Raw genomic sequence first — 72,089 nt, 5'->3', positions numbered from 1 at the left:
TCTCAAAACAGCAGCTTTAAACCCAGTGCTAATGGTCACTTGATATTCAAAATCATTGCAGGCCTATAAATGACACCTGCCCTCAAAAACGATTCTTGGGTCGTCCATCGAGGAAAACAACTCAAAAGACGTGCACATTTCAAAACGACAATTTCAAGAGGCATATTTTGTGCACATTTTGTCTTCTCTTTCTTTCTTTCTCTTGTGATAAATAAAAGGGCATGGAAAAATGCTCAACATCAGGAATTAATAAAGCCATGCAAATCCAGTCGACAGAAACGTTCACCCACCGTCGTCAGAATGATCATCAGCCACAGAGTCTACAAAGAATAAATGCTCAAGGTGTTTTAGAGAACTCTGTGCCCTCTAGCGGCCGCTGGGACGTAACCTGGTAACAGCTAGTAGTGAGAACACCGTGGAGGTGCGTTGAAAGGTAAAAATTGAGCTAACCTGTAATCGGGTAGGCCCACTGATGGGCCTATCTCCCGAGTAGACCAAAATCAAAAAGACACAGGCTGGCCATCCTGCACTGCAGCAACATGTACCATAGCCAAGACTTGGAAGAAACCCAAATGTCCATCAACAGAACAATGCACCAAGAAGAAGGGGGCCCATGCGCACAATGGAACATGAGCCACGGAAGAGCATGCAACAGTGCCGCTGGCACCACCGTAGAAGGATCTAGAGATACCCACCCAAAAGGAAGTACGAAAGAAACTGAAATAGAAATATCCTATGACATCACTTATAGCTGTTACTTCAACATTGATACCCATGAAGTCATTTCCAAGAGAAGGCCGTGCATAGATGCAGAAAACCAACTATGCTTAACCAAGTGGAAAGGTGTAAGGAATGTATGAATTTGGATATGGGGGTTTACAGACATGTACTGATACATATGAAATATATAATCACAAAATACCTAAGGAATACCAGGAGAGGTCGACTCAACACTCTGTAATAACCTACACGGGAAAGGATCCAAAGATGAATAGATTGACACATACATATGATGAACCAGATGCAGTACACCTAGAACACACACCACATTTTTATCCAATTGGCTGTGATACTAGATAACAATTAAATTTTAAAAAACACACAAGAAGTAAGGAGATATAAGCTCTTGGGGGTTTGCCCTGACACACTGCACTCTCATTTGCAGCCTACTAACACAATTTCCAGGAAGCCTCTGTTGCAGGAAAACCCAGAGTTGGAAATGGAGAAATGCTGCCGCCTTGTGGCCGTTTCCCGCAAGAGCGGCTTCAAACGCATAGCTATGGGTTACTTAACATTCATAAGGACTCAGGCCTCTAAAAGACACCTGCCCTCAAAAAAAAAAAAATGTCCTGAGCTCGGCCGTGGCCAAAAAAATTCAAAGCAGGCAAATGTGTCAAAGAGATAGTATGAAGAGGTAAGTTTTACTCACTCTTTATCAAAAAAAGGAAAATGGAGAAAAGCTCAACCTCAGGAATGATCAGACTCCTCTAAGCTACAAAAAGCTTTCAGCTCACCCAAGTTAACTACCGTCAGCCAAAAGACTACAAACAATAAATGCTGAAGGGGTTTTAGAGAACTCTGTTCCCTCTGTCTGCGGAGGACATGTCTAGTTGTAACAGCCAATAATGAGAACAGAAAGGAGCTGCGTTTTCAATTAAAAATTGAGCCACCCTTCCATCCAGAACACCCACAGCCGAGCCTCTCACCTGAGAAGACGGGCTGCAAGAGCTGCACTCCACGAGTTTTCACAGTAGCCAAGACACCGAAGCAACCCAAATGTCCATCAACAGATGAATGGATAAGAAGAGCTGGTCCGTGGACACAGTGGACTATTAGCCATGGAAAACAAGGAAACACTGCTCTTTGAGGCACCCGAGATGAGCCTAGAGATCATCACAGAACATGAGTTAAGTCGGAAAGCAAAAGGCATACCGTATGACATCACCTATAGGCGTTATCTAACAGCTGACACAAATGAACATATTTCCACAAAGAAAGACACTCACACACTTAGAAAACAAACTAAGCTTAAGTAAAATGAAAGGTGGGGGGAATGGATAACTTAAGATTAGTGTCACCATATGTGTACAAATACGTATTAAATATATATATCAAACAGACCGACCATATAGCAAGGGAGGTCACCAGAACACTCTGCAATAATTTACATGGGAAGAGGATCTGTACAAGAATATATATATATATATATATATATATATATACATATAAAACGTACAAATGAACCAGATTCTGTACATATAGGACCAACAGTATTCTAATCATTACCCCGATTTAAACAAATTAAAAGAGCGAACAAGAAGTAATGTGACATACACTTCTGGGGTTTTTTCCTGGCACATTCCATTCTAATTGACAACCTGGGAACAGGACTTCCAGAAGGCTCTGCTGCCCTAGTAACCAGATGTGGGAATGTAGCAATGCTGACGCCTTGTGGCCGTTTCCCACAGCAGCAGCTTTAAAGTCAGTGCTAATGGTCACTCAATATTCACACCCATTGCAGGCTTGTAAATGACACCTGCCCTCCAAAACAAAATCCTGGGGTCGAAAATCGACCAAAAAAGTCGAAAGAGGGCAACCTTCCAAGAAGACAATTTCGAGAGGTTTATTGTACTCACGGTTTTTTTTTTTCTGTTTTTGTTTAACAGAATAAAAAAAGGCGTGGAAAAATGCTGAACCTTAGGAATTATTAGACACGAAAATACACGTTACAAAAACCTATCATGTCACACGACTCAGCATGGCCAGCAGCAAAACTTCTGCAAACAAGAAATGCTGACGGGGTGGTGAAGAAATGCGTACCCTCGGTTCTAAGTGGGACGTGGTAAGAGCCCCTAAGGAAAACACAGTGGAGTTGCCTGGAAAGGGTCAACATTGAGCGACCGTTCAATCAAGCATAGCCACTGCTGGGTCTATCACCTGAGAGGATGAGAATCAAAAAGACACGGGCTGGCAATCCTGCAATCCAGCAATGTTTACCATAGCCAACACTTGGAAGCAATGAAAATGCCCAGCCACAGAGGAATGCAGAAAGGAGCAGTGGTCCATGGACACAATGGAAGAGTACTCCAGTGAAAAGTAGAAATTCCATTTTAAAAACAGATATAAGTAAGGAGACATCAGCTTTGGGGGGTTTCTCCAGACACATCCCACCGTCATTGATAACCGAGGAACACCACTGGCAGGAAGGTCTGTTTCACTAGTTACCAGAGTGGGAAACGCAGAAATGCTGCAGCCCTCTGGCCGTTACCTGCAACGGCAGCTTGAAAACCCGTGCTAATGGTCACTTCGTGTGCACAAGTCCTGGAGGGCTGTCAATGAAACCTGCCCTCAAAATGTCTTGAGGGAGGTAGTGGCCAAAATATTTCAAAAGGCGGCACATACTTCAAGAAAAGAATGTGATGAGGTAAGCTACACACACAGTTTGAAGAAAAAAAGGACATCCCTGAAAGCTCAATTTCAAGGCTTTATGAGACGCATGCAAATCCAACCACAGAGGTATCGGCTCACACCAGTCAGAAGAACCATCAGCAACAAGACTACCAACAATTCATGCTGAAGGGGTTGTGGAGAAGTGCATACCCTCTAGGTTAAGTGGGACTTTGCCGCCAGCCGCGGCGGGTCCTCAAAGTGTAGCAACAACCGACGAGAGGGGGTAGGGAACTGAACGCACCAAGGTATGGGATCAGAAGGGCACAAGCAACTGACGCTTGCAAGGCAAGTTTAATAACAAAGCCTAGCCGTATATATACCCCTAAAGCAGGGACTTTGCTTCGTCACGCCTTATCGGCATCAGCTGGTTGGTTGGCTTCTCGGCTTAGTCACACCTTATCAGCATCAGCTGGTTGGTTGGCTGCTCGGCTTCTCCCTCAAAGGCACCAATTTCCCCTCCAGGGTTGCTTTTCCTAGCTTTAGGGAACAACCAGGGACTCCCAGTAACTGAGCAGGTCCCTGGAGCGATTTGGCCAAAGGCCATCTCCTTTTGTATGTTCATACCATAAAGTCCAGGATGCATACCAAGGAGAGTACAGTCGGGCCCTGAGGCTTAGGAGGGTCTTAGTGGCGCCTTCCTCAGAGGGCAATGCTCGCCACAGGACTTCACCTGGTAAGAGGCACTAATGGGAACAGAATGGAGGTGCCTTTACAAGGTAAACACTGAGTTACGATATGATCCAGCAGGCCCACTCCTGGGCCTATAACCTAAGAAAGAAGACAGAAGTGGAAAGACACAGGCAGGCAAATCTGCATTGCAGGAGTATTACAATAGCCAGGACATGGAAGCAAGCAGAAAGTCCATCAACAGATGAGTGGACAAAGAAGAACAGGGACCTGAGCAGATGGAATATTAGCCAAGGAACAAAAGGAAACAATGCCATCAACAGCACCATCGGTGAGGCTAGAGTTCATCACGCACCTTGCAGTAAGTCACAGAGCGAAAGATACATAGCCTACGATATCACTTATAGGTGTTCCCTAAAAATTGATATCACTGAAGATATTTCCACAGAGAAAGGCAATCACAGATGCAATAAACAGATTTATGGTTCACCCATGGACAGGTGTGAGAATTGTGTACATTAGGAAATTGGGTTTAAGAGAGGGATACAAACACAGGTGAAATACAAAATCACCAAAGGCCTACGGAATACCAAGAGAAGAGTACTCAACATTGTGTCATAAGCTACATGGGAAAAGGATCCAAAGAAGACTAGATACGTGTTTATGTGTAAAAGAGCCACATCTTTCACACCCACAACAAGCAAAACATTGTAATCAAACTTGCTGTGAGAAACAATAAACATTGAATTAAAAAACGAACAAGTCAGTCGTGAGGCACAAACATAAGGGGCTTTTTCCTGGCACAGTCCATTCTAATTGACAACCTAGAATACGACTTCCACGGAGGCTCTGTTGCCCGAGTAACCAGGTTTGGTAAAGGAGACCTGCTGCCGCCTTGTGGCCGTTTCTCAAAACAGCAGCTTTAAACCCAGTGCTAATGGTCACTTGATATTCAAAATCATTGCAGGCCTATAAATGACACCTGCCCTCAAAAACGATTCTTGGGTCGTCCATCGAGGAAAACAACTCAAAAGACGTGCACATTTCAAAACGACAATTTCAAGAGGCATATTTTGTGCACATTTTGTCTTCTCTTTCTTTCTTTCTCTTGTGATAAATAAAAGGGCATGGAAAAATGCTCAACATCAGGAATTAATAAAGCCATGCAAATCCAGTCGACAGAAACGTTCACCCACCGTCGTCAGAATGATCATCAGCCACAGAGTCTACAAAGAATAAATGCTCAAGGTGTTTTAGAGAACTCTGTGCCCTCTAGCGGCCGCTGGGACGTAACCTGGTAACAGCTAGTAGTGAGAACACCGTGGAGGTGCGTTGAAAGGTAAAAATTGAGCTAACCTGTAATCGGGTAGGCCCACTGATGGGCCTATCTCCCGAGTAGACCAAAATCAAAAAGACACAGGCTGGCCATCCTGCACTGCAGCAACATGTACCATAGCCAAGACTTGGAAGAAACCCAAATGTCCATCAACAGAACAATGCACCAAGAAGAAGGGGGCCCATGTGCACAATGGAACATGAGCCACGGAAGAGCATGCAACAGTGCCGCTGGCACCACCGTAGAAGGATCTAGAGATACCCACCCAAAAGGAAGTACGAAAGAAACCGAAATAGAAATATCCTATGACATCACTTATAGCTGTTACTTCAACATTGATACCCATGAAGTCATTTCCAAGAGAAGGCCGTGCATAGATGCAGAAAACCAACTATGCTTAACCAAGTGGAAAGGTGTAAGGAATGTATGAATTTGGATATGGGGGTTTACAGACATGTACTGATACATATGAAATATATAATCACAAAATACCTAAGGAATACCAGGAGAGGTCGACTCAACACTCTGTAATAACCTACACGGGAAAGGATCCAAAGATGAATAGATTGACACATACATATGATGAACCAGATGCAGTACACCTAGAACACACACCACATTTTTATCCAATTGGCTGTGATACTAGATAACAATTAAATTTTAAAAAACACACAAGAAGTAAGGAGATATAAGCTCTTGGGGGTTTGCCCTGACACACTGCACTCTCATTTGCAGCCTACTAACACAATTTCCAGGAAGCCTCTGTTGCAGGAAAACCCAGAGTTGGAAATGGAGAAATGCTGCCGCCTTGTGGCCGTTTCCCGCAAGAGCGGCTTTAAACGGATAGCTATGGGTCACTTAACATTCACAAGGACTCCGGCCTCTAAAAGACACCTGCCCTCAAAAAAAAAAAAAATGTCCTGAGCTCGGCAGTGGTGAAAAAAATTCAAAGCAGGCAAATGTGTCAAAGAGATAGTATGAAGAGGTAAGTTTTACTCACTCTTTATCAAAAAAGCAAAATGGAGAAAAGCTCAACCTCAGGAATGATCAGACTCCTCTAAGCTACAAAAAGCTTTCAGCTCACCCAAGTTAACTACCGTCAGCCAAAAGACTACAAACAATAAATGCTGAAGGGGTTTTAGAGAACTCTGTTCCCTCTGTCTGCGGAGGACATGTCTAGTTGTAACAGCCAATAATGAGAACAGAAAGGAGCTGCGTTTTCAATTAAAAATTGAGCCACCCTTCCATCCAGAACACCCACAGCCGAGCCTCTCACCTGAGAAGACGGGCTGCAAGAGCTGCACTCCACGAGTTTTCACAGTAGCCAAGACACCGAAGCAACCCAAATGTCCATCAACAGATGAATGGATAAGAAGAGCTGGTCCGTGGACACAGTGGACTATTAGCCATGGAAAACAAGGAAACACTGCTCTTTGAGGCACCCGAGATGAGCCTAGAGATCATCACAGAACATGAGTTAAGTCGGAAAGCAAAAGGAATACCGTATGACATCACCTATAGGCGTTATCTAACAGCTGACACAAATGAACATATTTCCACAAAGAAAGACACTCACACACTTAGAAAACAAACTAAGCTTAAGTAAAATGAAAGGTGGGGGGAATGGATAAATTAAGATTAGTGTCACCATATGTGTACAAATACGTATTAAATATATATATCAAACAGACCGACCATATAGCAAGGGAGGTCACCAGAACACTCTGCAATAATTTACATGGGAAGAGGATCTGTACAAGAATATATATATATATATATATATATATATACATATATATATATATACATATAAAACGTACAAATGAACCAGATTCTGTACATATAGGACCAACAGTATTCTAATCATTACCCCGATTTAAACAAATTAAAAGAGCGAACAAGAAGTAATGTGACATACACTTCTGGGGTTTTTTCCTGGCACATTCCATTCTAATTGACAACCTGGGAACAGGACTTCCAGAAGGCTCTGCTGCCCTAGTAACCAGATGTGGGAATGTAGCAATGCTGACGCCTTGTGGCCGTTTCCCACAGCAGCAGCTTTAAAGTCAGTGCTAATGGTCACTCAATATTCACACCCATTGCAGGCTTGTAAATGACACCTGCCCTCCAAAACAAAATCCTGGGGTCGAAAATCGACCAAAAAAGTCGAAAGAGGGCAACCTTCCAAGAAGACAATTTCGAGAGGTTTATTGTACTCAGGGGGTTTTTTTTTCTGTTTTTGTTTAACAGAATAAAAAAAGGCGTGGAAAAATGCTGAACCTTAGGAATTATTAGACACGAAAATACACGTTACAAAAACCTATCATGTCACACGACTCAGCATGGCCAGCAGCAAAACTTCTGCAAACAAGAAATGCTGACGGGGTGGTGAAGAAATGCGTACCCTCGGTTCTAAGTGGGACGTGGTAAGAGCCCCTAAGGAAAACACAGTGGAGTTGCCTGGAAAGGGTCAACATTGAGCGACCGTTCAATCAAGCATAGCCACTGCTGGGTCTATCACCTGAGAGGATGAGAATCAAAAAGACACGGGCTGGCAATCCTGCAATCCAGCAATGTTTACCATAGCCAACACTTGGAAGCAATGAAAATGCCCAGCCACAGAGGAATGCAGAAAGGAGCAGTGGTCCATGGACACAATGGAAGAGTACTCCAGTGAAAAGTAGAAATTCCATTTTAAAAACAGATATAAGTAAGGAGACATCAGCTTTGGGGGGTTTCTCCAGACACATCCCACCGTCATTGATAACCAAGGAACACCACTGGCAGGAAGGTCTGTTTCACTAGTTACCAGAGTGGGAAACGCAGAAATGCTGCAGCCCTGTGGCCGTTACGTGCAACGGCAGCTTGAAAACCCGTGCTAATGGTCACTTCGTGTGCACAAGTCCTGGAGGGCTGTCAATGAAACCTGCCCTCAAAATGTCTTGAGGGAGGTAGTGGCCAAAATATTTCAAAAGGCGGCACATACTTCAAGAAAAGAATGTGATGAGGTAAGCTACACACACAGTTTGAAGAAAAAAAGGGCATCCCTGAAAGCTCAATTTCAAGGCTTTATGAGACGCATGCAAATCCAACCACAGAGGTATCGGCTCACACCAGTCAGAAGAACCATCAGCAACAAGACTACCAACAATTCATGCTGAAGGGGTTGTGGAGAAGTGCATACCCTCTAGGTTAAGTGGGACTTTGCCGCCAGCCGCGGCGGGTCCTCAAAGTGTAGCAACAACCGACGAGAGGGGGTAGGGAACTGAACGCACCAAGGTATGGGATCAGAAGGGCACAAGCAACTGACGCTTGCAAGGCAAGTTTAATAACAAAGCCTAGCCGTATATATACCCCTAAAGCAGGGACTTTGCTTCGTCACGCCTTATCGGCATCAGCTGGTTGGTTGGCTTCTCGGCTTAGTCACACCTTATCAGCATCAGCTGGTTGGTTGGCTGCTCGGCTTCTCCCTCAAAGGCACCAATTTCCCCTCCAGGGTTGCTTTTCCTAGCTTTAGGGAACAACCAGGGACTCCCAGTAACTGAGCAGGTCCCTGGAGCGATTTGGCCAAAGGCCATCTCCTTTTGTATGTTCATACCATAAAGTCCAGGATGCATACCAAGGAGAGTACAGTCGGGCCCTGAGGCTTAGGAGGGTCTTAGTGGCGCCTTCCTCAGAGGGCAATGCTCGCCACAGGACTTCACCTGGTAAGAGGCACTAATGGGAATAGAATGGAGGTGCCTTTACAAGGTAAACACTGAGTTACGATATGATCCAGCAGGCCCACTCCTGGGCCTATAACCTAAGAAAGAAGACAGAAGTGGAAAGACACAGGCAGGCAAATCTGCATTGCAGGAGTATTACAATAGCCAGGACATGGAAGCAAGCAGAAAGTCCATCAACAGATGAGTGGACAAAGAAGAACAGGGACCTGAGCAGATGGAATATTAGCCAAGGAACAAAAGGAAACAATGCCATCAACAGCACCATCGGTGAGGCTAGAGTTCATCACGCACCTTGCAGTAAGTCACAGAGCGAAAGATACATAGCCTACGATATCACTTATAGGTGTTCCCTAAAAATTGATATCACTGAAGATATTTCCACAGAGAAAGGCAATCACAGATGCAATAAACAGATTTATGGTTCACCCATGGACAGGTGTGAGAATTGTGTACATTAGGAAATTGGGTTTAAGAGAGAGATACAAACACAGGTGAAATACAAAATCACCAAAGGCCTACGGAATACCAAGAGAAGAGTACTCAACATTGTGTCATAAGCTACATGGGAAAAGGATCCAAAGAAGACTAGATACGTGTTTATGTGTAAAAGAGCCACATCTTTCACACCTACAACAAGCAAAACATTGTAATCAAACTTGCTGTGAGAAACAATAAACATTGAATTAAAAAAACGAACAAGTCAGTCGTGAGGCACAAACATAAGGGGATTTTTCCTGGCACAGTCCATTCTAATTGACAACCGAGAATACGACTTCCACGGAGGCTCTGTTGCCCGAGTAACCAGGTTTGGTAAAGGAGACCTGCTGCCGCCTTGTGGCCGTTTCTCAAAACAGCAGCTTTAAACCCAGTGCTAATGGTCACTTGATATTCAAAATCATTGCAGGCCTATAAATGACACCTGCCCTCAAAAACGATTCTTGGGTCGTCAATCGAGGAAAAAAACTCAGAAGATGTGCACACTTCAAAACGACAATTTCAAGAGGCATATTTTGCACACATTTTGTCTTCTCTTTCTTTCTTTCTCTTGTGATAAATAAAAGGGCATGGAAAAATGCTCAACATCAGGAATTAATAAAGCCATGCAAATCCAGTCGACAGAAACGTTCACCCACCGTCGTCAGAATGATCATCAGCCACAGAGTCTACAAAGAATAAATGCTCAAGGTGTTTTAGAGAACTCTGTGCCCTCTAGCGGCCGCTGGGACGTAACCTGGGAACAGCTAGTAGTGAGAACACCGTGGAGGTGCATTGAAAGGTAGAAATTGAGCTAACCTGTAATCGGGTAGGCCCACTGATGGGCCTATCTCCCGAGTAGACCAAAATCAAAAAGACACAGGCTGGCCATCCTGCACTGCAGCAACATGTACCATCGCCAAGACTTGGAAGAAACCCAAATGTCCATCAACAGAACAATGCACCAAGAAGAAGGGGGCCCATGTGCACAATGGAACATGAGCCACGGAAGAGCATGCAACAGTGCCGCTGGCACCACCGTAGAAGGATCTAGAGATACCCACCCAAAAGGAAGTACGAAAGAAACCGAAATAGAAATATCCTATGACATCACTTATAGCTGTTACTTCAACATTGATACCCATGAAGTCATTTCCAAGAGAAGGCCGTGCATAGATGCAGAAAACCAACTATGCTTAACCAAGTGGAAAGGTGTAAGGAATGTATGAATTTGGATATGGGGGTTTACAGACATGTACTGATACATATGAAATATATAATCACAAAATACCTAAGGAATACCAGGAGAGGTCGACTCAACACTCTGTAATAACCTACACGGGAAAGGATCCAAAGATGAATAGATTGACACATACATATGATGAACCAGATGCAGTACACCTAGAACACACACCACATTTTTATCCAATTGGCTGTGATACTAGATAACAATTAAATTTTAAAAAACACACAAGAAGTAAGGAGATATAAGCTCTTGGGGGTTTGCCCTGACACACTGCACTCTCATTTGCAGCCTACTAACACAATTTCCAGGAAGCCTCTGTTGCAGGAAAACCCAGAGTTGGAAATGGAGAAATGCTGCCGCCTTGTGGCCGTTTCCCGCAAGAGTGGCTTCAAACGCATAGCTATGGGTCACTTAACATTCATAAGGACTCAGGCCTCTAAAAGACACCTGCCCTCAAAAAAAAAAAAAAATGTCCTGAGCTCGGCAGTGGTGAAAAAAATTCAAAGCAGGCAAATGTGTCAAAGAGATAGTATGAAGAGGTAAGTTTTACTCACTCTTTATCAAAAAAGCAAAATGGAGAAAAGCTCAACCTCAGGAATGATCAGACTCCTCTAAGCTACAAAAAGCTTTCAGCTCACCCAAGTTAACTACCGTCAGCCAAAAGACTACAAACAATAAATGCTGAAGGGGTTTTAGAGAACTCTGTTCCCTCTGTCTGCGGAGGACATGTCTAGTTGTAACAGCCAATAATGAGAACAGAAAGGAGCTGCGTTTTCAATTAAAAATTGAGCCACCCTTCCATCCAGAACACCCACAGCCGAGCCTCTCACCTGAGAAGACGGGCTGCAAGAGCTGCACTCCACGAGTTTTCACAATAGCCAAGACACCGAAGCAACCCAAATGTCCATCAACAGATGAATGGATAAGAAGAGCTGGTCCGTGGACACAGTGGACTATTAGCCATGGAAAACAAGGAAACACTGCTCTTTGAGGCACCCGAGATGAGCCTAGAGATCATCACAGAACATGAGTTAAGTCGGAAAGCAAAAGGCATACCGTATGACATCACCTATAGGCGTTATCTAACAGCTGACACAAATGAACATATTTCCACAAAGAAAGACACTCACACACTTAGAAAACAAACTAAGCTTAAGTAAAATGAAAGGTGGGGGGAATGGATAAATTAAGATTAGTGTCACCATATGTGTACAAATACGTATTAAATATATATATCAAACAGACCGACCATATAGCAAGGGAGGTCACCAGAACACTCTGCAATAATTTACATGGGAAGAGGATCTGTACAAGAATATATATATATATATATATATATATATATATATATACATATAAAACGTACAAATGAACCAGATTCTGTACATATAGGACCAACAGTATTCTAATCATTACCCCAATTTAAACAAATTAAAAGAGCGAACAAGAAGTAATGTGACATACACTTCTGGGGTTTTTTCCTGGCACATTCCATTCTAATTGACAACCTGGGAACAGGACTTCCAGAAGGCTCTGCTGCCCTAGTAACCAGATGTGGGAATGTAGCAATGCTGACGCCTTGTGGCCGTTTCCCACAGCAGCAGCTTTAAAGTCAGTGCTAATGGTCACTCAATATTCACACCCATTGCAGGCTTGTAAATGACACCTGCCCTCCAAAACAAAATCCTGGGGTCGAAAATCGACCAAAAAAGTCCAAAGAGGGCAACCTTCCAAGAAGACAATTTCGAGAGGTTTATTGTACTCACGGTTTTTTTTTTCTGTTTTTGTTTAACAGAATAAAAAAAGGCATGGAAAAATGCTGAACCTTAGGAATTATTAGACACGAAAATACACGTTACAAAAACCTATCATGTCACACGACTCAGCATGGCCAGCAGCAAAACTTCTGCAAACAAGAAATGCTGACGGGGTGGTGAAGAAATGCGTACCCTCGGTTCTAAGTGGGACGTGGTAAGAGCCCCTAAGGAAAACACAGTGGAGTTGCCTGGAAAGGGTCAACATTGAGCGACCGTTCAATCAAGCATAGCCACTGCTGGGTCTATCACCTGAGAGGATGAGAATCAAAAAGACACGGGCTGGCAATCCTGCAATCCAGCAATGTTTACCATAGCCAACACTTGGAAGCAATGAAAATGCCCAGCCACAGAGGAATGCAGAAAGGAGCAGTGGTCCATGGACACAATGGAAGAGTACTCCAGTGAAAAGTAGAAATTCCATTTTAAAAACAGATATAAGTAAGGAGACATCAGCTTTGGGGGGTTTCTCCAGACACATCCCACCGTCATTGATAACCAAGGAACACCACTGGCAGGAAGGTCTGTTTCACTAGTTACCAGAGTGGGAAACGCAGAAATGCTGCAGCCCTCTGGCCGATACGTGCAACGGCAGCTTGAAAACCCGTGCTAATGGTCACTTCGTGTGCACAAGTCCTGGAGGGCTGTCAATGAAACCTGCCCTCAAAATGTCTTGAGGGAGGTAGTGGCCAAAATATTTCAAAAGGCGGCACATACTTCAAGAAAAGAATGTGATGAGGTAAGCTACACACACAGTTTGAAGAAAAAAAGGGCATCCCTGAAAGCTCAATTTCAAGGCTTTATGAGACGCATGCAAATCCAACCACAGAGGTATCGGCTCACACCAGTCAGAAGAACCATCAGCAACAAGACTACCAACAATTCATGCTGAAGGGGTTGTGGAGAAGTGCATACCCTCTAGGTTAAGTGGGACTTTGCCGCCAGCCGCGGCGGGTCCTCAAAGTGTAGCAACAACCGACGAGAGGGGGTAGGGAACTGAACGCACCAAGGTATGGGATCAGAAGGGCACAAGCAACTGACGCTTGCAAGGCAAGTTTAATAACAAAGCATAGCCGTATATATACCCCTAAAGCAGGGACTTTGCTTCGTCACGCCTTATCGGCATCAGCTGGTTGGTTGGCTTCTCGGCTTAGTCACACCTTATCAGCATCAGCTGGTTGGTTGGCTGCTCGGCTTCTCCCTCAAAGGCACCAATTTCCCCTCCAGGGTTGCTTTTCCTAGCTTTAGGGAACAACCAGGGACTCCCAGTAACTGAGCAGGTCCCTGGAGCGATTTGGCCAAAGACCATCTCCTTTTGTATGTTCATACCATAAAGTCCAGGATGCATACCAAGGAGAGTACAGTCGGGCCCTGAGGCTTAGGAGGGTCTTAGTGGCGCCTTCCTCAGAGGGCAATGCTCGCCACAGGACTTCACCTGGTAAGAGGCACTAATGGGAACAGAATGGAGGTGCCTTTACAAGGTAAACACTGAGTTACGATATGATCCAGCAGGCCCACTCCTGGGCCTATAACCTAAGAAAGAAGACAGAAGTGGAAAGACACAGGCAGGCAAATCTGCATTGCAGGAGTATTACAATAGCCAGGACATGGAAGCAAGCAGAAAGTCCATCAACAGATGAGTGGACAAAGAAGAACAGGGACCTGAGCAGATGGAATATTAGCCAAGGAACAAAAGGAAACAATGCCATCAACAGCACCATCGGTGAGGCTAGAGTTCATCACGCACCTTGCAGTAAGTCACAGAGCGAAAGATACATAGCCTACGATATCACTTATAGGTGTTCCCTAAAAATTGATATCACTGAAGATATTTCCACAGAGAAAGGCAATCACAGATGCAATAAACAGATTTATGGTTCACCCATGGACAGGTGTGAGAATTGTGTACATTAGGAAATTGGGTTTAAGAGAGAGATACAAACACACGTGAAATACAAAATCACCAAAGGCCTACGGAATACCAAGAGAAGAGTACTCAACATTGTGTCATAAGCTACATGGGAAAAGGATCCAAAGAAGACTAGATACATGTTTATGTGTAAAAGAGCCACATCTTTCACACCCACAACAAGCAAAACATTGTAATCAAACTTGCTGTGAGAAACAATAAACATTGAATTAAAAAACGAACAAGTCAGTCGTGAGGCACAAACATAAGGGGCTTTTTCCTGGCACAGTCCATTCTAATTGACAACCTAGAATACGACTTCCACGGAGGCTCTGTTGCCCGAGTAACCAGGTTTGGTAAAGGAGACCTGCTGCCGCCTTGTGGCCGTTTCTCAAAACAGCAGCTTTAAACCCAGTGCTAATGGTCACTTGATATTCAAAATCATTGCAGGCCTATAAATGACACCTGCCCTCAAAAACGATTCTTGGGTCGTCCATCGAGGAAAAAAACTCAAAAGATGTGCACACTTCAAAACGACAATTTCAAGAGGCATATTTTGCGCACATTTTGTCTTCTCTTTCTTTCTTTCTCTTGTGATAAATAAAAGGGCATGGAAAAATGCTCAACATCAGGAATTAATAAAGCCATGCAAATCCAGTCGACAGAAACGTTCACCCACCGTCGTCAGAATGATCATCAGCCACAGAGTCTACAAAGAATAAATGCTCAAGGTGTTTTAGAGAACTCTGTGCCCTCTAGCGGCCGCTGGGACGTAACCTGGGAACAGCTAGTAGTGAGAACACCGTGGAGGTGCATTGAAAGGTAGAAATTGAGCTAACCTGTAATCGGGTAGGCCCACTGATGGGCCTATCTCCCGAGTAGACCAAAATCAAAAAGACACAGGCTGGCCATCCTGCACTGCAGCAACATGTACCATCGCCAAGACTTGGAAGAAACCCAAATGTCCATCAACAGAACAATGCACCAAGAAGAAGGGGGCCCATGTGCACAATGGAACATGAGCCACGGAAGAGCATGCAACAGTGCCGCTGGCACCACCGTAGAAGGATCTAGAGATACCCACCCAAAAGGAAGTACGAAAGAAACCGAAATAGAAATATCCTATGACATCACTTATAGCTGTTACTTCAACATTGATACCCATGAAGTCATTTCCAAGAGAAGGCCGTGCATAGATGCAGAAAACCAACTATGCTTAACCAAGTGGAAAGGTGTAAGGAATGTATGAATTTGGATATGGGGGTTTACAGACATGTACTGATACATATGAAATATATAATCACAAAATACCTAAGGAATACCAGGAGAGGTCGACTCAACACTCTGTAATAACCTACACGGGAAAGGATCCAAAGATGAATAGATTGACACATACATATGATGAACCAGATGCAGTACACCTAGAACACACACCACATTTTTATCCAATTGGCTGTGATACTAGATAACAATTAAATTTTAAAAAACACACAAGAAGTAAGGAGATATAAGCTCTTGGGGGTTTGCCCTGACACACTGCACTCTCATTTGCAGCCTACTAACACAATTTCCAGGAAGCCTCTGTTGCAGGAAAACCCAGAGTTGGAAATGGAGAAATGCTGCCGCCTTGTGGCCGTTTCCCGCAAGAGTGGCTTCAAACGCATAGCTATGGGTCACTTAACATTCATAAGGACTCAGGCCTCTAAAAGACACCTGCCCTCAAAAAAAAAAAAATGTCCTGAGCTCGGCAGTGGTGAAAAAAATTCAAAGCAGGCAAATGTGTCAAAGAGATAGTATGAAGAGGTAAGTTTTACTCACTCTTTATCAAAAAAGCAAAATGGAGAAAAGCTCAACCTCAGGAATGATCAGACTCCTCTAAGCTACAAAAAGCTTTCAGCTCACCCAAGTTAACTACCGTCAGCCAAAAGACTACAAACAATAAATGCTGAAGGGGTTTTAGAGAACTCTGTTCCCTCTGTCTGCGGAGGACATGTCTAGTTGTAACAGCCAATAATGAGAACAGAAAGGAGCTGCGTTTTCAATTAAAAATTGAGCCACCCTTCCATCCAGAACACCCACAGCCGAGCCTCTCACCTGAGAAGACGGGCTGCAAGAGCTGCACTCCACGAGTTTTCACAATAGCCAAGACACCGAAGCAATCCAAATGTCCATCAACAGATGAATGGATAAGAAGAGCTGGTCCGTGGACACAGTGGACTATTAGCCATGGAAAACAAGGAAACACTGCTCTTTGAGGCACCCGAGATGAGCCTAGAGATCATCACAGAACATGAGTTAAGTCGGAAAGCAAAAGGCATACCGTATGACATCACCTATAGGCGTTATCTAACAGCTGACACAAATGAACATATTTCCACAAAGAAAGACACTCACACACTTAGAAAACAAACTAAGCTTAAGTAAAATGAAAGGTGGGGGGAATGGATAAATTAAGATTAGTGTCACCATATGTGTACAAATACGTATTAAATATATATATCAAACAGACCGACCATATAGCAAGGGAGGTCACCAGAACACTCTGCAATAATTTACATGGGAAGAGGATCTGTACAAGAATATATATATATATATATATATATATATATATATATATATATATACATATATATAAAACGTACAAATGAACCAGATTCTGTACATATAGGACCAACAGTATTCTAATCATTACCCCAATTTAAACAAATTAAAAGAGCGAACAAGAAGTAATGTGACATACACTTCTGGGGTTTTTTCCTGGCACATTCCATTCTAATTGACAACCTGGGAACAGGACTTCCAGAAGGCTCTGCTGCCCTAGTAACCAGATGTGGGAATGTAGCAATGCTGACGCCTTGTGGCCGTTTCCCACAGCAGCAGCTTTAAAGTCAGTGCTAATGGTCACTCAATATTCACACCCATTGCAGGCTTGTAAATGACACCTGCCCTCCAAAACAAAATCCTGGGGTCGAAAATCGACCAAAAAAGTCCAAAGAGGGCAACCTTCCAAGAAGACAATTTCGAGAGGTTTATTGTACTCACGGTTTTTTTTTTCTGTTTTTGTTTAACAGAATAAAAAAAGGCATGGAAAAATGCTGAACCTTAGGAATTATTAGACACGAAAATACACGTTACAAAAACCTATCATGTCACACGACTCAGCATGGCCAGCAGCAAAACTTCTGCAAACAAGAAATGCTGACGGGGTGGTGAAGAAATGCGTACCCTCGGTTCTAAGTGGGACGTGGTAAGAGCCCCTAAGGAAAACACAGTGGAGTTGCCTGGAAAGGGTCAACATTGAGCGACCGTTCAATCAAGCATAGCCACTGCTGGGTCTATCACCTGAGAGGATGAGAATCAAAAAGACACGGGCTGGCAATCCTGCAATCCAGCAATGTTTACCATAGCCAACACTTGGAAGCAATGAAAATGCCCAGCCACAGAGGAATGCAGAAAGGAGCAGTGGTCCATGGACACAATGGAAGAGTACTCCAGTGAAAAGTAGAAATTCCATTTTAAAAACAGATATAAGTAAGGAGACATCAGCTTTGGGGGGTTTCTCCAGACACATCCCACCGTCATTGATAACCAAGGAACACCACTGGCAGGAAGGTCTGTTTCACTAGTTACCAGAGTGGGAAACGCAGAAATGCTGCAGCCCTCTGGCCGATACGTGCAACGGCAGCTTGAAAACCCGTGCTAATGGTCACTTCGTGTGCACAAGTCCTGGAGGGCTGTCAATGAAACCTGCCCTCAAAATGTCTTGAGGGAGGTAGTGGCCAAAATATTTCAAAAGGCGGCACATACTTCAAGAAAAGAATGTGATGAGGTAAGCTACACACACAGTTTGAAGAAAAAAAGGGCATCCCTGAAAGCTCAATTTCAAGGCTTTATGAGACGCATGCAAATCCAACCACAGAGGTATCGGCTCACACCAGTCAGAAGAACCATCAGCAACAAGACTACCAACAATTCATGCTGAAGGGGTTGTGGAGAAGTGCATACCCTCTAGGTTAAGTGGGACTTTGCCGCCAGCCGCGGCGGGTCCTCAAAGTGTAGCAACAACCGACGAGAGGGGGTAGGGAACTGAACGCACCAAGGTATGGGATCAGAAGGGCACAAGCAACTGACGCTTGCAAGGCAAGTTTAATAACAAAGCATAGCCGTATATATACCCCTAAAGCAGGGACTTTGCTTCGTCACGCCTTATCGGCATCAGCTGGTTGGTTGGCTTCTCGGCTTAGTCACACCTTATCAGCATCAGCTGGTTGGTTGGCTGCTCGGCTTCTCCCTCAAAGGCACCAATTTCCCCTCCAGGGTTGCTTTTCCTAGCTTTAGGGAACAACCAGGGACTCCCAGTAACTGAGCAGGTCCCTGGAGCGATTTGGCCAAAGACCATCTCCTTTTGTATGTTCATACCATAAAGTCCAGGATGCATACCAAGGAGAGTACAGTCGGGCCCTGAGGCTTAGGAGGGTCTTAGTGGCGCCTTCCTCAGAGGGCAATGCTCGCCACAGGACTTCACCTGGTAAGAGGCACTAATGGGAACAGAATGGAGGTGCCTTTACAAGGTAAACACTGAGTTACGATATGATCCAGCAGGCCCACTCCTGGGCCTATAACCTAAGAAAGAAGACAGAAGTGGAAAGACACAGGCAGGCAAATCTGCATTGCAGGAGTATTACAATAGCCAGGACATGGAAGCAAGCAGAAAGTCCATCAACAGATGAGTGGACAAAGAAGAACAGGGACCTGAGCAGATGGAATATTAGCCAAGGAACAAAAGGAAACAATGCCATCAACAGCACCATCGGTGAGGCTAGAGTTCATCACGCACCTTGCAGTAAGTCACAGAGCGAAAGATACATAGCCTACGATATCACTTATAGGTGTTCCCTAAAAATTGATATCACTGAAGATATTTCCACAGAGAAAGGCAATCACAGATGCAATAAACAGATTTATGGTTCACCCATGGACAGGTGTGAGAATTGTGTACATTAGGAAATTGGGTTTAAGAGAGAGATACAAACACACGTGAAATACAAAATCACCAAAGGCCTACGGAATACCAAGAGAAGAGTACTCAACATTGTGTCATAAGCTACATGGGAAAAGGATCCAAAGAAGACTAGATACATGTTTATGTGTAAAAGAGCCACATCTTTCACACCCACAACAAGCAAAACATTGTAATCAAACTTGCTGTGAGAAACAATAAACATTGAATTAAAAAACGAACAAGTCAGTCGTGAGGCACAAACATAAGGGGCTTTTTCCTGGCACAGTCCATTCTAATTGACAACCTAGAATACGACTTCCACGGAGGCTCTGTTGCCCGAGTAACCAGGTTTGGTAAAGGAGACCTGCTGCCGCCTTGTGGCCGTTTCTCAAAACAGCAGCTTTAAACCCAGTGCTAATGGTCACTTGATATTCAAAATCATTGCAGGCCTATAAATGACACCTGCCCTCAAAAACGATTCTTGGGTCGTCCATCGAGGAAAAAAACTCAAAAGATGTGCACACTTCAAAACGACAATTTCAAGAGGCATATTTTGCGCACATTTTGTCTTCTCTTTCTTTCTTTCTCTTGTGATAAATAAAAGGGCATGGAAAAATGCTCAACATCAGGAATTAATAAAGCCATGCAAATCCAGTCGACAGAAACGTTCACCCACCGTCGTCAGAATGATCATCAGCCACAGAGTCTACAAAGAATAAATGCTCAAGGTGTTTTAGAGAACTCTGTGCCCTCTAGCGGCCGCTGGGACGTAACCTGGGAACAGCTAGTAGTGAGAACACCGTGGAGGTGCATTGAAAGGTAGAAATTGAGCTAACCTGTAATCGGGTAGGCCCACTGATGGGCCTATCTCCCGAGTAGACCAAAATCAAAAAGACACAGGCTGGCCATCCTGCACTGCAGCAACATGTACCATCGCCAAGACTTGGAAGAAACCCAAATGTCCATCAACAGAACAATGCACCAAGAAGAAGGGGGCCCATGTGCACAATGGAACATGAGCCACGGAAGAGCATGCAACAGTGCCGCTGGCACCACCGTAGAAGGATCTAGAGATACCCACCCAAAAGGAAGTACGAAAGAAACCGAAATAGAAATATCCTATGACATCACTTATAGCTGTTACTTCAACATTGATACCCATGAAGTCATTTCCAAGAGAAGGCCGTGCATAGATGCAGAAAACCAACTATGCTTAACCAAGTGGAAAGGTGTAAGGAATGTATGAATTTGGATATGGGGGTTTACAGACATGTACTGATACATATGAAATATATAATCACAAAATACCTAAGGAATACCAGGAGAGGTCGACTCAACACTCTGTAATAACCTACACGGGAAAGGATCCAAAGATGAATAGATTGACACATACATATGATGAACCAGATGCAGTACACCTAGAACACACACCACATTTTTATCCAATTGGCTGTGATACTAGATAACAATTAAATTTTAAAAAACACACAAGAAGTAAGGAGATATAAGCTCTTGGGGGTTTGCCCTGACACACTGCACTCTCATTTGCAGCCTACTAACACAATTTCCAGGAAGCCTCTGTTGCAGGAAAACCCAGAGTTGGAAATGGAGAAATGCTGCCGCCTTGTGGCCGTTTCCCGCAAGAGTGGCTTCAAACGCATAGCTATGGGTCACTTAACATTCATAAGGACTCCGGCCTCTAAAAGACACCTGCCCTCAAAAAAAAAAAATGTCCTGAGCTCGGCCGTGGCCAAAAAAATTCAAAGCAGGCAAATGTGTCAAAGAGATAGTATGATAGAGGTAAGTTTTACTCACTCTTTATCAAAAAAAAGGAAAATGGAGAAAAGCTCAACCTCAGGAATGATCAGACTCCTCTAAGCTACAAAAAGCTTTCAGCTCACCCAAGTTAACTACCGTCAGCCAAAAGACTACAAACAATAAATGCTGAAGGGGTTTTAGAGAACTCTGTTCCCTCTGTCTGTGGAGGACATGTCTAGTTGTAACAGCCAATAATGAGAACAGAAAGGAGCTGCGTTTTCAATTAAAAATTGAGCCACCCTTCCATCCAGAACACCCACAGCTGAGCCTCTCACCTGAGAAGACAGGCTGCAAGAGCTGCACTCCACGAGTTTTCACAGTAGCCAAGACACCGAAGCAACCCAAATGTCCATCAACAGATGAATGGATAAGAAGAGCTGGTCCGTGGACACAGTGGACTATTAGCCATGGAAAACAAGGAAACACTGCTCTTTGAGGCACCCGAGATGAGCCTAGAGATCATCACAGAACATCAGTTAAGTCGGAAAGCAAAAGGCATACCGTATGACATCACCTATAGGCGTTATCTAACAGCTGACACAAATGAACATATTTCCACAAAGAAAGACACTCACAGACTTAGAAAGCAAACTAAGCTTATGTAAAATGAAAGGTGGGGGGAATGGATAAATTAAGATTAGTGTCACCATATGTGTACAAATACGTATTAAATATATATATCAAACAGACCGACCATATAGCAAGGGAGGTCACCAGAACACTCTGCAATAATTTACATGGGAAGAGGATCTGTACAAGAATATATATATATATATATATAAAACGTACAAATGAACCAGATTCTGTACATATAGGACCAACAGTATTCTAATCATTACCCCGATTTAAACAAATTAAAAGAGCGAACAAGAAGTAATGTGACATACACTTCTGGGGTTTTTTCCTGGCACATTCCATTCTAATTGACAACCTGGGAACAGGACTTCCAGAAGGCTCTGCTGCCCTAGTAACCAGATGTGGGAATGTAGCAATGCTGACGCCTTGTGGCCGTTTCCCACAGCAGCAGCTTTAAAGTCAGTGCTAATGGTCACTCAATATTCACACCCATTGCAGGCTTGTAAATGACACCTGCCCTCCAAAACAAAATCCTGGGGTCGAAAATCGACCAAAAAAGTCCAAAGAGGGCAACCTTCCAAGAAGACAATTTCGAGAGGTTTATTGTACTCAGGGTTTTTTTTTTTCTGTTTTTGTTTAACAGAATAAAAAAAGGCGTGGAAAAATGCTGAACCTTAGGAATTATTAGACACGAAAATACACGTTACAAAAACCTATCATGTCACACGACTCAGCATGGCCAGCAGCAAAACTTCTGCAAACAAGAAATGCTGACGGGGTGGTGAAGAAATGCGTACCCTCGGTTCTAAGTGGGACGTGGTAAGAGCCCCTAAGGAAAACACAGTGGAGTTGCCTGGAAAGGGTCAACATTGAGCGACCGTTCAATCAAGCATAGCCACTGCTGGGTCTATCACCTGAGAGGATGAGAATCAAAAAGACACGGGCTGGCAATCCTGCAATCCAGCAATGTTTACCATAGCCAACACTTGGAAGCAATGAAAATGCCCAGCCACAGAGGAATGCAGAAAGGAGCAGTGGTCCATGGACACAATGGAAGAGTACTCCAGTGAAAAGTAGAAATTCCATTTTAAAAACAGATATAAGTAAGGAGACATCAGCTTTGGGGGGTTTCTCCAGACACATCCCACCGTCATTGATAACCGAGGAACACCACTGGCAGGAAGGCCTGTTTCACTAGTTACCAGAGTGGGAAACGCAGAAATGCTGCAGCCCTGTGGCCGTTACCTGCAACGGCAGCTTGAAAACCCGTGCTAATGGTCACTTCGTGTGCACAAGTCCTGGAGGGCTGTCAATGAAACCTGCCCTCAAAATGTCTTGAGGGAGGTAGTGGCCAAAATATTTCAAAAGGCGGCACATAGTTCAAGAAAAGAATGTGATGAGGTAAGCTACACACACACAGTTTGAAGAAAAAAAGGGCATCCCTGAAAGCTCAATTTCAAGGCTTTATGAGACGCATGCAAATCCAACCACAGAGGTATCGGCTCACACCAGTCAGAAGAACCATCAGCAACAAGACTACCAACAATTCATGCTGAAGGGGTTGTGGAGAAGTGCATACCCTCTAGGTTAAGTGGGACTTTGCCGCCAGCCGCGGCGGGTCCTCAAAGTGTAGCAACAACCGACGAGAGGGGGTAGGGAACTGAACGCACCAAGGTATGGGATCAGAAGGGCACAAGCAACTGACGCTTGCAAGGCAAGTTTAATAACAAAGCATAGCCGTATATATACCCCTAAAGCAGGGACTTTGCTTCGTCACGCCTTATCGGCATCAGCTGGTTGGTTGGCTTCTCGGCTTAGTCACACCTTATCAGCATCAGCTGGTTGGTTGGCTGCTCGGCTTCTCCCTCAAAGGCACCAATTTCCCCTCCAGGGTTGCTTTTCCTAGCTTTAGGGAACAACCAGGGACTCCCAGTAACTGAGCAGGTCCCTGGAGCGATTTGGCCAAAGGCCATCTCCTTTTGTATGTTCATACCATAAAGTCCAGGATGCATACCAAGGAGAGTACAGTCGGGCCCTGAGGCTTAGGAGGGTCTTAGTGGCGCCTTCCTCAGAGGGCAATGCTCGCCACAGGACTTCACCTGGTAAGAGGCACTAATGGGAACAGAATGGAGGTGCCTTTACAAGGTAAACACTGAGTTACGATATGATCCAGCAGGCCCACTCCTGGGCCTATAACCTAAGAAAGAAGACAGAAGTGGAAAGACACAGGCAGGCAAATCTGCATTGCAGGAGTATTACAATAGCCAGGACATGGAAGCAAGCAGAAAGTCCATCAACAGATGAGTGGACAAAGAAGAACAGGGACCTGAGCAGATGGAATATTAGCCAAGGAACAAAAGGAAACAATGCCATCAACAGCACCATCGGTGAGGCTAGAGTTCATCACGCACCTTGCAGTAAGTCACAGAGCGAAAGATACATAGCCTACGATATCACTTATAGGTGTTCCCTAAAAATTGATATCACTGAAGATATTTCCACAGAGAAAGGCAATCACAGATGCAATAAACAGATTTATGGTTCACCCATGGACAGGTGTGAGAATTGTGTACATTAGGAAATTGGGTTTAAGAGAGAGATACAAACACACGTGAAATACAAAATCACCAAAGGCCTACGGAATACCAAGAGAAGAGTACTCAACATTGTGTCATAAGCTACATGGGAAAAGGATCCAAAGAAGACTAGATACATGTTTATGTGTAAAAGAGCCACATCTTTCACACCCACAACAAGCAAAACATTGTAATCAAACTTGCTGTGAGAAACAATAAACATTGAATTAAAAAACGAACAAGTCAGTCGTGAGGCACAAACATAAGGGGCTTTTTCCTGGCACAGTCCATTCTAATTGACAACCTAGAATACGACTTCCACGGAGGCTCTGTTGCCCGAGTAACCAGGTTTGGTAAAGGAGACCTGCTGCCGCCTTGTGGCCGTTTCTCAAAACAGCAGCTTTAAACCCAGTGCTAATGGTCACTTGATATTCAAAATCATTGCAGGCCTATAAATGACACCTGCCCTCAAAAACGATTCTTGGGTCGTCCATCGAGGAAAAAAACTCAAAAGATGTGCACACTTCAAAACGACAATTTCAAGAGGCATATTTTGCGCACATTTTGTCTTCTCTTTCTTTCTTTCTCTTGTGATAAATAAAAGGGCATGGAAAAATGCTCAACATCAGGAATTAATAAAGCCATGCAAATCCAGTCGACAGAAACGTTCACCCACCGTCGTCAGAATGATCATCAGCCACAGAGTCTACAAAGAATAAATGCTCAAGGTGTTTTAGAGAACTCTGTGCCCTCTAGCGGCCGCTGGGACGTAACCTGGGAACAGCTAGTAGTGAGAACACCGTGGAGGTGCATTGAAAGGTAGAAATTGAGCTAACCTGTAATCGGGTAGGCCCACTGATGGGCCTATCTCCCGAGTAGACCAAAATCAAAAAGACACAGGCTGGCCATCCTGCACTGCAGCAACATGTACCATCGCCAAGACTTGGAAGAAACCCAAATGTCCATCAACAGAACAATGCACCAAGAAGAAGGGGGCCCATGTGCACAATGGAACATGAGCCACGGAAGAGCATGCAACAGTGCCGCTGGCACCACCGTAGAAGGATCTAGAGATACCCACCCAAAAGGAAGTACGAAAGAAACCGAAATAGAAATATCCTATGACATCACTTATAGCTGTTACTTCAACATTGATACCCATGAAGTCATTTCCAAGAGAAGGCCGTGCATAGATGCAGAAAACCAACTATGCTTAACCAAGTGGAAAGGTGTAAGGAATGTATGAATTTGGATATGGGGGTTTACAGACATGTACTGATACATATGAAATATATAATCACAAAATACCTAAGGAATACCAGGAGAGGTCGACTCAACACTCTGTAATAACCTACACGGGAAAGGATCCAAAGATGAATAGATTGACACATACATATGATGAACCAGATGCAGTACACCTAGAACACACACCACATTTTTATCCAATTGGCTGTGATACTAGATAACAATTAAATTTTAAAAAACACACAAGAAGTAAGGAGATATAAGCTCTTGGGGGTTTGCCCTGACACACTGCACTCTCATTTGCAGCCTACTAACACAATTTCCAGGAAGCCTCTGTTGCAGGAAAACCCAGAGTTGGAAATGGAGAAATGCTGCCGCCTTGTGGCCGTTTCCCGCAAGAGTGGCTTCAAACGCATAGCTATGGGTCACTTAACATTCATAAGGACTCAGGCCTCTAAAAGACACCTGCCCTCAAAAAAAAAAAAATGTCCTGAGCTCGGCAGTGGTGAAAAAAATTCAAAGCAGGCAAATGTGTCAAAGAGATAGTATGAAGAGGTAAGTTTTACTCACTCTTTATCAAAAAAGCAAAATGGAGAAAAGCTCAACCTCAGGAATGATCAGACTCCTCTAAGCTACAAAAAGCTTTCAGCTCACCCAAGTTAACTACCGTCAGCCAAAAGACTACAAACAATAAATGCTGAAGGGGTTTTAGAGAACTCTGTTCCCTCTGTCTGCGGAGGACATGTCTAGTTGTAACAGCCAATAATGAGAACAGAAAGGAGCTGCGTTTTCAATTAAAAATTGAGCCACCCTTCCATCCAGAACACCCACAGCCGAGCCTCTCACCTGAGAAGACGGGCTGCAAGAGCTGCACTCCACGAGTTTTCACAATAGCCAAGACACCGAAGCAATCCAAATGTCCATCAACAGATGAATGGATAAGAAGAGCTGGTCCGTGGACACAGTGGACTATTAGCCATGGAAAACAAGGAAACACTGCTCTTTGAGGCACCCGAGATGAGCCTAGAGATCATCACAGAACATGAGTTAAGTCGGAAAGCAAAAGGCATACCGTATGACATCACCTATAGGCGTTATCTAACAGCTGACACAAATGAACATATTTCCACAAAGAAAGACACTCACACACTTAGAAAACAAACTAAGCTTAAGTAAAATGAAAGGTGGGGGGAATGGATAAATTAAGATTAGTGTCACCATATGTGTACAAATACGTATTAAATATATATATCAAACAGACCGACCATATAGCAAGGGAGGTCACCAGAACACTCTGCAATAATTTACATGGGAAGAGGATCTGTACAAGAATATATATATATATATATATATATATATATATATATATATATATATATATATACATATATATAAAACGTACAAATGAACCAGATTCTGTACATATAGGACCAACAGTATTCTAATCATTACCCCAATTTAAACAAATTAAAAGAGCGAACAAGAAGTAATGTGACATACACTTCTGGGGTTTTTTCCTGGCACATTCCATTCTAATTGACAACCTGGGAACAGGACTTCCAGAAGGCTCTGCTGCCCTAGTAACCAGATGTGGGAATGTAGCAATGCTGACGCCTTGTGGCCGTTTCCCACAGCAGCAGCTTTAAAGTCAGTGCTAATGGTCACTCAATATTCACACCCATTGCAGGCTTGTAAATGACACCTGCCCTCCAAAACAAAATCCTGGGGTCGAAAATCGACCAAAAAAGTCCAAAGAGGGCAACCTTCCAAGAAGACAATTTCGAGAGGTTTATTGTACTCACGGTTTTTTTTTTCTGTTTTTGTTTAACAGAATAAAAAAAGGCATGGAAAAATGCTGAACCTTAGGAATTATTAGACACGAAAATACACGTTACAAAAACCTATCATGTCACACGACTCAGCATGGCCAGCAGCAAAACTTCTGCAAACAAGAAATGCTGACGGGGTGGTGAAGAAATGCGTACCCTCGGTTCTAAGTGGGACGTGGTAAGAGCCCCTAAGGAAAACACAGTGGAGTTGCCTGGAAAGGGTCAACATTGAGCGACCGTTCAATCAAGCATAGCCACTGCTGGGTCTATCACCTGAGAGGATGAGAATCAAAAAGACACGGGCTGGCAATCCTGCAATCCAGCAATGTTTACCATAGCCAACACTTGGAAGCAATGAAAATGCCCAGCCACAGAGGAATGCAGAAAGGAGCAGTGGTCCATGGACACAATGGAAGAGTACTCCAGTGAAAAGTAGAAATTCCATTTTAAAAACAGATATAAGTAAGGAGACATCAGCTTTGGGGGGTTTCTCCAGACACATCCCACCGTCATTGATAACCAAGGAACACCACTGGCAGGAAGGTCTGTTTCACTAGTTACCAGAGTGGGAAACGCAGAAATGCTGCAGCCCTCTGGCCGATACGTGCAACGGCAGCTTGAAAACCCGTGCTAATGGTCACTTCGTGTGCACAAGTCCTGGAGGGCTGTCAATGAAACCTGCCCTCAAAATGTCTTGAGGGAGGTAGTGGCCAAAATATTTCAAAAGGCGGCACATACTTCAAGAAAAGAATGTGATGAGGTAAGCTACACACACAGTTTGAAGAAAAAAAGGGCATCCCTGAAAGCTCAATTTCAAGGCTTTATGAGACGCATGCAAATCCAACCACAGAGGTATCGGCTCACACCAGTCAGAAGAACCATCAGCAACAAGACTACCAACAATTCATGCTGAAGGGGTTGTGGAGAAGTGCATACCCTCTAGGTTAAGTGGGACTTTGCCGCCAGCCGCGGCGGGTCCTCAAAGTGTAGCAACAACCGACGAGAGGGGGTAGGGAACTGAACGCACCAAGGTATGGGATCAGAAGGGCACAAGCAACTGACGCTTGCAAGGCAAGTTTAATAACAAAGCATAGCCGTATATATACCCCTAAAGCAGGGACTTTGCTTCGTCACGCCTTATCGGCATCAGCTGGTTGGTTGGCTTCTCGGCTTAGTCACACCTTATCAGCATCAGCTGGTTGGTTGGCTGCTCGGCTTCTCCCTCAAAGGCACCAATTTCCCCTCCAGGGTTGCTTTTCCTAGCTTTAGGGAACAACCAGGGACTCCCAGTAACTGAGCAGGTCCCTGGAGCGATTTGGCCAAAGACCATCTCCTTTTGTATGTTCATACCATAAAGTCCAGGATGCATACCAAGGAGAGTACAGTCGGGCCCTGAGGCTTAGGAGGGTCTTAGTGGCGCCTTCCTCAGAGGGCAATGCTCGCCACAGGACTTCACCTGGTAAGAGGCACTAATGGGAACAGAATGGAGGTGCCTTTACAAGGTAAACACTGAGTTACGATATGATCCAGCAGGCCCACTCCTGGGCCTATAACCTAAGAAAGAAGACAGAAGTGGAAAGACACAGGCAGGCAAATCTGCATTGCAGGAGTATTACAATAGCCAGGACATGGAAGCAAGCAGAAAGTCCATCAACAGATGAGTGGACAAAGAAGAACAGGGACCTGAGCAGATGGAATATTAGCCAAGGAACAAAAGGAAACAATGCCATCAACAGCACCATCGGTGAGGCTAGAGTTCATCACGCACCTTGCAGTAAGTCACAGAGCGAAAGATACATAGCCTACGATATCACTTATAGGTGTTCCCTAAAAATTGATATCACTGAAGATATTTCCACAGAGAAAGGCAATCACAGATGCAATAAACAGATTTATGGTTCACCCATGGACAGGTGTGAGAATTGTGTACATTAGGAAATTGGGTTTAAGAGAGAGATACAAACACACGTGAAATACAAAATCACCAAAGGCCTACGGAATACCAAGAGAAGAGTACTCAACATTGTGTCATAAGCTACATGGGAAAAGGATCCAAAGAAGACTAGATACATGTTTATGTGTAAAAGAGCCACATCTTTCACACCCACAACAAGCAAAACATTGTAATCAAACTTGCTGTGAGAAACAATAAACATTGAATTAAAAAACGAACAAGTCAGTCGTGAGGCACAAACATAAGGGGCTTTTTCCTGGCACAGTCCATTCTAATTGACAACCTAGAATACGACTTCCACGGAGGCTCTGTTGCCCGAGTAACCAGGTTTGGTAAAGGAGACCTGCTGCCGCCTTGTGGCCGTTTCTCAAAACAGCAGCTTTAAACCCAGTGCTAATGGTCACTTGATATTCAAAATCATTGCAGGCCTATAAATGACACCTGCCCTCAAAAACGATTCTTGGGTCGTCCATCGAGGAAAAAAACTCAAAAGATGTGCACACTTCAAAACGACAATTTCAAGAGGCATATTTTGCGCACATTTTGTCTTCTCTTTCTTTCTTTCTCTTGTGATAAATAAAAGGGCATGGAAAAATGCTCAACATCAGGAATTAATAAAGCCATGCAAATCCAGTCGACAGAAACGTTCACCCACCGTCGTCAGAATGATCATCAGCCACAGAGTCTACAAAGAATAAATGCTCAAGGTGTTTTAGAGAACTCTGTGCCCTCTAGCGGCCGCTGGGACGTAACCTGGGAACAGCTAGTAGTGAGAACACCGTGGAGGTGCATTGAAAGGTAGAAATTGAGCTAACCTGTAATCGGGTAGGCCCACTGATGGGCCTATCTCCCGAGTAGACCAAAATCAAAAAGACACAGGCTGGCCATCCTGCACTGCAGCAACATGTACCATCGCCAAGACTTGGAAGAAACCCAAATGTCCATCAACAGAACAATGCACCAAGAAGAAGGGGGCCCATGTGCACAATGGAACATGAGCCACGGAAGAGCATGCAACAGTGCCGCTGGCACCACCGTAGAAGGATCTAGAGATACCCACCCAAAAGGAAGTACGAAAGAAACCGAAATAGAAATATCCTATGACATCACTTATAGCTGTTACTTCAACATTGATACCCATGAAGTCATTTCCAAGAGAAGGCCGTGCATAGATGCAGAAAACCAACTATGCTTAACCAAGTGGAAAGGTGTAAGGAATGTATGAATTTGGATATGGGGGTTTACAGACATGTACTGATACATATGAAATATATAATCACAAAATACCTAAGGAATACCAGGAGAGGTCGACTCAACACTCTGTAATAACCTACACGGGAAAGGATCCAAAGATGAATAGATTGACACATACATATGATGAACCAGATGCAGTACACCTAGAACACACACCACATTTTTATCCAATTGGCTGTGATACTAGATAACAATTAAATTTTAAAAAACACACAAGAAGTAAGGAGATATAAGCTCTTGGGGGTTTGCCCTGACACACTGCACTCTCATTTGCAGCCTACTAACACAATTTCCAGGAAGCCTCTGTTGCAGGAAAACCCAGAGTTGGAAATGGAGAAATGCTGCCGCCTTGTGGCCGTTTCCCGCAAGAGTGGCTTCAAACGCATAGCTATGGGTCACTTAACATTCATAAGGACTCCGGCCTCTAAAAGACACCTGCCCTCAAAAAAAAAAAATGTCCTGAGCTCGGCCGTGGCCAAAAAAATTCAAAGCAGGCAAATGTGTCAAAGAGATAGTATGATAGAGGTAAGTTTTACTCACTCTTTATCAAAAAAAAGGAAAATGGAGAAAAGCTCAACCTCAGGAATGATCAGACTCCTCTAAGCTACAAAAAGCTTTCAGCTCACCCAAGTTAACTACCGTCAGCCAAAAGACTACAAACAATAAATGCTGAAGGGGTTTTAGAGAACTCTGTTCCCTCTGTCTGTGGAGGACATGTCTAGTTGTAACAGCCAATAATGAGAACAGAAAGGAGCTGCGTTTTCAATTAAAAATTGAGCCACCCTTCCATCCAGAACACCCACAGCTGAGCCTCTCACCTGAGAAGACAGGCTGCAAGAGCTGCACTCCACGAGTTTTCACAGTAGCCAAGACACCGAAGCAACCCAAATGTCCATCAACAGATGAATGGATAAGAAGAGCTGGTCCGTGGACACAGTGGACTATTAGCCATGGAAAACAAGGAAACACTGCTCTTTGAGGCACCCGAGATGAGCCTAGAGATCATCACAGAACATCAGTTAAGTCGGAAAGCAAAAGGCATACCGTATGACATCACCTATAGGCGTTATCTAACAGCTGACACAAATGAACATATTTCCACAAAGAAAGACACTCACAGACTTAGAAAGCAAACTAAGCTTATGTAAAATGAAAGGTGGGGGGAATGGATAAATTAAGATTAGTGTCACCATATGTGTACAAATACGTATTAAATATATATATCAAACAGACCGACCATATAGCAAGGGAGGTCACCAGAACACTCTGCAATAATTTACATGGGAAGAGGATCTGTACAAGAATATATATATATATATATATAAAACGTACAAATGAACCAGATTCTGTACATATAGGACCAACAGTATTCTAATCATTACCCCGATTTAAACAAATTAAAAGAGCGAACAAGAAGTAATGTGACATACACTTCTGGGGTTTTTTCCTGGCACATTCCATTCTAATTGACAACCTGGGAACAGGACTTCCAGAAGGCTCTGCTGCCCTAGTAACCAGATGTGGGAATGTAGCAATGCTGACGCCTTGTGGCCGTTTCCCACAGCAGCAGCTTTAAAGTCAGTGCTAATGGTCACTCAATATTCACACCCATTGCAGGCTTGTAAATGACACCTGCCCTCCAAAACAAAATCCTGGGGTCGAAAATCGACCAAAAAAGTCCAAAGAGGGCAACCTTCCAAGAAGACAATTTCGAGAGGTTTATTGTACTCAGGGTTTTTTTTTTTCTGTTTTTGTTTAACAGAATAAAAAAAGGCGTGGAAAAATGCTGAACCTTAGGAATTATTAGACACGAAAATACACGTTACAAAAACCTATCATGTCACACGACTCAGCATGGCCAGCAGCAAAACTTCTGCAAACAAGAAATGCTGACGGGGTGGTGAAGAAATGCGTACCCTCGGTTCTAAGTGGGACGTGGTAAGAGCCCCTAAGGAAAACACAGTGGAGTTGCCTGGAAAGGGTCAACATTGAGCGACCGTTCAATCAAGCATAGCCACTGCTGGGTCTATCACCTGAGAGGATGAGAATCAAAAAGACACGGGCTGGCAATCCTGCAATCCAGCAATGTTTACCATAGCCAACACTTGGAAGCAATGAAAATGCCCAGCCACAGAGGAATGCAGAAAGGAGCAGTGGTCCATGGACACAATGGAAGAGTACTCCAGTGAAAAGTAGAAATTCCATTTTAAAAACAGATATAAGTAAGGAGACATCAGCTTTGGGGGGTTTCTCCAGACACATCCCACCGTCATTGATAACCGAGGAACACCACTGGCAGGAAGGCCTGTTTCACTAGTTACCAGAGTGGGAAACGCAGAAATGCTGCAGCCCTGTGGCCGTTACCTGCAACGGCAGCTTGAAAACCCGTGCTAATGGTCACTTCGTGTGCACAAGTCCTGGAGGGCTGTCAATGAAACCTGCCCTCAAAATGTCTTGAGGGAGGTAGTGGCCAAAATATTTCAAAAGGCGGCACATAGTTCAAGAAAAGAATGTGATGAGGTAAGCTACACACACACAGTTTGAAGAAAAAAAGGGCATCCCTGAAAGCTCAATTTCAAGGCTTTATGAGACGCATGCAAATCCAACCACAGAGGTATCGGCTCACACCAGTCAGAAGAACCATCAGCAACAAGACTACCAACAATTCATGCTGAAGGGGTTGTGGAGAAGTGCATACCCTCTAGGTTAAGTGGGACTTTGCCGCCAGCCGCGGCGGGTCCTCAAAGTGTAGCAACAACCGACGAGAGGGGGTAGGGAACTGAACGCACCAAGGTATGGGATCAGAAGGGCACAAGCAACTGACGCTTGCAAGGCAAGTTTAATAACAAAGCATAGCCGTATATATACCCCTAAAGCAGGGAATTTGCTTCGTCACGCCTTATCGGCATCAGCTGGTTGGTTGGCTTCTCGGCTTAGTCACACCTTATCAGCATCAGCTGGTTGGTTGGCTGCTCGGCTTCTCCCTCAAAGGCACCAATTTCCCCTCCAGGGTTGCTTTTCCTAGCTTTAGGGAACAACCAGGGACTCCCAGTAACTGAGCAGGTCCCTGGAGCGATTTGGCCAAAGGCCATCTCCTTTTGTATGTTCATACCATAAAGTCCAGGATGCATACCAAGGAGAGTACAGTCGGGCCCTGAGGCTTAGGAGGGTCTTAGTGGCGCCTTCCTCAGAGGGCAATGCTCGCCACAGGACTTCACCTGGTAAGAGGCACTAATGGGAACAGAATGGAGGTGCCTTTACAAGGTAAACACTGAGTTACGATATGATCCAGCAGGCCCACTCCTGGGCCTATAACCTAAGAAAGAAGACAGAAGTGGAAAGACACAGGCAGGCAAATCTGCATTGCAGGAGTATTACAATAGCCAGGACATGGAAGCAAGCAGAAAGTCCATCAACAGATGAGTGGACAAAGAAGAACAGGGACCTGAGCAGATGGAATATTAGCCAAGGAACAAAAGGAAACAATGCCATCAACAGCACCATCGGTGAGGCTAGAGTTCATCACGCACCTTGCAGTAAGTCACAGAGCGAAAGATACATAGCCTACGATATCACTTATAGGTGTTCCCTAAAAATTGATATCACTGAAGATATTTCCACAGAGAAAGGCAATCACAGATGCAATAAACAGATTTATGGTTCACCCATGGACAGGTGTGAGAATTGTGTACATTAGGAAATTGGGTTTAAGAGAGAGATACAAACACACGTGAAATACAAAATCACCAAAGGCCTACGGAATACCAAGAGAAGAGTACTCAACATTGTGTCATAAGCTACATGGGAAAAGGATCCAAAGAAGACTAGATACGTGTTTATGTGTAAAAGAGCCACATCTTTCACACCTACAACAAGCAAAACATTGTAATCAAACTTGCTGTGAGAAACAATAAACATTGAATTAAAAAACGAACAAGTCAGTCGTGAGGCACAAACATAAGGGGCTTTTTCCTGGCACAGTCCATTCTAATTGACAACCGAGAATACGACTTCCACGGAGGCTCTGTTGCCCGAGTAACCAGGTTTGGTAAAGGAGACCTGCTGCCGCCTTGTGGCCGTTTCTCAAACCAGCAGCTTTAAACCCAGTGCTAATGGTCACTTGATATTCAAAATCATTGCAGGCCTATAAATGACACCTGCCCTCAAAAACGATTCTTGGGTCGTCAATCGAGGAAAAAAACTCAAAAGATGTGCACACTTCAAAACGACAATTTCAAGAGGCATATTTTGCGCACATTTTGTCTTCTCTTTCTTTCTTTCTCTTGTGATAAATAAAAGGGCATGGAAAAATGCTCAACATCAGGAATTAATAAAACCATGCAAATCCAGTCGACAGAAACGTTCACCCACCGTCGTCAGAATGATCATCAGCCACAGAGTCTACAAAGAATAAATGCTCAAGGTGTTTTAGAGAACTCTGTGCCCTCTAGCGGCCGCTGGGACGTAACCTGGGAACAGCTAGTAGTGAGAACACCGTGGAGGTGGCGTTGAATGGTAAAAATTGAGCTAACTGATGGGCCTATCTCCCGAGTAGACCAAAATCAAAAAGACACAGGCTGGCCGTCCTGCACTGCAGCAACATGTACCATCGCCAAGACTTGGAAGAAACCCAAATGTCCATCAACAGAACAATGCACCAAGAAGAAGGGGGCCCATGTGCACAATGGAACATGAGCCACGGAAAAGCATGCAACAGTGCCACTGGCACCACCGTAGAAGGATCTAGAGATACCCACCCAAAAGGAAGTACGAAAGAAACCGAAATAGAAATATCCTATGACATCACTTATAGCTGTTACTTCAACATTGATACCCATGAAGTCATTTCCAAGAGAAGGCCGTGCATAGATGCAGAAAACCAACTATGCTTAACCAAGTGGAAAGGTGTAAGGAATGTATGAATTTGGATATGGGGGTTTACAGACATGTACTGATACATATGAAATATATAATCACAAAATACCTAAGGAATACCAGGAGAGGTCGACTCAACACTCTGTAATAACCTACACGGGAAAGGATCCAAAGATGAATAGATTGACACATACATATGATGAACCAGATGCAGTACACCTAGAACACACACCACATTTTTATCCAATTGGCTGTGATACTAGATAACAATTAAATTTTAAAAAACACACAAGAAGTAAGGAGATATAAGCTCTTGGGGGTTTGCCCTGACACACTGCACTCTCATTTGCAGCCTACTAACACAATTTCCAGGAAGCCTCTGTTGCAGGAAAACCCAGAGTTGGAAATGGAGAAATGCTGCCGCCTTGTGGCCGTTTCCCGCAAGAGCGGCTTTAAACGGATAGCTATGGGTCACTTAACATTCACAAGGACTCCGGCCTCTAAAAGACACCTGCCCTCAAAAAAAAAAAAAAAATGTCCTGAGCTCGGCAGTGGTGAAAAAAATTCAAAGCAGGCAAATGTGTCAAAGAGATAGTATGAAGAGGTAAGTTTTACTCACTCTTTATCAAAAAAGCAAAATGGAGAAAAGCTCAACCTCAGGAATGATCAGACTCCTCTAAGCTACAAAAAGCTTTCAGCTCACCCAAGTTAACTACCGTCAGCCAAAAGACTACAAACAATAAATGCTGAAGGGGTTTTAGAGAACTCTGTTCCCTCTGTCTGCGGAGGACATGTCTAGTTGTAACAGCCAATAATGAGAACAGAAAGGAGCTGCGTTTTCAATTAAAAATTGAGCCACCCTTCCATCCAGAACACCCACAGCCGAGCCTCTCACCTGAGAAGACGGGCTGCAAGAGCTGCACTCCACGAGTTTTCACAGTAGCCAAGACACCGAAGCAACCCAAATGTCCATCAACAGATGAATGGATAAGAAGAGCTGGTCCGTGGACACAGTGGACTATTAGCCATGGAAAACAAGGAAACACTGCTCTTTGAGGCACCCGAGATGAGCCTAGAGATCATCACAGAACATGAGTTAAGTCGGAAAGCAAAAGGCATACCGTATGACATCACCTATAGGCGTTATCTAACAGCTGACACAAATGAACATATTTCCACAAAGAAAGACACTCACACACTTAGAAAACAAACTAAGCTTAAGTAAAATGAAAGGTGGGGGGAATGGATAAATTAAGATTAGTGTCACCATATGTGTACAAATACGTATTAAATATATATATCAAACAGACCGACCATATAGCAAGGGAGGTCACCAGAACACTCTGCAATAATTTACATGGGAAGAGGATCTGTACAAGAATATATATATATATATATATATATATATATATATATATATACATATAAAACGTACAAATGAACCAGATTCTGTACATATAGGACCAACAGTATTCTAATCATTACCCCGATTTAAACAAATTAAAAGAGCGAACAAGAAGTAATGTGACATACACTTCTGGGGTTTTTTCCTGGCACATTCCATTCTAATTGACAACCTGGGAACAGGACTTCCAGAAGGCTCTGCTGCCCTAGTAACCAGATGTGGGAATGTAGCAATGCTGACGCCTTGTGGCCGTTTCCCACAGCAGCAGCTTTAAAGTCAGTGCTAATGGTCACTCAATATTCACACCCATTGCAGGCTTGTAAATGACACCTGCCCTCCAAAACAAAATCCTGGGGTCGAAAATCGACCAAAAAAGTCCAAAGAGGGCAACCTTCCAAGAAGACAATTTCGAGAGGTTTATTGTACTCAGGGGTTTTTTTTTTCTGTTTTTGTTTAACAGAATAAAAAAAGGCGTGGAAAAATGCTGAACCTTAGGAATTATTAGACACGAAAATACACGTTACAAAAACCTATCATGTCACACGACTCAGCATGGCCAGCAGCAAAACTTCTGCAAACAAGAAATGCTGACGGGGTGGTGAAGAAATGCGTACCCTCGGTTCTAAGTGGGACGTGGTAAGAGCCCCTAAGGAAAACACAGTGGAGTTGCCTGGAAAGGGTCAACATTGAGCGACCGTTCAATCAAGCATAGCCACTGCTGGGTCTATCACCTGAGAGGATGAGAATCAAAAAGACACGGGCTGGCAATCCTGCAATCCAGCAATGTTTACCATAGCCAACACTTGGAAGCAATGAAAATGCCCAGCCACAGAGGAATGCAGAAAGGAGCAGTGGTCCATGGACACAATGGAAGAGTACTCCAGTGAAAAGTAGAAATTCCATTTTAAAAACAGATATAAGTAAGGAGACATCAGCTTTGGGGGGTTTCTCCAGACACATCCCACCGTCATTGATAACCGAGGAACACCACTGGCAGGAAGGCCTGTTTCACTAGTTACCAGAGTGGGAAACGCAGAAATGCTGCAGCCCTGTGGCCGTTACCTGCAACGGCAGCTTGAAAACCCGTGCTAATGGTCACTTCGTGTGCACAAGTCCTGGAGGGCTGTCAATGAAACCTGCCCTCAAAATGTCTTGAGGGAGGTAGTGGCCAAAATATTTCAAAAGGCGGCACATAGTTCAAGAAAAGAATGTGATGAGGTAAGCTACACACACACAGTTTGAAGAAAAAAAGGGCATCCCTGAAAGCTCAATTTCAAGGCTTTATGAGACGCATGCAAATCCAACCACAGAGGTATCGGCTCACACCAGTCAGAAGAACCATCAGCAACAAGACTACCAACAATTCATGCTGAAGGGGTTGTGGAGAAGTGCATACCCTCTAGGTTAAGTGGGACTTTGCCGCCAGCCGCGGCGGGTCCTCAAAGTGTAGCAACAACCGACGAGAGGGGGTAGGGAACTGAACGCACCAAGGTATGGGATCAGAAGGGCACAAGCAACTGACGCTTGCAAGGCAAGTTTAATAACAAAGCATAGCCGTATATATACCCCTAAAGCAGGGAATTTGCTTCGTCACGCCTTATCGGCATCAGCTGGTTGGTTGGCTTCTCGGCTTAGTCACACCTTATCAGCATCAGCTGGTTGGTTGGCTGCTCGGCTTCTCCCTCAAAGGCACCAATTTCCCCTCCAGGGTTGCTTTTCCTAGCTTTAGGGAACAACCAGGGACTCCCAGTAACTGAGCAGGTCCCTGGAGCGATTTGGCCAAAGGCCATCTCCTTTTGTATGTTCATACCATAAAGTCCAGGATGCATACCAAGGAGAGTACAGTCGGGCCCTGAGGCTTAGGAGGGTCTTAGTGGCGCCTTCCTCAGAGGGCAATGCTCGCCACAGGACTTCACCTGGTAAGAGGCACTAATGGGAACAGAATGGAGGTGCCTTTACAAGGTAAACACTGAGTTACGATATGATCCAGCAGGCCCACTCCTGGGCCTATAACCTAAGAAAGAAGACAGAAGTGGAAAGACACAGGCAGGCAAATCTGCATTGCAGGAGTATTACAATAGCCAGGACATGGAAGCAAGCAGAAAGTCCATCAACAGATGAGTGGACAAAGAAGAACAGGGACCTGAGCAGATGGAATATTAGCCAAGGAACAAAAGGAAACAATGCCATCAACAGCACCATCGGTGAGGCTAGAGTTCATCACGCACCTTGCAGTAAGTCACAGAGCGAAAGATACATAGCCTACGATATCACTTATAGGTGTTCCCTAAAAATTGATATCACTGAAGATATTTCCACAGAGAAAGGCAATCACAGATGCAATAAACAGATTTATGGTTCACCCATGGACAGGTGTGAGAATTGTGTACATTAGGAAATTGGGTTTAAGAGAGAGATACAAACACACGTGAAATACAAAATCACCAAAGGCCTACGGAATACCAAGAGAAGAGTACTCAACATTGTGTCATAAGCTACATGGGAAAAGGATCCAAAGAAGACTAGATACGTGTTTATGTGTAAAAGAGCCACATCTTTCACACCTACAACAAGCAAAACATTGTAATCAAACTTGCTGTGAGAAACAATAAACATTGAATTAAAAAACGAACAAGTCAGTCGTGAGGCACAAACATAAGGGGCTTTTTCCTGGCACAGTCCATTCTAATTGACAACCGAGAATACGACTTCCACGGAGGCTCTGTTGCCCGAGTAACCAGGTTTGGTAAAGGAGACCTGCTGCCGCCTTGTGGCCGTTTCTCAAAACAGCAGCTTTAAACCCAGTGCTAATGGTCACTTGATATTCAAAATCATTGCAGGCCTATAAATGACACCTGCCCTCAAAAACGATTCTTGGGTCGTCAATCGAGGAAAAAAACTCAAAAGATGTGCACACTTCAAAACGACAATTTCAAGAGGCATATTTTGCGCACATTTTGTCTTCTCTTTCTTTCTTTCTCTTGTGATAAATAAAAGGGCATGGAAAAATGCTCAACATCAGGAATTAATAAAACCATGCAAATCCAGTCGACAGAAACGTTCACCCACCGTCGTCAGAATGATCATCAGCCACAGAGTCTACAAAGAATAAATGCTCAAGGTGTTTTAGAGAACTCTGTGCCCTCTAGCGGCCGCTGGGACGTAACCTGGGAACAGCTAGTAGTGAGAACACCGTGGAGGTGGCGTTGAATGGTAAAAATTGAGCTAACTGATGGGCCTATCTCCCGAGTAGACCAAAATCAAAAAGACACAGGCTGGCCGTCCTGCACTGCAGCAACATGTACCATCGCCAAGACTTGGAAGAAACCCAAATGTCCATCAACAGAACAATGCACCAAGAAGAAGGGGGCCCATGTGCACAATGGAACATGAGCCACGGAAAAGCATGCAACAGTGCCACTGGCACCACCGTAGAAGGATCTAGAGATACCCACCCAAAAGGAAGTACGAAAGAAACCGAAATAGAAATATCCTATGACATCACTTATAGCTGTTACTTCAACATTGATACCCATGAAGTCATTTCCAAGAGAAGGCCGTGCATAGATGCAGAAAACCAACTATGCTTAACCAAGTGGAAAGGTGTAAGGAATGTATGAATTTGGATATGGGGGTTTACAGACATGTACTGATACATATGAAATATATAATCACAAAATACCTAAGGAATACCAGGAGAGGTCGACTCAACACTCTGTAATAACCTACACGGGAAAGGATCCAAAGATGAATAGATTGACACATACATATGATGAACCAGATGCAGTACACCTAGAACACACACCACATTTTTATCCAATTGGCTGTGATACTAGATAACAATTAAATTTTAAAAAACACACAAGAAGTAAGGAGATATAAGCTCTTGGGGGTTTGCCCTGACACACTGCACTCTCATTTGCAGCCTACTAACACAATTTCCAGGAAGCCTCTGTTGCAGGAAAACCCAGAGTTGGAAATGGAGAAATGCTGCCGCCTTGTGGCCGTTTCCCGCAAGAGCGGCTTTAAACGGATAGCTATGGGTCACTTAACATTCACAAGGACTCCGGCCTCTAAAAGACACCTGCCCTCAAAAAAAAAAAAAAAATGTCCTGAGCTCGGCAGTGGTGAAAAAAATTCAAAGCAGGCAAATGTGTCAAAGAGATAGTATGAAGAGGTAAGTTTTACTCACTCTTTATCAAAAAAGCAAAATGGAGAAAAGCTCAACCTCAGGAATGATCAGACTCCTCTAAGCTACAAAAAGCTTTCAGCTCACCCAAGTTAACTACCGTCAGCCAAAAGACTACAAACAATAAATGCTGAAGGGGTTTTAGAGAACTCTGTTCCCTCTGTCTGCGGAGGACATGTCTAGTTGTAACAGCCAATAATGAGAACAGAAAGGAGCTGCGTTTTCAATTAAAAATTGAGCCACCCTTCCATCCAGAACACCCACAGCCGAGCCTCTCACCTGAGAAGACGGGCTGCAAGAGCTGCACTCCACGAGTTTTCACAGTAGCCAAGACACCGAAGCAACCCAAATGTCCATCAACAGATGAATGGATAAGAAGAGCTGGTCCGTGGACACAGTGGACTATTAGCCATGGAAAACAAGGAAACACTGCTCTTTGAGGCACCCGAGATGAGCCTAGAGATCATCACAGAACATGAGTTAAGTCGGAAAGCAAAAGGCATACCGTATGACATCACCTATAGGCGTTATCTAACAGCTGACACAAATGAACATATTTCCACAAAGAAAGACACTCACACACTTAGAAAACAAACTAAGCTTAAGTAAAATGAAAGGTGGGGGGAATGGATAAATTAAGATTAGTGTCACCATATGTGTACAAATACGTATTAAATATATATATCAAACAGACCGACCATATAGCAAGGGAGGTCACCAGAACACTCTGCAATAATTTACATGGGAAGAGGATCTGTACAAGAATATATATATATATATATATATATATATATATATATATATACATATAAAACGTACAAATGAACCAGATTCTGTACATATAGGACCAACAGTATTCTAATCATTACCCCGATTTAAACAAATTAAAAGAGCGAACAAGAAGTAATGTGACATACACTTCTGGGGTTTTTTCCTGGCACATTCCATTCTAATTGACAACCTGGGAACAGGACTTCCAGAAGGCTCTGCTGCCCTAGTAACCAGATGTGGGAATGTAGCAATGCTGACGCCTTGTGGCCGTTTCCCACAGCAGCAGCTTTAAAGTCAGTGCTAATGGTCACTCAATATTCACACCCATTGCAGGCTTGTAAATGACACCTGCCCTCCAAAACAAAATCCTGGGGTCGAAAATCGACCAAAAAAGTCCAAAGAGGGCAACCTTCCAAGAAGACAATTTCGAGAGGTTTATTGTACTCACGGTTTTTTTTTTCTGTTTTTGTTTAACAGAATAAAAAAAGGCGTGGAAAAATGCTGAACCTTAGGAATTATTAGACACGAAAATACACGTTACAAAAACCTATCATGTCACACGACTCAGCATGGCCAGCAGCAAAACTTCTGCAAACAAGAAATGCTGACGGGGTGGTGAAGAAATGCGTACCCTCGGTTCTAAGTGGGACGTGGTAAGAGCCCCTAAGGAAAACACAGTGGAGTTGCCTGGAAAGGGTCAACATTGAGCGACCGTTCAATCAAGCATAGCCACTGCTGGGTCTATCACCTGAGAGGATGAGAATCAAAAAGACACGGGCTGGCAATCCTGCAATCCAGCAATGTTTACCATAGCCAACACTTGGAAGCAATGAAAATGCCCAGCCACAGAGGAATGCAGAAAGGAGCAGTGGTCCATGGACACAATGGAAGAGTACTCCAGTGAAAAGTAGAAATTCCATTTTAAAAACAGATATAAGTAAGGAGACATCAGCTTTGGGGGGTTTCTCCAGACACATCCCACCGTCATTGATAACCGAGGAACACCACTGGCAGGAAGGTCTGTTTCACTAGTTACCAGAGTGGGAAACGCAGAAATGCTGCAGCCCTCTGGCCGTTACCTGCAACGGCAGCTTGAAAACCCGTGCTAATGGTCACTTCGTGTGCACAAGTCCTGGAGGGCTGTCAATGAAACCTGCCCTCAAAATGTCTTGAGGGAGGTAGTGGCCAAAATATTTCAAAAGGCGGCACATACTTCAAGAAAAGAATGTGATGAGGTAAGCTACACACACAGTTTGAAGAAAAAAAGGACATCCCTGAAAGCTCAATTTCAAGGCTTTATGAGACGCATGCAAATCCAACCACAGAGGTATCGGCTCACACCAGTCAGAAGAACCATCAGCAACAAGACTACCAACAATTCATGCTGAAGGGGTTGTGGAGAAGTGCATACCCTCTAGGTTAAGTGGGACTTTGCCGCCAGCCGCGGCGGGTCCTCAAAGTGTAGCAACAACCGACGAGAGGGGGTAGGGAACTGAACGCACCAAGGTATGGGATCAGAAGGGCACAAGCAACTGACGCTTGCAAGGCAAGTTTAATAACAAAGCATAGCCGTATATATACCCCTAAAGCAGGGAATTTGCTTCGTCACGCCTTATCGGCATCAGCTGGTTGGTTGGCTTCTCGGCTTAGTCACACCTTATCAGCATCAGCTGGTTGGTTGGCTGCTCGGCTTCTCCCTCAAAGGCACCAATTTCCCCTCCAGGGTTGCTTTTCCTAGCTTTAGGGAACAACCAGGGACTCCCAGTAACTGAGCAGGTCCCTGGAGCGATTTGGCCAAAGGCCATCTCCTTTTGTATGTTCATACCATAAAGTCCAGGATGCATACCAAGGAGAGTACAGTCGGGCCCTGAGGCTTAGGAGGGTCTTAGTGGCGCCTTCCTCAGAGGGCAATGCTCGCCACAGGACTTCACCTGGTAAGAGGCACTAATGGGAACAGAATGGAGGTGCCTTTACAAGGTAAACACTGAGTTACGATATGATCCAGCAGGCCCACTCCTGGGCCTATAACCTAAGAAAGAAGACAGAAGTGGAAAGACACAGGCAGGCAAATCTGCATTGCAGGAGTATTACAATAGCCAGGACATGGAAGCAAGCAGAAAGTCCATCAACAGATGAGTGGACAAAGAAGAACAGGGACCTGAGCAGATGGAATATTAGCCAAGGAACAAAAGGAAACAATGCCATCAACAGCACCATCGGTGAGGCTAGAGTTCATCACGCACCTTGCAGTAAGTCACAGAGCGAAAGATACATAGCCTACGATATCACTTATAGGTGTTCCCTAAAAATTGATATCACTGAAGATATTTCCACAGAGAAAGGCAATCACAGATGCAATAAACAGATTTATGGTTCACCCATGGACAGGTGTGAGAATTGTGTACATTAGGAAATTGGGTTTAAGAGAGAGATACAAACACACGTGAAATACAAAATCACCAAAGGCCTACGGAATACCAAGAGAAGAGTACTCAACATTGTGTCATAAGCTACATGGGAAAAGGATCCAAAGAAGACTAGATACGTGTTTATGTGTAAAAGAGCCACATCTTTCACACCTACAACAAGCAAAACATTGTAATCAAACTTGCTGTGAGAAACAATAAACATTGAATTAAAAAACGAACAAGTCAGTCGTGAGGCACAAACATAAGGGGCTTTTTCCTGGCACAGTCCATTCTAATTGACAACCGAGAATACGACTTCCACGGAGGCTCTGTTGCCCGAGTAACCAGGTTTGGTAAAGGAGACCTGCTGCCGCCTTGTGGCCGTTTCTCAAAACAGCAGCTTTAAACCCAGTGCTAATGGTCACTTGATATTCAAAATCATTGCAGGCCTATAAATGACACCTGCCCTCAAAAACGATTCTTGGGTCGTCAATCGAGGAAAAAAACTCAAAAGATGTGCACACTTCAAAACGACAATTTCAAGAGGCATATTTTGCGCACATTTTGTCTTCTCTTTCTTTCTTTCTCTTGTGATAAATAAAAGGGCATGGAAAAATGCTCAACATCAGGAATTAATAAAACCATGCAAATCCAGTCGACAGAAACGTTCACCCACCGTCGTCAGAATGATCATCAGCCACAGAGTCTACAAAGAATAAATGCTCAAGGTGTTTTAGAGAACTCTGTGCCCTCTAGCGGCCGCTGGGACGTAACCTGGGAACAGCTAGTAGTGAGAACACCGTGGAGGTGGCGTTGAATGGTAAAAATTGAGCTAACTGATGGGCCTATCTCCCGAGTAGACCAAAATCAAAAAGACACAGGCTGGCCGTCCTGCACTGCAGCAACATGTACCATCGCCAAGACTTGGAAGAAACCCAAATGTCCATCAACAGAACAATGCACCAAGAAGAAGGGGGCCCATGTGCACAATGGAACATGAGCCACGGAAAAGCATGCAACAGTGCCACTGGCACCACCGTAGAAGGATCTAGAGATACCCACCCAAAAGGAAGTACGAAAGAAACCGAAATAGAAATATCCTATGACATCACTTATAGCTGTTACTTCAACATTGATACCCATGAAGTCATTTCCAAGAGAAGGCCGTGCATAGATGCAGAAAACCAACTATGCTTAACCAAGTGGAAAGGTGTAAGGAATGTATGAATTTGGATATGGGGGTTTACAGACATGTACTGATACATATGAAATATATAATCACAAAATACCTAAGGAATACCAGGAGAGGTCGACTCAACACTCTGTAATAACCTACACGGGAAAGGATCCAAAGATGAATAGATTGACACATACATATGATGAACCAGATGCAGTACACCTAGAACACACACCACATTTTTATCCAATTGGCTGTGATACTAGATAACAATTAAATTTTAAAAAACACACAAGAAGTAAGGAGATATAAGCTCTTGGGGGTTTGCCCTGACACACTGCACTCTCATTTGCAGCCTACTAACACAATTTCCAGGAAGCCTCTGTTGCAGGAAAACCCAGAGTTGGAAATGGAGAAATGCTGCCGCCTTGTGGCCGTTTCCCGCAAGAGCGGCTTTAAACGGATAGCTATGGGTCACTTAACATTCACAAGGACTCCGGCCTCTAAAAGACACCTGCCCTCAAAAAAAAAAAAAAAATGTCCTGAGCTCGGCAGTGGTGAAAAAAATTCAAAGCAGGCAAATGTGTCAAAGAGATAGTATGAAGAGGTAAGTTTTACTCACTCTTTATCAAAAAAGCAAAATGGAGAAAAGCTCAACCTCAGGAATGATCAGACTCCTCTAAGCTACAAAAAGCTTTCAGCTCACCCAAGTTAACTACCGTCAGCCAAAAGACTACAAACAATAAATGCTGAAGGGGTTTTAGAGAACTCTGTTCCCTCTGTCTGCGGAGGACATGTCTAGTTGTAACAGCCAATAATGAGAACAGAAAGGAGCTGCGTTTTCAATTAAAAATTGAGCCACCCTTCCATCCAGAACACCCACAGCCGAGCCTCTCACCTGAGAAGACGGGCTGCAAGAGCTGCACTCCACGAGTTTTCACAGTAGCCAAGACACCGAAGCAACCCAAATGTCCATCAACAGATGAATGGATAAGAAGAGCTGGTCCGTGGACACAGTGGACTATTAGCCATGGAAAACAAGGAAACACTGCTCTTTGAGGCACCCGAGATGAGCCTAGAGATCATCACAGAACATGAGTTAAGTCGGAAAGCAAAAGGCATACCGTATGACATCACCTATAGGCGTTATCTAACAGCTGACACAAATGAACATATTTCCACAAAGAAAGACACTCACACACTTAGAAAACAAACTAAGCTTAAGTAAAATGAAAGGTGGGGGGAATGGATAAATTAAGATTAGTGTCACCATATGTGTACAAATACGTATTAAATATATATATCAAACAGACCGACCATATAGCAAGGGAGGTCACCAGAACACTCTGCAATAATTTACATGGGAAGAGGATCTGTACAAGAATATATATATATATATATATATATATATATATATATATATACATATAAAACGTACAAATGAACCAGATTCTGTACATATAGGACCAACAGTATTCTAATCATTACCCCGATTTAAACAAATTAAAAGAGCGAACAAGAAGTAATGTGACATACACTTCTGGGGTTTTTTCCTGGCACATTCCATTCTAATTGACAACCTGGGAACAGGACTTCCAGAAGGCTCTGCTGCCCTAGTAACCAGATGTGGGAATGTAGCAATGCTGACGCCTTGTGGCCGTTTCCCACAGCAGCAGCTTTAAAGTCAGTGCTAATGGTCACTCAATATTCACACCCATTGCAGGCTTGTAAATGACACCTGCCCTCCAAAACAAAATCCTGGGGTCGAAAATCGACCAAAAAAGTCCAAAGAGGGCAACCTTCCAAGAAGACAATTTCGAGAGGTTTATTGTACTCACGGTTTTTTTTTTCTGTTTTTGTTTAACAGAATAAAAAAAGGCGTGGAAAAATGCTGAACCTTAGGAATTATTAGACACGAAAATACACGTTACAAAAACCTATCATGTCACACGACTCAGCATGGCCAGCAGCAAAACTTCTGCAAACAAGAAATGCTGACGGGGTGGTGAAGAAATGCGTACCCTCGGTTCTAAGTGGGACGTGGTAAGAGCCCCTAAGGAAAACACAGTGGAGTTGCCTGGAAAGGGTCAACATTGAGCGACCGTTCAATCAAGCATAGCCACTGCTGGGTCTATCACCTGAGAGGATGAGAATCAAAAAGACACGGGCTGGCAATCCTGCAATCCAGCAATGTTTACCATAGCCAACACTTGGAAGCAATGAAAATGCCCAGCCACAGAGGAATGCAGAAAGGAGCAGTGGTCCATGGACACAATGGAAGAGTACTCCAGTGAAAAGTAGAAATTCCATTTTAAAAACAGATATAAGTAAGGAGACATCAGCTTTGGGGGGTTTCTCCAGACACATCCCACCGTCATTGATAACCGAGGAACACCACTGGCAGGAAGGTCTGTTTCACTAGTTACCAGAGTGGGAAACGCAGAAATGCTGCAGCCCTCTGGCCGTTACCTGCAACGGCAGCTTGAAAACCCGTGCTAATGGTCACTTCGTGTGCACAAGTCCTGGAGGGCTGTCAATGAAACCTGCCCTCAAAATGTCTTGAGGGAGGTAGTGGCCAAAATATTTCAAAAGGCGGCACATACTTCAAGAAAAGAATGTGATGAGGTAAGCTACACACACAGTTTGAAGAAAAAAAGGACATCCCTGAAAGCTCAATTTCAAGGCTTTATGAGACGCATGCAAATCCAACCACAGAGGTATCGGCTCACACCAGTCAGAAGAACCATCAGCAACAAGACTACCAACAATTCATGCTGAAGGGGTTGTGGAGAAGTGCATACCCTCTAGGTTAAGTGGGACTTTGCCGCCAGCCGCGGCGGGTCCTCAAAGTGTAGCAACAACCGACGAGAGGGGGTAGGGAACTGAACGCACCAAGGTATGGGATCAGAAGGGCACAAGCAACTGACGCTTGCAAGGCAAGTTTAATAACAAAGCCTAGCCGTATATATACCCCTAAAGCAGGGACTTTGCTTCGTCACGCCTTATCGGCATCAGCTGGTTGGTTGGCTTCTCGGCTTAGTCACACCTTATCAGCATCAGCTGGTTGGTTGGCTGCTCGGCTTCTCCCTCAAAGGCACCAATTTCCCCTCCAGGGTTGCTTTTCCTAGCTTTAGGGAACAACCAGGGACTCCCAGTAACTGAGCAGGTCCCTGGAGCGATTTGGCCAAAGGCCATCTCCTTTTGTATGTTCATACCATAAAGTCCAGGATGCACACCAAGGAGAGTACAGTCGGGCCCTGAGGCTTAGGAGGGTCTTAGTGGCGCCTTCCTCAGAGGGCAATGCTCGCCACAGGACTTCACCTGGTAAGAGGCACTAATGGGAACAGAATGGAGGTGCCTTTACAAGGTAAACACTGAGTTACGATATGATCCAGCAGGCCCACTCGTGGGCCTATAACCTAAGAAAGAAGACAGAAGTGGAAAGACACAGGCAGGCAAATCTGCATTGCAGGAGTATTACAATAGCCAGGACATGGAAGCAAGCAGAAAGTCCATCAACAGATGAGTGGACAAAGAAGAACAGGGACCTGAACAGATGGAATATTAGCCAAGGAACAAAAGGAAACAATGCCATCAACAGCACCATCGGTGAGGCTAGAGTTCATCACGCACCTTGCAGTAAGTCACAGAGCGAAAGATACATAGCCTACGATATCACTTATAGGTGTTCCCTAAAAATTGATATCACTGAAGATATTTCCACAGAGAAAGGCAATCACAGATGCAATAAACAGATTTATGGTTCACCCATGGACAGGTGTGAGAATTGTGTACATTAGGAAATTGGGTTTAAGAGAGAGATACAAACACAGGTGAAATACAAAATCACCAAAGGCCTACGGAATACCAAGAGAAGAGTACTCAACATTGTGTCATAAGCTACATGGGAAAAGGATCCAAAGAAGACTAGATACGTGTTTATGTGTAAAAGAGCCACATCTTTCACACCCACAACAAGCAAAACATTGTAATCAAACTTGCTGTGAGAAACAATAAACATTGAATTAAAAAACGAACAAGTCAGTCGTGAGGCACAAACATAAGGGGCTTTTTCCTGGCACAGTCCATTCTAATTGACAACCTAGAATACGACTTCCACGGAGGCTCTGTTGCCCGAGTAACCAGGTTTGGTAAAGGAGACCTGCTGCCGCCTTGTGGCCGTTTCTCAAAACAGCAGCTTTAAACCCAGTGCTAATGGTCACTTGATATTCAAAATCATTGCAGGCCTATAAATGACACCTGCCCTCAAAAACGATTCTTGGGTCGTCCATCGAGGAAAACAACTCAAAAGACGTGCACATTTCAAAACGACAATTTCAAGAGGCATATTTTGTGCACATTTTGTCTTCTCTTTCTTTCTTTCTCTTGTGATAAATAAAAGGGCATGGAAAAATGCTCAACATCAGGAATTAATAAAGCCATGCAAATCCAGTCGACAGAAACGTTCACCCACCGTCGTCAGAATGATCATCAGCCACAGAGTCTACAAAGAATAAATGCTCAAGGTGTTTTAGAGAACTCTGTGCCCTCTAGCGGCCGCTGGGACGTAACCTGGTAACAGCTAGTAGTGAGAACACCGTGGAGGTGCGTTGAAAGGTAAAAATTGAGCTAACCTGTAATCGGGTAGGCCCACTGATGGGCCTATCTCCCGAGTAGACCAAAATCAAAAAGACACAGGCTGGCCATCCTGCACTGCAGCAACATGTACCATAGCCAAGACTTGGAAGAAACCCAAATGTCCATCAACAGAACAATGCACCAAGAAGAAGGGGGCCCATGTGCACAATGGAACATGAGCCACGGAAGAGCATGCAACAGGTGCCTCTGGCACCACCGTAGAAGGATCTAGAGATACCCACCCAAAAGGAAGTACGAAAGAAACCGAAATAGAAATATCCTATGACATCACTTATAGCTGTTACTTCAACATTGATACCCATGAAGTCATTTCCAAGAGAAGGCCGTGCATAGATGCAGAAAACCAACTATGCTTAACCAAGTGGAAAGGTGTAAGGAATGTATGAATTTGGATATGGGGGTTTACAGACATGTACTGATACATATGAAATATATAATCACAAAATACCTAAGGAATACCAGGAGAGGTCGACTCAACACTCTGTAATAACCTACACGGGAAAGGATCCAAAGATGAATAGATTGACACATACATATGATGAACCAGATGCAGTACACCTAGAACACACACCACATTTTTATCCAATTGGCTGTGATACTAGATAACAATTAAATTTTAAAAAACACACAAGAAGTAAGGAGATATAAGCTCTTGGGGGTTTGCCCTGACACACTGCACTCTCATTTGCAGCCTACTAACACAATTTCCAGGAAGCCTCTGTTGCAGGAAAACCCAGAGTTGGAAATGGAGAAATGCTGCCGCCTTGTGGCCGTTTCCCGCAAGAGCGGCTTTAAACGGATAGCTATGGGTCACTTAACATTCACAAGGACTCCGGCCTCTAAAAGACACCTGCCCTCAAAAAAAAAAAAAATGTCCTGAGCTCGGCAGTGGTGAAAAAAATTCAAAGCAGGCAAATGTGTCAAAGAGATAGTATGAAGAGGTAAGTTTTACTCACTCTTTATCAAAAAAGCAAAATGGAGAAAAGCTCAACCTCAGGAATGATCAGACTCCTCTAAGCTACAAAAAGCTTTCAGCTCACCCAAGTTAACTACCGTCAGCCAAAAGACTACAAACAATAAATGCTGAAGGGGTTTTAGAGAACTCTGTTCCCTCTGTCTGCGGAGGACATGTCTAGTTGTAACAGCCAATAATGAGAACAGAAAGGAGCTGCGTTTTCAATTAAAAATTGAGCCACCCTTCCATCCAGAACACCCACAGCCGAGCCTCTCACCTGAGAAGACGGGCTGCAAGAGCTGCACTCCACGAGTTTTCACAGTAGCCAAGACACCGAAGCAACCCAAATGTCCATCAACAGATGAATGGATAAGAAGAGCTGGTCCGTGGACACAGTGGACTATTAGCCATGGAAAACAAGGAAACACTGCTCTTTGAGGCACCCGAGATGAGCCTAGAGATCATCACAGAACATGAGTTAAGTCGGAAAGCAAAAGGCATACCGTATGACATCACCTATAGGCGTTATCTAACAGCTGACACAAATGAACATATTTCCACAAAGAAAGACACTCACACACTTAGAAAACAAACTAAGCTTAAGTAAAATGAAAGGTGGGGGGAATGGATAACTTAAGATTAGTGTCACCATATGTGTACAAATACGTATTAAATATATATATCAAACAGACCGACCATATAGCAAGGGAGGTCACCAGAACACTCTGCAATAATTTACATGGGAAGAGGATCTGTACAAGAATATATATATATATATATATATATATATACATATAAAACGTACAAATGAACCAGATTCTGTACATATAGGACCAACAGTATTCTAATCATTACCCCGATTTAAACAAATTAAAAGAGCGAACAAGAAGTAATGTGACATACACTTCTGGGGTTTTTTCCTGGCACATTCCATTCTAATTGACAACCTGGGAACAGGACTTCCAGAAGGCTCTGCTGCCCTAGTAACCAGATGTGGGAATGTAGCAATGCTGACGCCTTGTGGCCGTTTCCCACAGCAGCAGCTTTAAAGTCAGTGCTAATGGTCACTCAATATTCACACCCATTGCAGGCTTGTAAATGACACCTGCCCTCCAAAACAAAATCCTGGGGTCGAAAATCGACCAAAAAAGTCCAAAGAGGGCAACCTTCCAAGAAGACAATTTCGAGAGGTTTATTGTACTCACGGTTTTTTTTTTCTGTTTTTGTTTAACAGAATAAAAAAAGGCGTGGAAAAATGCTGAACCTTAGGAATTATTAGACACGAAAATACACGTTACAAAAACCTATCATGTCACACGACTCAGCATGGCCAGCAGCAAAACTTCTGCAAACAAGAAATGCTGACGGGGTGGTGAAGAAATGCGTACCCTCGGTTCTAAGTGGGACGTGGTAAGAGCCCCTAAGGAAAACACAGTGGAGTTGCCTGGAAAGGGTCAACATTGAGCGACCGTTCAATCAAGCATAGCCACTGCTGGGTCTATCACCTGAGAGGATGAGAATCAAAAAGACACGGGCTGGCAATCCTGCAATCCAGCAATGTTTACCATAGCCAACACTTGGAAGCAATGAAAATGCCCAGCCACAGAGGAATGCAGAAAGGAGCAGTGGTCCATGGACACAATGGAAGAGTACTCCAGTGAAAAGTAGAAATTCCATTTTAAAAACAGATATAAGTAAGGAGACATCAGCTTTGGGGGGTTTCTCCAGACACATCCCACCGTCATTGATAACCGAGGAACACCACTGGCAGGAAGGTCTGTTTCACTAGTTACCAGAGTGGGAAACGCAGAAATGCTGCAGCCCTCTGGCCGTTACCTGCAACGGCAGCTTGAAAACCCGTGCTAATGGTCACTTCGTGTGCACAAGTCCTGGAGGGCTGTCAATGAAACCTGCCCTCAAAATGTCTTGAGGGAGGTAGTGGCCAAAATATTTCAAAAGGCGGCACATACTTCAAGAAAAGAATGTGATGAGGTAAGCTACACACACAGTTTGAAGAAAAAAAGGACATCCCTGAAAGCTCAATTTCAAGGCTTTATGAGACGCATGCAAATCCAACCACAGAGGTATCGGCTCACACCAGTCAGAAGAACCATCAGCAACAAGACTACCAACAATTCATGCTGAAGGGGTTGTGGAGAAGTGCATACCCTCTAGGTTAAGTGGGACTTTGCCGCCAGCCGCGGCGGGTCCTCAAAGTGTAGCAACAACCGACGAGAGGGGGTAGGGAACTGAACGCACCAAGGTATGGGATCAGAAGGGCACAAGCAACTGACGCTTGCAAGGCAAGTTTAATAACAAAGCCTAGCCGTATATATACCCCTAAAGCAGGGACTTTGCTTCGTCACGCCTTATCGGCATCAGCTGGTTGGTTGGCTTCTCGGCTTAGTCACACCTTATCAGCATCAGCTGGTTGGTTGGCTGCTCGGCTTCTCCCTCAAAGGCACCAATTTCCCCTCCAGGGTTGCTTTTCCTAGCTTTAGGGAACAACCAGGGACTCCCAGTAACTGAGCAGGTCCCTGGAGCGATTTGGCCAAAGGCCATCTCCTTTTGTATGTTCATACCATAAAGTCCAGGATGCACACCAAGGAGAGTACAGTCGGGCCCTGAGGCTTAGGAGGGTCTTAGTGGCGCCTTCCTCAGAGGGCAATGCTCGCCACAGGACTTCACCTGGTAAGAGGCACTAATGGGAACAGAATGGAGGTGCCTTTACAAGGTAAACACTGAGTTACGATATGATCCAGCAGGCCCACTCGTGGGCCTATAACCTAAGAAAGAAGACAGAAGTGGAAAGACACAGGCAGGCAAATCTGCATTGCAGGAGTATTACAATAGCCAGGACATGGAAGCAAGCAGAAAGTCCATCAACAGATGAGTGGACAAAGAAGAACAGGGACCTGAACAGATGGAATATTAGCCAAGGAACAAAAGGAAACAATGCCATCAACAGCACCATCGGTGAGGCTAGAGTTCATCACGCACCTTGCAGTAAGTCACAGAGCGAAAGATACATAGCCTACGATATCACTTATAGGTGTTCCCTAAAAATTGATATCACTGAAGATATTTCCACAGAGAAAGGCAATCACAGATGCAATAAACAGATTTATGGTTCACCCATGGACAGGTGTGAGAATTGTGTACATTAGGAAATTGGGTTTAAGAGAGAGATACAAACACAGGTGAAATACAAAATCACCAAAGGCCTACGGAATACCAAGAGAAGAGTACTCAACATTGTGTCATAAGCTACATGGGAAAAGGATCCAAAGAAGACTAGATACGTGTTTATGTGTAAAAGAGCCACATCTTTCACACCCACAACAAGCAAAACATTGTAATCAAACTTGCTGTGAGAAACAATAAACATTGAATTAAAAAACGAACAAGTCAGTCGTGAGGCACAAACATAAGGGGCTTTTTCCTGGCACAGTCCATTCTAATTGACAACCTAGAATACGACTTCCACGGAGGCTCTGTTGCCCGAGTAACCAGGTTTGGTAAAGGAGACCTGCTGCCGCCTTGTGGCCGTTTCTCAAAACAGCAGCTTTAAACCCAGTGCTAATGGTCACTTGATATTCAAAATCATTGCAGGCCTATAAATGACACCTGCCCTCAAAAACGATTCTTGGGTCGTCCATCGAGGAAAACAACTCAAAAGACGTGCACATTTCAAAACGACAATTTCAAGAGGCATATTTTGTGCACATTTTGTCTTCTCTTTCTTTCTTTCTCTTGTGATAAATAAAAGGGCATGGAAAAATGCTCAACATCAGGAATTAATAAAGCCATGCAAATCCAGTCGACAGAAACGTTCACCCACCGTCGTCAGAATGATCATCAGCCACAGAGTCTACAAAGAATAAATGCTCAAGGTGTTTTAGAGAACTCTGTGCCCTCTAGCGGCCGCTGGGACGTAACCTGGTAACAGCTAGTAGTGAGAACACCGTGGAGGTGCGTTGAAAGGTAAAAATTGAGCTAACCTGTAATCGGGTAGGCCCACTGATGGGCCTATCTCCCGAGTAGACCAAAATCAAAAAGACACAGGCTGGCCATCCTGCACTGCAGCAACATGTACCATAGCCAAGACTTGGAAGAAACCCAAATGTCCATCAACAGAACAATGCACCAAGAAGAAGGGGGCCCATGTGCACAATGGAACATGAGCCACGGAAGAGCATGCAACAGGTGCCTCTGGCACCACCGTAGAAGGATCTAGAGATACCCACCCAAAAGGAAGTACGAAAGAAACCGAAATAGAAATATCCTATGACATCACTTATAGCTGTTACTTCAACATTGATACCCATGAAGTCATTTCCAAGAGAAGGCCGTGCATAGATGCAGAAAACCAACTATGCTTAACCAAGTGGAAAGGTGTAAGGAATGTATGAATTTGGATATGGGGGTTTACAGACATGTACTGATACATATGAAATATATAATCACAAAATACCTAAGGAATACCAAGAGAGGTCGACTCAACACTCTGTAATAACCTACACGGGAAAGGATCCAAAGATGAATAGATTGACACATACATATGATGAACCAGATGCAGTACACCTAGAACACACACCACATTTTTATCCAATTGGCTGTGATACTAGATAACAATTAAATTTTAAAAAACACACAAGAAGTAAGGAGATATAAGCTCTTGGGGGTTTGCCCTGACACACTGCACTCTCATTTGCAGCCTACTAACACAATTTCCAGGAAGCCTCTGTTGCAGGAAAACCCAGAGTTGGAAATGGAGAAATGCTGCCGCCTTGTGGCCGTTTCCCGCAAGAGCGGCTTTAAACGGATAGCTATGGGTCACTTAACATTCACAAGGACTCCGGCCTCTAAAAGACACCTGCCCTCAAAAAAAAAAAAAAATGTCCTGAGCTCGGCAGTGGTGAAAAAAATTCAAAGCAGGCAAATGTGTCAAAGAGATAGTATGAAGAGGTAAGTTTTACTCACTCTTTATCAAAAAAGCAAAATGGAGAAAAGCTCAACCTCAGGAATGATCAGACTCCTCTAAGCTACAAAAAGCTTTCAGCTCACCCAAGTTAACTACCGTCAGCCAAAAGACTACAAACAATAAATGCTGAAGGGGTTTTAGAGAACTCTGTTCCCTCTGTCTGCGGAGGACATGTCTAGTTGTAACAGCCAATAATGAGAACAGAAAGGAGCTGCGTTTTCAATTAAAAATTGAGCCACCCTTCCATCCAGAACACCCACAGCCGAGCCTCTCACCTGAGAAGACGGGCTGCAAGAGCTGCACTCCACGAGTTTTCACAGTAGCCAAGACACCGAAGCAACCCAAATGTCCATCAACAGATGAATGGATAAGAAGAGCTGGTCCGTGGACACAGTGGACTATTAGCCATGGAAAACAAGGAAACACTGCTCTTTGAGGCACCCGAGATGAGCCTAGAGATCATCACAGAACATGAGTTAAGTCGGAAAGCAAAAGGCATACCGTATGACATCACCTATAGGCGTTATCTAACAGCTGACACAAATGAACATATTTCCACAAAGAAAGACACTCACACACTTAGAAAACAAACTAAGCTTAAGTAAAATGAAAGGTGGGGGGAATGGATAAATTAAGATTAGTGTCACCATATGTGTACAAATACGTATTAAATATATATATCAAACAGACCGACCATATAGCAAGGGAGGTCACCAGAACACTCTGCAATAATTTACATGGGAAGAGGATCTGTACAAGAATATATATATATATATATATATATATATATATATATATATATATACATATAAAACGTACAAATGAACCAGATTCTGTACATATAGGACCAACAGTATTCTAATCATTACCCCGATTTAAACAAATTAAAAGAGCGAACAAGAAGTAATGTGACATACACTTCTGGGGTTTTTTCCTGGCACATTCCATTCTAATTGACAACCTGGGAACAGGACTTCCAGAAGGCTCTGCTGCCCTAGTAACCAGATGTGGGAATGTAGCAATGCTGACGCCTTGTGGCCGTTTCCCACAGCAGCAGCTTTAAAGTCAGTGCTAATGGTCACTCAATATTCACACCCATTGCAGGCTTGTAAATGACACCTGCCCTCCAAAACAAAATCCTGGGGTCGAAAATCGACCAAAAAAGTCCAAAGAGGGCAACCTTCCAAGAAGACAATTTCGAGAGGTTTATTGTACTCACGGTTTTTTTTTTCTGTTTTTGTTTAACAGAATAAAAAAAGGCGTGGAAAAATGCTGAACCTTAGGAATTATTAGACACGAAAATACACGTTACAAAAACCTATCATGTCACACGACTCAGCATGGCCAGCAGCAAAACTTCTGCAAACAAGAAATGCTGACGGGGTGGTGAAGAAATGCGTACCCTCGGTTCTAAGTGGGACGTGGTAAGAGCCCCTAAGGAAAACACAGTGGAGTTGCCTGGAAAGGGTCAACATTGAGCGACCGTTCAATCAAGCATAGCCACTGCTGGGTCTATCACCTGAGAGGATGAGAATCAAAAAGACACGGGCTGGCAATCCTGCAATCCAGCAATGTTTACCATAGCCAACACTTGGAAGCAATGAAAATGCCCAGCCACAGAGGAATGCAGAAAGGAGCAGTGGTCCATGGACACAATGGAAGAGTACTCCAGTGAAAAGTAGAAATTCCATTTTAAAAACAGATATAAGTAAGGAGACATCAGCTTTGGGGGGTTTCTCCAGACACATCCCACCGTCATTGATAACCGAGGAACACCACTGGCAGGAAGGTCTGTTTCACTAGTTACCAGAGTGGGAAACGCAGAAATGCTGCAGCCCTCTGGCCGTTACCTGCAACGGCAGCTTGAAAACCCGTGCTAATGGTCACTTCGTGTGCACAAGTCCTGGAGGGCTGTCAATGAAACCTGCCCTCAAAATGTCTTGAGGGAGGTAGTGGCCAAAATATTTCAAAAGGCGGCACATACTTCAAGAAAAGAATGTGATGAGGTAAGCTACACACACAGTTTGAAGAAAAAAAGGACATCCCTGAAAGCTCAATTTCAAGGCTTTATGAGACGCATGCAAATCCAACCACAGAGGTATCGGCTCACACCAGTCAGAAGAACCATCAGCAACAAGACTACCAACAATTCATGCTGAAGGGGTTGTGGAGAAGTGCATACCCTCTAGGTTAAGTGGGACTTTGCCGCCAGCCGCGGCGGGTCCTCAAAGTGTAGCAACAACCGACGAGAGGGGGTAGGGAACTGAACGCACCAAGGTATGGGATCAGAAGGGCACAAGCAACTGACGCTTGCAAGGCAAGTTTAATAACAAAGCATAGCCGTATATATACCCCTAAAGCAGGGAATTTGCTTCGTCACGCCTTATCGGCATCAGCTGGTTGGTTGGCTTCTCGGCTTAGTCACACCTTATCAGCATCAGCTGGTTGGTTGGCTGCTCGGCTTCTCCCTCAAAGGCACCAATTTCCCCTCCAGGGTTGCTTTTCCTAGCTTTAGGGAACAACCAGGGACTCCCAGTAACTGAGCAGGTCCCTGGAGCGATTTGGCCAAAGGCCATCTCCTTTTGTATGTTCATACCATAAAGTCCAGGATGCATACCAAGGAGAGTACAGTCGGGCCCTGAGGCTTAGGAGGGTCTTAGTGGCGCCTTCCTCAGAGGGCAATGCTCGCCACAGGACTTCACCTGGTAAGAGGCACTAATGGGAACAGAATGGAGGTGCCTTTACAAGGTAAACACTGAGTTACGATATGATCCAGCAGGCCCACTCCTGGGCCTATAACCTAAGAAAGAAGACAGAAGTGGAAAGACACAGGCAGGCAAATCTGCATTGCAGGAGTATTACAATAGCCAGGACATGGAAGCAAGCAGAAAGTCCATCAACAGATGAGTGGACAAAGAAGAACAGGGACCTGAGCAGATGGAATATTAGCCAAGGAACAAAAGGAAACAATGCCATCAACAGCACCATCGGTGAGGCTAGAGTTCATCACGCACCTTGCAGTAAGTCACAGAGCGAAAGATACATAGCCTACGATATCACTTATAGGTGTTCCCTAAAAATTGATATCACTGAAGATATTTCCACAGAGAAAGGCAATCACAGATGCAATAAACAGATTTATGGTTCACCCATGGACAGGTGTGAGAATTGTGTACATTAGGAAATTGGGTTTAAGAGAGAGATACAAACACACGTGAAATACAAAATCACCAAAGGCCTACGGAATACCAAGAGAAGAGTACTCAACATTGTGTCATAAGCTACATGGGAAAAGGATCCAAAGAAGACTAGATACGTGTTTATGTGTAAAAGAGCCACATCTTTCACACCTACAACAAGCAAAACATTGTAATCAAACTTGCTGTGAGAAACAATAAACATTGAATTAAAAAACGAACAAGTCAGTCGTGAGGCACAAACATAAGGGGCTTTTTCCTGGCACAGTCCATTCTAATTGACAACCGAGAATACGACTTCCACGGAGGCTCTGTTGCCCGAGTAACCAGGTTTGGTAAAGGAGACCTGCTGCCGCCTTGTGGCCGTTTCTCAAAACAGCAGCTTTAAACCCAGTGCTAATGGTCACTTGATATTCAAAATCATTGCAGGCCTATAAATGACACCTGCCCTCAAAAACGATTCTTGGGTCGTCAATCGAGGAAAAAAACTCAAAAGATGTGCACACTTCAAAACGACAATTTCAAGAGGCATATTTTGCGCACATTTTGTCTTCTCTTTCTTTCTTTCTCTTGTGATAAATAAAAGGGCATGGAAAAATGCTCAACATCAGGAATTAATAAAACCATGCAAATCCAGTCGACAGAAACGTTCACCCACCGTCGTCAGAATGATCATCAGCCACAGAGTCTACAAAGAATAAATGCTCAAGGTGTTTTAGAGAACTCTGTGCCCTCTAGCGGCCGCTGGGACGTAACCTGGGAACAGCTAGTAGTGAGAACACCGTGGAGGTGGCGTTGAATGGTAAAAATTGAGCTAACTGATGGGCCTATCTCCCGAGTAGACCAAAATCAAAAAGACACAGGCTGGCCGTCCTGCACTGCAGCAACATGTACCATCGCCAAGACTTGGAAGAAACCCAAATGTCCATCAACAGAACAATGCACCAAGAAGAAGGGGGCCCATGTGCACAATGGAACATGAGCCACGGAAGAGCATGCAACAGTGCCACTGGCACCACCGTAGAAGGATCTAGAGATACCCACCCAAAAGGAAGTACGAAAGAAACCGAAATAGAAATATCCTATGACATCACTTATAGCTGTTACTTCAACATTGATACCCATGAAGTCATTTCCAAGAGAAGGCCGTGCATAGATGCAGAAAACCAACTATGCTTAACCAAGTGGAAAGGTGTAAGGAATGTATGAATTTGGATATGGGGGTTTACAGACATGTACTGATACATATGAAATATATAATCACAAAATACCTAAGGAATACCAGGAGAGGTCGACTCAACACTCTGTAATAACCTACACGGGAAAGGATCCAAAGATGAATAGATTGACACATACATATGATGAACCAGATGCAGTACACCTAGAACACACACCACATTTTTATCCAATTGGCTGTGATACTAGATAACAATTAAATTTTAAAAAACACACAAGAAGTAAGGAGATATAAGCTCTTGGGGGTTTGCCCTGACACACTGCACTCTCATTTGCAGCCTACTAACACAATTTCCAGGAAGCCTCTGTTGCAGGAAAACCCAGAGTTGGAAATGGAGAAATGCTGCCGCCTTGTGGCCGTTTCCCGCAAGAGCGGCTTTAAACGGATAGCTATGGGTCACTTAACATTCACAAGGACTCCGGCCTCTAAAAGACACCTGCCCTCAAAAAAAAAAAAAAATGTCCTGAGCTCGGCAGTGGTGAAAAAAATTCAAAGCAGGCAAATGTGTCAAAGAGATAGTATGAAGAGGTAAGTTTTACTCACTCTTTATCAAAAAAGCAAAATGGAGAAAAGCTCAACCTCAGGAATGATCAGACTCCTCTAAGCTACAAAAAGCTTTCAGCTCACCCAAGTTAACTACCGTCAGCCAAAAGACTACAAACAATAAATGCTGAAGGGGTTTTAGAGAACTCTGTTCCCTCTGTCTGCGGAGGACATGTCTAGTTGTAACAGCCAATAATGAGAACAGAAAGGAGCTGCGTTTTCAATTAAAAATTGAGCCACCCTTCCATCCAGAACACCCACAGCCGAGCCTCTCACCTGAGAAGACGGGCTGCAAGAGCTGCACTCCACGAGTTTTCACAGTAGCCAAGACACCGAAGCAACCCAAATGTCCATCAACAGATGAATGGATAAGAAGAGCTGGTCCGTGGACACAGTGGACTATTAGCCATGGAAAACAAGGAAACACTGCTCTTTGAGGCACCCGAGATGAGCCTAGAGATCATCACAGAACATGAGTTAAGTCGGAAAGCAAAAGGCATACCGTATGACATCACCTATAGGCGTTATCTAACAGCTGACACAAATGAACATATTTCCACAAAGAAAGACACTCACACACTTAGAAAACAAACTAAGCTTAAGTAAAATGAAAGGTGGGGGGAATGGATAAATTAAGATTAGTGTCACCATATGTGTACAAATACGTATTAAATATATATATCAAACAGACCGACCATATAGCAAGGGAGGTCACCAGAACACTCTGCAATAATTTACATGGGAAGAGGATCTGTACAAGAATATATATATATATATATATATATATATATATATATACATATAAAACGTACAAATGAACCAGATTCTGTACATATAGGACCAACAGTATTCTAATCATTACCCCGATTTAAACAAATTAAAAGAGCGAACAAGAAGTAATGTGACATACACTTCTGGGGTTTTTTCCTGGCACATTCCATTCTAATTGACAACCTGGGAACAGGACTTCCAGAAGGCTCTGCTGCCCTAGTAACCAGATGTGGGAATGTAGCAATGCTGACGCCTTGTGGCCGTTTCCCACAGCAGCAGCTTTAAAGTCAGTGCTAATGGTCACTCAATATTCACACCCATTGCAGGCTTGTAAATGACACCTGCCCTCCAAAACAAAATCCTGGGGTCGAAAATCGACCAAAAAAGTCCAAAGAGGGCAACCTTCCAAGAAGACAATTTCGAGAGGTTTATTGTACTCACGGTTTTTTTTTTCTGTTTTTGTTTAACAGAATAAAAAAAGGCGTGGAAAAATGCTGAACCTTAGGAATTATTAGACACGAAAATACACGTTACAAAAACCTATCATGTCACACGACTCAGCATGGCCAGCAGCAAAACTTCTGCAAACAAGAAATGCTGACGGGGTGGTGAAGAAATGCGTACCCTCGGTTCTAAGTGGGACGTGGTAAGAGCCCCTAAGGAAAACACAGTGGAGTTGCCTGGAAAGGGTCAACATTGAGCGACCGTTCAATCAAGCATAGCCACTGCTGGGTCTATCACCTGAGAGGATGAGAATCAAAAAGACACGGGCTGGCAATCCTGCAATCCAGCAATGTTTACCATAGCCAACACTTGGAAGCAATGAAAATGCCCAGCCACAGAGGAATGCAGAAAGGAGCAGTGGTCCATGGACACAATGGAAGAGTACTCCAGTGAAAAGTAGAAATTCCATTTTAAAAACAGATATAAGTAAGGAGACATCAGCTTTGGGGGGTTTCTCCAGACACATCCCACCGTCATTGATAACCGAGGAACACCACTGGCAGGAAGGTCTGTTTCACTAGTTACCAGAGTGGGAAACGCAGAAATGCTGCAGCCCTCTGGCCGTTACCTGCAACGGCAGCTTGAAAACCCGTGCTAATGGTCACTTCGTGTGCACAAGTCCTGGAGGGCTGTCAATGAAACCTGCCCTCAAAATGTCTTGAGGGAGGTAGTGGCCAAAATATTTCAAAAGGCGGCACATACTTCAAGAAAAGAATGTGATGAGGTAAGCTACACACACAGTTTGAAGAAAAAAAGGACATCCCTGAAAGCTCAATTTCAAGGCTTTATGAGACGCATGCAAATCCAACCACAGAGGTATCGGCTCACACCAGTCAGAAGAACCATCAGCAACAAGACTACCAACAATTCATGCTGAAGGGGTTGTGGAGAAGTGCATACCCTCTAGGTTAAGTGGGACTTTGCCGCCAGCCGCGGCGGGTCCTCAAAGTGTAGCAACAACCGACGAGAGGGGGTAGGGAACTGAACGCACCAAGGTATGGGATCAGAAGGGCACAAGCAACTGACGCTTGCAAGGCAAGTTTAATAACAAAGCCTAGCCGTATATATACCCCTAAAGCAGGGACTTTGCTTCGTCACGCCTTATCGGCATCAGCTGGTTGGTTGGCTTCTCGGCTTAGTCACACCTTATCAGCATCAGCTGGTTGGTTGGCTGCTCGGCTTCTCCCTCAAAGGCACCAATTTCCCCTCCAGGGTTGCTTTTCCTAGCTTTAGGGAACAACCAGGGACTCCCAGTAACTGAGCAGGTCCCTGGAGCGATTTGGCCAAAGGCCATCTCCTTTTGTATGTTCATACCATAAAGTCCAGGATGCACACCAAGGAGAGTACAGTCGGGCCCTGAGGCTTAGGAGGGTCTTAGTGGCGCCTTCCTCAGAGGGCAATGCTCGCCACAGGACTTCACCTGGTAAGAGGCACTAATGGGAACAGAATGGAGGTGCCTTTACAAGGTAAACACTGAGTTACGATATGATCCAGCAGGCCCACTCGTGGGCCTATAACCTAAGAAAGAAGACAGAAGTGGAAAGACACAGGCAGGCAAATCTGCATTGCAGGAGTATTACAATAGCCAGGACATGGAAGCAAGCAGAAAGTCCATCAACAGATGAGTGGACAAAGAAGAACAGGGACCTGAACAGATGGAATATTAGCCAAGGAACAAAAGGAAACAATGCCATCAACAGCACCATCGGTGAGGCTAGAGTTCATCACGCACCTTGCAGTAAGTCACAGAGCGAAAGATACATAGCCTACGATATCACTTATAGGTGTTCCCTAAAAATTGATATCACTGAAGATATTTCCACAGAGAAAGGCAATCACAGATGCAATAAACAGATTTATGGTTCACCCATGGACAGGTGTGAGAATTGTGTACATTAGGAAATTGGGTTTAAGAGAGAGATACAAACACAGGTGAAATACAAAATCACCAAAGGCCTACGGAATACCAAGAGAAGAGTACTCAACATTGTGTCATAAGCTACATGGGAAAAGGATCCAAAGAAGACTAGATACATGTTTATGTGTAAAAGAGCCACATCTTTCACACCCACAACAAGCAAAACATTGTAATCAAACTTGCTGTGAGAAACAATAAACATTGAATTAAAAAACGAACAAGTCAGTCGTGAGGCACAAACATAAGGGGCTTTTTCCTGGCACAGTCCATTCTAATTGACAACCTAGAATACGACTTCCACGGAGGCTCTGTTGCCCGAGTAACCAGGTTTGGTAAAGGAGACCTGCTGCCGCCTTGTGGCCGTTTCTCAAAACAGCAGCTTTAAACCCAGTGCTAATGGTCACTTGATATTCAAAATCATTGCAGGCCTATAAATGACACCTGCCCTCAAAAACGATTCTTGGGTCGTCCATCGAGGAAAACAACTCAAAAGACGTGCACATTTCAAAACGACAATTTCAAGAGGCATATTTTGTGCACATTTTGTCTTCTCTTTCTTTCTTTCTCTTGTGATAAATAAAAGGGCATGGAAAAATGCTCAACATCAGGAATTAATAAAGCCATGCAAATCCAGTCGACAGAAACGTTCACCCACCGTCGTCAGAATGATCATCAGCCACAGAGTCTACAAAGAATAAATGCTCAAGGTGTTTTAGAGAACTCTGTGCCCTCTAGCGGCCGCTGGGACGTAACCTGGTAACAGCTAGTAGTGAGAACACCGTGGAGGTGCGTTGAAAGGTAAAAATTGAGCTAACCTGTAATCGGGTAGGCCCACTGATGGGCCTATCTCCCGAGTAGACCAAAATCAAAAAGACACAGGCTGGCCATCCTGCACTGCAGCAACATGTACCATAGCCAAGACTTGGAAGAAACCCAAATGTCCATCAACAGAACAATGCACCAAGAAGAAGGGGGCCCATGTGCACAATGGAACATGAGCCACGGAAGAGCATGCAACAGGTGCCTCTGGCACCACCGTAGAAGGATCTAGAGATACCCACCCAAAAGGAAGTACGAAAGAAACCGAAATAGAAATATCCTATGACATCACTTATAGCTGTTACTTCAACATTGATACCCATGAAGTCATTTCCAAGAGAAGGCCGTGCATAGATGCAGAAAACCAACTATGCTTAACCAAGTGGAAAGGTGTAAGGAATGTATGAATTTGGATATGGGGGTTTACAGACATGTACTGATACATATGAAATATATAATCACAAAATACCTAAGGAATACCAAGAGAGGTCGACTCAACACTCTGTAATAACCTACACGGGAAAGGATCCAAAGATGAATAGATTGACACATACATATGATGAACCAGATGCAGTACACCTAGAACACACACCACATTTTTATCCAATTGGCTGTGATACTAGATAACAATTAAATTTTAAAAAACACACAAGAAGTAAGGAGATATAAGCTCTTGGGGGTTTGCCCTGACACACTGCACTCTCATTTGCAGCCTACTAACACAATTTCCAGGAAGCCTCTGTTGCAGGAAAACCCAGAGTTGGAAATGGAGAAATGCTGCCGCCTTGTGGCCGTTTCCCGCAAGAGCGGCTTTAAACGGATAGCTATGGGTCACTTAACATTCACAAGGACTCCGGCCTCTAAAAGACACCTGCCCTCAAAAAAAAAAAAAAATGTCCTGAGCTCGGCAGTGGTGAAAAAAATTCAAAGCAGGCAAATGTGTCAAAGAGATAGTATGAAGAGGTAAGTTTTACTCACTCTTTATCAAAAAAGCAAAATGGAGAAAAGCTCAACCTCAGGAATGATCAGACTCCTCTAAGCTACAAAAAGCTTTCAGCTCACCCAAGTTAACTACCGTCAGCCAAAAGACTACAAACAATAAATGCTGAAGGGGTTTTAGAGAACTCTGTTCCCTCTGTCTGCGGAGGACATGTCTAGTTGTAACAGCCAATAATGAGAACAGAAAGGAGCTGCGTTTTCAATTAAAAATTGAGCCACCCTTCCATCCAGAACACCCACAGCCGAGCCTCTCACCTGAGAAGACGGGCTGCAAGAGCTGCACTCCACGAGTTTTCACAGTAGCCAAGACACCGAAGCAACCCAAATGTCCATCAACAGATGAATGGATAAGAAGAGCTGGTCCGTGGACACAGTGGACTATTAGCCATGGAAAACAAGGAAACACTGCTCTTTGAGGCACCCGAGATGAGCCTAGAGATCATCACAGAACATGAGTTAAGTCGGAAAGCAAAAGGCATACCGTATGACATCACCTATAGGCGTTATCTAACAGCTGACACAAATGAACATATTTCCACAAAGAAAGACACTCACACACTTAGAAAACAAACTAAGCTTAAGTAAAATGAAAGGTGGGGGGAATGGATAACTTAAGATTAGTGTCACCATATGTGTACAAATACGTATTAAATATATATATCAAACAGACCGACCATATAGCAAGGGAGGTCACCAGAACACTCTGCAATAATTTACATGGGAAGAGGATCTGTACAAGAATATATATATATATATATATATATATATATACATATAAAACGTACAAATGAACCAGATTCTGTACATATAGGACCAACAGTATTCTAATCATTACCCCGATTTAAACAAATTAAAAGAGCGAACAAGAAGTAATGTGACATACACTTCTGGGGTTTTTTCCTGGCACATTCCATTCTAATTGACAACCTGGGAACAGGACTTCCAGAAGGCTCTGCTGCCCTAGTAACCAGATGTGGGAATGTAGCAATGCTGACGCCTTGTGGCCGTTTCCCACAGCAGCAGCTTTAAAGTCAGTGCTAATGGTCACTCAATATTCACACCCATTGCAGGCTTGTAAATGACACCTGCCCTCCAAAACAAAATCCTGGGGTCGAAAATCGACCAAAAAAGTCCAAAGAGGGCAACCTTCCAAGAAGACAATTTCGAGAGGTTTATTGTACTCACGGTTTTTTTTTTCTGTTTTTGTTTAACAGAATAAAAAAAGGCGTGGAAAAATGCTGAACCTTAGGAATTATTAGACACGAAAATACACGTTACAAAAACCTATCATGTCACACGACTCAGCATGGCCAGCAGCAAAACTTCTGCAAACAAGAAATGCTGACGGGGTGGTGAAGAAATGCGTACCCTCGGTTCTAAGTGGGACGTGGTAAGAGCCCCTAAGGAAAACACAGTGGAGTTGCCTGGAAAGGGTCAACATTGAGCGACCGTTCAATCAAGCATAGCCACTGCTGGGTCTATCACCTGAGAGGATGAGAATCAAAAAGACACGGGCTGGCAATCCTGCAATCCAGCAATGTTTACCATAGCCAACACTTGGAAGCAATGAAAATGCCCAGCCACAGAGGAATGCAGAAAGGAGCAGTGGTCCATGGACACAATGGAAGAGTACTCCAGTGAAAAGTAGAAATTCCATTTTAAAAACAGATATAAGTAAGGAGACATCAGCTTTGGGGGGTTTCTCCAGACACATCCCACCGTCATTGATAACCGAGGAACACCACTGGCAGGAAGGTCTGTTTCACTAGTTACCAGAGTGGGAAACGCAGAAATGCTGCAGCCCTGTGGCCGTTACCTGCAACGGCAGCTTGAAAACCCGTGCTAATGGTCACTTCGTGTGCACAAGTCCTGGAGGGCTGTCAATGAAACCTGCCCTCAAAATGTCTTGAGGGAGGTAGTGGCCAAAATATTTCAAAAGGCGGCACATACTTCAAGAAAAGAATGTGATGAGGTAAGCTACACACACAGTTTGAAGAAAAAAAGGACATCCCTGAAAGCTCAATTTCAAGGCTTTATGAGACGCATGCAAATCCAACCACAGAGGTATCGGCTCACACCAGTCAGAAGAACCATCAGCAACAAGACTACCAACAATTCATGCTGAAGGGGTTGTGGAGAAGTGCATACCCTCTAGGTTAAGTGGGACTTTGCCGCCAGCCGCGGCGGGTCCTCAAAGTGTAGCAACAACCGACGAGAGGGGGTAGGGAACTGAACGCACCAAGGTATGGGATCAGAAGGGCACAAGCAACTGACGCTTGCAAGGCAAGTTTAATAACAAAGCCTAGCCGTATATATACCCCTAAAGCAGGGACTTTGCTTCGTCACGCCTTATCGGCATCAGCTGGTTGGTTGGCTTCTCGGCTTAGTCACACCTTATCAGCATCAGCTGGTTGGTTGGCTGCTCGGCTTCTCCCTCAAAGGCACCAATTTCCCCTCCAGGGTTGCTTTTCCTAGCTTTAGGGAACAACCAGGGACTCCCAGTAACTGAGCAGGTCCCTGGAGCGATTTGGCCAAAGGCCATCTCCTTTTGTATGTTCATACCATAAAGTCCAGGATGCACACCAAGGAGAGTACAGTCGGGCCCTGAGGCTTAGGAGGGTCTTAGTGGCGCCTTCCTCAGAGGGCAATGCTCGCCACAGGACTTCACCTGGTAAGAGGCACTAATGGGAACAGAATGGAGGTGCCTTTACAAGGTAAACACTGAGTTACGATATGATCCAGCAGGCCCACTCGTGGGCCTATAACCTAAGAAAGAAGACAGAAGTGGAAAGACACAGGCAGGCAAATCTGCATTGCAGGAGTATTACAATAGCCAGGACATGGAAGCAAGCAGAAAGTCCATCAACAGATGAGTGGACAAAGAAGAACAGGGACCTGAACAGATGGAATATTAGCCAAGGAACAAAAGGAAACAATGCCATCAACAGCACCATCGGTGAGGCTAGAGTTCATCACGCACCTTGCAGTAAGTCACAGAGCGAAAGATACATAGCCTACGATATCACTTATAGGTGTTCCCTAAAAATTGATATCACTGAAGATATTTCCACAGAGAAAGGCAATCACAGATGCAATAAACAGATTTATGGTTCACCCATGGACAGGTGTGAGAATTGTGTACATTAGGAAATTGGGTTTAAGAGAGAGATACAAACACAGGTGAAATACAAAATCACCAAAGGCCTACGGAATACCAAGAGAAGAGTACTCAACATTGTGTCATAAGCTACATGGGAAAAGGATCCAAAGAAGACTAGATACGTGTTTATGTGTAAAAGAGCCACATCTTTCACACCCACAACAAGCAAAACATTGTAATCAAACTTGCTGTGAGAAACAATAAACATTGAATTAAAAAACGAACAAGTCAGTCGTGAGGCACAAACATAAGGGGCTTTTTCCTGGCACAGTCCATTCTAATTGACAACCTAGAATACGACTTCCACGGAGGCTCTGTTGCCCGAGTAACCAGGTTTGGTAAAGGAGACCTGCTGCCGCCTTGTGGCCGTTTCTCAAAACAGCAGCTTTAAACCCAGTGCTAATGGTCACTTGATATTCAAAATCATTGCAGGCCTATAAATGACACCTGCCCTCAAAAACGATTCTTGGGTCGTCCATCGAGGAAAACAACTCAAAAGACGTGCACATTTCAAAACGACAATTTCAAGAGGCATATTTTGTGCACATTTTGTCTTCTCTTTCTTTCTTTCTCTTGTGATAAATAAAAGGGCATGGAAAAATGCTCAACATCAGGAATTAATAAAGCCATGCAAATCCAGTCGACAGAAACGTTCACCCACCGTCGTCAGAATGATCATCAGCCACAGAGTCTACAAAGAATAAATGCTCAAGGTGTTTTAGAGAACTCTGTGCCCTCTAGCGGCCGCTGGGACGTAACCTGGTAACAGCTAGTAGTGAGAACACCGTGGAGGTGCGTTGAAAGGTAAAAATTGAGCTAACCTGTAATCGGGTAGGCCCACTGATGGGCCTATCTCCCGAGTAGACCAAAATCAAAAAGACACAGGCTGGCCATCCTGCACTGCAGCAACATGTACCATAGCCAAGACTTGGAAGAAACCCAAATGTCCATCAACAGAACAATGCACCAAGAAGAAGGGGGCCCATGTGCACAATGGAACATGAGCCATGGAAGAGCATGCAACAGGTGCCTCTGGCACCACCGTAGAAGGATCTAGAGATACCCACCCAAAAGGAAGTACGAAAGAAACCGAAATAGAAATATCCTATGACATCACTTATAGCTGTTACTTCAACATTGATACCCATGAAGTCATTTCCAAGAGAAGGCCGTGCATAGATGCAGAAAACCAACTATGCTTAACCAAGTGGAAAGGTGTAAGGAATGTATGAATTTGGATATGGGGGTTTACAGACATGTACTGATACATATGAAATATATAATCACAAAATACCTAAGGAATACCAAGAGAGGTCGACTCAACACTCTGTAATAACCTACACGGGAAAGGATCCAAAGATGAATAGATTGACACATACATATGATGAACCAGATGCAGTACACCTAGAACACACACCACATTTTTATCCAATTGGCTGTGATACTAGATAACAATTAAATTTTAAAAAACACACAAGAAGTAAGGAGATATAAGCTCTTGGGGGTTTGCCCTGACACACTGCACTCTCATTTGCAGCCTACTAACACAATTTCCAGGAAGCCTCTGTTGCAGGAAAACCCAGAGTTGGAAATGGAGAAATGCTGCCGCCTTGTGGCCGTTTCCCGCAAGAGCGGCTTTAAACGGATAGCTATGGGTCACTTAACATTCACAAGGACTCCGGCCTCTAAAAGACACCTGCCCTCAAAAAAAAAAAAAAATGTCCTGAGCTCGGCAGTGGTGAAAAAAATTCAAAGCAGGCAAATGTGTCAAAGAGATAGTATGAAGAGGTAAGTTTTACTCACTCTTTATCAAAAAAGCAAAATGGAGAAAAGCTCAACCTCAGGAATGATCAGACTCCTCTAAGCTACAAAAAGCTTTCAGCTCACCCAAGTTAACTACCGTCAGCCAAAAGACTACAAACAATAAATGCTGAAGGGGTTTTAGAGAACTCTGTTCCCTCTGTCTGCGGAGGACATGTCTAGTTGTAACAGCCAATAATGAGAACAGAAAGGAGCTGCGTTTTCAATTAAAAATTGAGCCACCCTTCCATCCAGAACACCCACAGCCGAGCCTCTCACCTGAGAAGACGGGCTGCAAGAGCTGCACTCCACGAGTTTTCACAGTAGCCAAGACACCGAAGCAACCCAAATGTCCATCAACAGATGAATGGATAAGAAGAGCTGGTCCGTGGACACAGTGGACTATTAGCCATGGAAAACAAGGAAACACTGCTCTTTGAGGCACCCGAGATGAGCCTAGAGATCATCACAGAACATGAGTTAAGTCGGAAAGCAAAAGGCATACCGTATGACATCACCTATAGGCGTTATCTAACAGCTGACACAAATGAACATATTTCCACAAAGAAAGACACTCACACACTTAGAAAACAAACTAAGCTTAAGTAAAATGAAAGGTGGGGGGAATGGATAACTTAAGATTAGTGTCACCATATGTGTACAAATACGTATTAAATATATATATCAAACAGACCGACCATATAGCAAGGGAGGTCACCAGAACACTCTGCAATAATTTACATGGGAAGAGGATCTGTACAAGAATATATATATATATATATATATATATATATATACATATAAAACGTACAAATGAACCAGATTCTGTACATATAGGACCAACAGTATTCTAATCATTACCCCGATTTAAACAAATTAAAAG

The sequence above is a fragment of the Kogia breviceps genome, unplaced genomic scaffold (assembly GCF_026419965.1).
Source record: "Kogia breviceps isolate mKogBre1 unplaced genomic scaffold, mKogBre1 haplotype 1 scaffold_49, whole genome shotgun sequence".
NCBI lineage: Eukaryota > Metazoa > Chordata > Mammalia > Artiodactyla > Physeteridae > Kogia > Kogia breviceps.
Note: the sequence above shows the minus strand (reverse complement) of the source record.